Source organism: Hyperolius riggenbachi, chromosome 9, assembly GCF_040937935.1.
Source record: "Hyperolius riggenbachi isolate aHypRig1 chromosome 9, aHypRig1.pri, whole genome shotgun sequence".
NCBI lineage: Eukaryota > Metazoa > Chordata > Amphibia > Anura > Hyperoliidae > Hyperolius > Hyperolius riggenbachi.
In genome coordinates, this window is record NC_090654.1 from 34,535,587 (window position 1) to 34,607,675 (window position 72,089).

Here is a 72,089-nt window from a genome sequence, read left to right on the forward strand (position 1 = left end):
GCGGCACGGGGACACGCGCCGCAGCCAGCAGCAGCAAAGCAGCCACCTGGATGTGAAGATCACGTCCAAGCAGCATAAATGGTTAAAAAGGAACATAAGCGAAAAGGGAAAAAAATATAAATCAATACATTGCAAAAGTGAGAAGTAAAAAAAAAAAAAAAAGAGAAATCAAAGAAATTACATTTGCTTTGTAATTTGATCATGCTGTTTGATCCACAATGAGCCTTTACTACTGGCAGACAAGAAAAAAAAAAAAAAAAAAAAACTAGACAGCACCAACTACCATTATTTATAAGCACACCCACTGTGTGATAGGCTAAAACAGGTAGGGAACCTATGGCTCGGGAGCCAGATGGGGCTTTTTTGATGGCTACATCTGTCTCGCAGACAAATCAGTAGGGGTTGATTCAGTAAGCTACAATCCTCAAGCAGCGCAGCTCAGTGTGGCAGCTCCAGTAAAATTTTCAAAGTAGGCACACTACTGCTGTAGCATGCACTACTAACTTACTCGCACTCCCCCCAAAACTAACAGATGCTCCAAATGTCCCACTCTGGATCCTGTCAGGTCCAGTGCCTTTGTAGGATGAGATTCCCGCACTTTGATTGACCCAATAGCCTAGTGGGTCAAAGTGTGGAGATCTTGTCCTACAAAGTGAATCAACCCCCAAGTCAGCTAGCTAATTCTACAAGCTGTTAGTCAGTATTTCTCCTGTCTGGGAAATAGCCGATGTTGCTGAAATCCAAGAAAAGCTGAAGACATGTCTGTGTTCGCTGCCCGGCAGATCAATTGTATACACATCACCATGGCAACAGGGACGTGAGCCCTCTGCTGCACATGCACACTGTCCCAGTTTGAAACATGTTGTATGGCTCTCACAGAATTACATTTTAAAATATGTGGTGTTAATGGCTCGCTCAGATTTTTTTTATAGATATACATATGCACAGAGGGAGACACTGGTAGCTTGACAGTTGTTATTTCCCACAATGCAGGAAACTGTAAGGACCATAATCATGACATCACACTGTGGGAGAGATTTCACCCCAATATCAACCACCCATACCCCCCTGATGATCTATATGAGAAAAGGTAAAGCTTTACCATGGTAAAAGGAGGTATCGGCTACAGATTGGGGATGAAGTTCAATCCCCCAATCGCCCTTCCGCCATACGTGTGCTTTAAATTCATGTTCTGTTCGGAATCCTTCAGAAAGCTCATCTGTACCAAGTCATTGAATGTTGTCTCTTTCACCTCAGATTATAAACTGATCAGATTTGATCAGAGAGGGATCTATGTGTTGGTCGATTTGGTGGCAATCGACCAGTGTATGGCAGCCTTAAAGGACACCAGAGCTGGTATAAAAGGTAATGATTTATACAAACTTGGCTCCTATGGATGCATTTATGCTTTGAATACTGAGGCTCATCTGTTATTTTTTGATTGGCTGAAGGACTTTTTGCCACGCCCCATTTTTGGACTTATGGAGGCAACAGTGTTCTACTATACAGCGTTGTATCAATGTTGGTCATAGCTGTACTGTGAGTTCTTAGTTATTAATGCTTCAGTGGTCCATTGTGTTAACAGACTGTACTAGCATTGTCTAGCAATTACTGCACTGTATACAATCCTCTCAAGTGTTGATGTTCACAATTTGCTTTGTGTTATCCCAGGACTTTAGTGTAACATATTTATGCGGCTCCTATGTATTCCATGAATGGTGTATTTTGAGCACATTGGTCACGCCTATCTATTCTCTGTGAGTAGTTATAACCTAGCATAGATTTTCACTGCTGGTTTCCTCACGGCAACTAGATGGAGCATTTACAATGCCATTGACCATATACAGACTGGGAAATCCCCAATAATTCAATGGCATACGTTTGCCAGTCTGTATACGGAATATGCTATTCTTAGTGTTACTTATACTGTCCTGAACAGTTAAAGCACTTTATATTGTAATCACAGTACTATATAAGTGCCAGTTACTTGTTCTAATAGTGGGTGTGTGGTTTTACAATTTTCAATAAATGTGTAGTTGTGCAGCATATACTGGTTTTTGTTCTTGCTTTTTTTGGTTCTTTAATGATTAATGTATACCTGGGGCTTCCTTCAGCCCCATACATACGGATCACTCCCATGCCGCAGTCCTCAGCCTTACCGCTGCTTCGGGAACCGGGTCCTGTCACTTCAGCCAGTCGGGGTCAGTCTACGCAGGAGAAGTGCGTCCTTTACGTATCTCTTCAGCAGCTGCTAGACATGCAAAGAGCGCATATCTCCTGTGTCAGACTGGCTCCGACTGACGTGAGTGACGGGACCCGGTTCCGAAGCTGCGAGAAGGCTGAGGACTGCGACATGGAAGTGATCCGTGCGTACGGGGCTGGAGGAAGCCCCAGGTATGTATAAATTTGCTTTATACCAGCTCTGGTACGCTTTAAAGGAGTTTTTCTAAAGGTCAAGTTTGCTATTTTGCCCTATTCTTTCAAAGGAAAATGTATTACCAAAGTTTCCCCCATTTTTGCCAACTTCCCATCTAGCTCTTTACAGACCCGAGTAAAATTCAACACTCCAACTGGAGTTCCAAAAAGGCAATAACCAACTATTTGACAGTCTTTAATAAGCAGGCTCCAGAATTCTATGGAATATGGAAGCCACCTTCTTAATTCCCTTTGCAAAATTGCTACTTCTCTGGTTGGCGTGTCCATATTTCTTGTACTGGCACAGATCAGATTTGCAGAGGAGGTGCTGCATCTCCACTGGCTGCATGCTTGTTCCAGGCGTGTGATTGAGGACACTACTGCTGTTGAAAAACTGGCATTACGAAAAGTGAATTGGGTTATCAGCCTATTTACCCATGTTTCCCTGAAAATAAGACAGTGTCTGATATTAATTTTTGCTCAACAAGATGTGCTGGGGCTCATTGTCAGGGGATGCCTTATATTTCTCCTGACTTTCCCCCTGTGCCACCTCTTCCTCTGTTGGGTCCACCTGTCCTCTGTGCCCTCCTCTATTTCCTTTCCTCCTGTGTCCCCCATGTCCATGCCGCTCCACTCACTGAGTAGTGCACTCAGCAAATCCAGTAATTGGCCCAATAACGGAGCCATGGTCGCACCCACGAGATCATCAGCTTAAACAGAAAGACAAGTTGCCGAACGTCTCCCCCATAGACGACAGAAGCTGTGCTGGGGACACAGAGGTAATGTGGCAAAGAGGATGTTCCAGTAGGAAGACAGAGGGGGTAGACTGGAGGACAAGGGACAGCTGCATACACAGGAGACACCAAAAGGACATGGGAACAGTGGAAGACATAACACAAGTTGCCCCCACCATAACTGCCTCTAGGGCTTACTTTCCAGGTAGGGCTTATAAATATAAGCATGCGGCCTGCCGAGGCTTTTTCACTGGCCCCCAAACACAAAATTTATAACTTATAGATGTGGCCTATTGCATCTTTAAATATCAGCGGCCCGCATATAGAATAGCAGTGCTGGAAACACCCACCCACATACTGTAGAAGCCAGCGGGCAGTCATTTGCTGGCTTCCAATCTAATTCTACATCAGGTGACACTGATGTCCACCTGGACGGCAGATTGTCACCTGGGTATGCTTCACTGTCTGGTGCACAAAGACTTCGAGCGACGCATGACTAAATAGCTGCTGCTGAGAGATCTCCTCCAGGCATGATTGGAGGGTGAACACCTAGATTCAATGTAATATTTTTCATCATTTTATGTATGTTCCAGCCCCCCAGCAGTCTGAAGTATGTTGACCTGGCCCTTGACAAACAAAAAAAGTTTGGGGACCCCTGGCTTAGAGCCTTTCCGTTCCTCTCTTCGTGCTCTTCACATTTCACACGTTCGGGACTCCTTGCAAGTTTTGGAAGTACTCACATCCACAAGTGCTTTAGGACACAAGCGAATCCGTACTGTGCATAGGTGAGCTCGGCCTCGTAAGTGCGCAGTATAGATCCGCTTGTCTTTGGAAGCTCATGGGACTGCGAGTACTTCTGAAGCCTGCACAAGGATTCCCGAAGAGTTGTTCAACCAAGATAGCTGAATAAGTTTATTAGATGACAGATGCAGAACGAGAGCATGGGTAGAGGAACAGGAAGGCTCTGTGGGATCCAAAGCCTTCCTGCTTCCTTTTTTATGTCGCTTCAGGTTTGTCTTAAAAGGAGACTGATATTTATTTTCTTTTAAACAATGCAAGCTGACTGGCTGTCCTCCTGAGCCTCTGCCATGAATGCTTTTAGCCATAGACCCTGAACAAGCATGCAGCAGATCAGGTGCTCTGACTCAAGTCTGGCTGGACATGCTTGTTTCAAGTGTGTGATTTAGATACTATTGATGCCTGAAAGATCAAGAAGACTGCCAGGCAACTGGCGTTGTTTAATAGGAAATAAATACGGCAACCTCCATATCACTCACCTCAGGTTCTCTTTAATGCTCAAATATGAAGAGAATTCCTTAATACGCAATGAGAGAGAAGGCCACACATCGGATGTATTTTATACTATTTTATTGGAAATAAAATGCATTTAAAAATCTAGACGTCGCATTTTTTTGCTCCAACCATTCCGACATTGTGGTGTCTAATGTTCTATAATTTACATTTTTATTCCTCTGTGCAGAAGGCTTTACCGAAAGGGGAGAGGACACCACCGGACTCTCCAGCTGCTCTGAAACGAGTCCTAGCAACGCCCAATACTGCAATGCATGCTGGGGCCTGCGGACACACAGAAGCAAGAGACCCAGATGGCGCCTTCATTTTACAGATTTTGTAGTTGTGAAAAGACCACGTCCTGGCAGCGAATCGGTGTATGCTGCAACTTAAGTCTCAGCGTTTCACACAGGAGTTCAGGGAACTTGGTAACTTCATCAAGATGTACACAAAGGAAAAACTACGGTATTTTACAAGAAAAAAAAAAAAAATAGAAAAAGAGAAATAACTGAGGATTAACCGCCCTAAGCCATGGGATTAGGCTCTAAATAAAAATGAAAAAAAAATCTACCAAAAACCCAAAGTCCTATGGGGTTATAATCTGTACAGGGACAATTACATGATCACATAAAATTATTTTTTTAATTTATCTTAGTACCCAACTCTTTAAAAAGTTGAAAAACATACAGCAGGGATTGTTGTAACAGAACACTTTACATGTATAGATTTATATATAAAAAGAACAAAAAAATTCACATCTTACCCTAATAAAAAACACAGAATTCGCCTCTTGCCTGTCTTTATTCTGCATTTAGTTATATACAAGCTATATATTTTGTATTTTACAGAAGATGTCCTACTCGCTTCATGGGTTCTGGGCCACGGCAGACCATCCCTCGAAAGAGGAGGATGAAGGAAGAATGTGGGAATAAAGCTTAAAAAGAAATGGAAAAAGCAATAATAATGCACCATGTAGTGAAAAGGCTGGAGGTATTTCGTACACCGTTACTCCTTCCATGAGCAGGAAGGAGCCCCAGCCATAAACAAGGCTCTCAAAATAGAACCGGTGAGTAATCTGGATTGCAATGGACTTTTATCTCCTTGTAACCAAATGTAAACGTTTCAAGTCTCAATCATAACCTGACAGGTCTGCACCCAAGTCTGAATGACTGCAGTTCATTAAGCAACCCAGGCGGGAGTCCGGATGAGTTCATTTGACTGGCCTGTACAATTAAAAATAGAGTCACCTGTCGGGGCTGCTACGCTTCTAGTGGATTTCGAAGTACAGGTCAGGAGGGAGCTAAAACCTAAACCGAGGTGCTACGGGCACGATCCTAGAGTTCCTGAACCTTCAGGGGAGTTGGAAAGTTCAACTAGATATGAACTTTATTTTGGAGATGCAAAATATTGATAGTCTGTTTATAAGTCAACATCGTCAAAGCCGTAGAAGGACTCCGCGTCGCTCTCTTCTTCAAACAACTGTTGAAGGACCACTGGGTCAACATGCTCCTCGGGCTGGCTATCAGAGTCTTCATCCTCCTCAGTATTGAGGCCGAGTTCATACTCCAAAACGTTGATGAGTTCTTCCTGCATCTTGCCGCTGCGTTTCGCTGTGCTAGCGATTCCGTCAGAACCTGGCAGGACACTGGCTACAAGGAACGACTGCTGAACAAGTTCTGGATGATCTCCAATAACACCTAAGGCTTCCGTAAGCCAGCTTAATACCAGCCGCATCAATATGTCTGAGCTGTAGTTGATCTTGGAAACGACCCGTGCTCGATTTCTCCATCTCATGTTAATGAAGCTGGTGATGGCTCTCTTGATGCATACATCAAGTGGTTGAATCTTTGAGCTACAACCAGATGGGACCACAGCAGGCAATGTACAGGTGGAGCTCAGGAGGGCCAAAACTTCATCGGATAAGTGAGATCTGTGACAGTCTAGAACTGCCATGCCTTTGTTGTTGGGAAAGTCTACGTGTTTTTGCCACACTCGAGAAGACCACAGTTCCATAATTTCATCTTCAGCCAAGCCATCTTCTCTAGCTTCAAATACAATTGCATCTGGAACATCTACTATACAAGTTGAATTTCCCCGAGGACACACCAAAGTTGGGAGTAGACTTCCATCGGCTAAGATGGTAAGAACAATGTCACACCAAGATTCACCTGCGCTCACAGTTTGCAGTGCGTTCTCTCTCCTCTCTTCGCTGCTAAGCAGTTCCAAGTCAAGAAACAGTGAAATTTCATCCACAGCAGCAATCATTGACAACGGAAGATCCTGACTGTGAATTTGCCTCTGAACAAAGCTGATGAACATCTGGGCGTATTCCTCCAATTCTTTGGGCAGACAGTTGGCTACTGCAGATTTGGAGTGTGTGTTGAGGTTGTGCCGCAGCATAAACCCTACTGCCCATTCATAAGAGATTTTGAAGCCTCCTTCAAGGGACCGACCAATCTTGGTGGCCTTTTGGAAAAGGGTCTCCTCGTTGACTGGCTGCTGCTGCTCCCTCTGGATCAATACCCATTCCGCAAGCTTGGCCTCTGCCTCAGTGCTCAGATATCTGCCCTCAGAGAGGCTGTCTGGGGTATCTTCCTGAACAGCTTGGAATTTACGCATCCACCGTCTGATACGCTGAGGTGTGTGGTGGAAATGCTCAGATGCCTGCTGGATGCTGCTGCACAGAGCAAAGAGGACCACCCGAAGCTTCTTGATGCTCAGCTGCTCCTGATTCTCTGCATCAAGGTCCCCAACCTGGTTCTTATCCTCCACTTCATCATCATCGTCATCATCATCGTCATCATCATCGTCATCATCTTCATCATCATCATCATCCAGATCAACTGGCTTCTCATTCTCAGGGGGAGGTAATACATTTGGTTCCGGCTTATCTTTTGCCAGTGTAGTAGTGACCACTTCCTTTTCACGAGGTGCACGGGACCTAAAAATGAAAAACCAATGTGTGTTACCACTGGTGGCTTACTACAGTCACTCAACAAAAGCAATAAAGTTAAAGGGAACCAGAGGCCCCAGAAAAAAGATTTTATACATACCTGGGGCTTCCTCCAGCCCCATACGCACGGATCGCTCCCACGCCGCCGTCCTCTGCTGCCTGGATCCGCCGGTACCGGGTCCCGTCATGGCCGCCAGTCGGCCGGCAGACGGGGCCAATTGTCCGCATCACACGGAGCTCCCTCCATGTACGTACGCGTGAGGCTGCCTACTGCGCAGCCGCATGCGTACGGTTATGGAGGGAGCCCCTGTGATGCGGACAATTGGCCGCGTCCGCCGGAAGTGATGGGACCCAGTACCGCCGAACCAGGAAGCGGAGAATGGCGGCGTGGGAGCAATCCAGGCTTATGGGGCTGGAAGAAGCCCCAGGTATGTATAAAAGCTTCTTTTTTTTATTACGTTCCTCTCTGGTTCCCTTTAAGGATTTGATCTGCCACATACAAGAGTAACTCCAACCAGAAAGCAACTAAGTGGGGTCCGGTCTTGCCCTACCACTGGTTAGGTTCTGGAGGTGTATGACTGATGGTCCTTGGAAGTGCTGTGCTAGACTCTGGGGTGCAGCAGTGCTTTGTCTCCTCAAAGGTCTCTTAACTGGTGTCTAGGAAGGTAACCACACAATCTCTTACATCTACACTGGTGTCTTCAGAGACTAAGTCTGATTCTATACTTATATCTAGGGAGGTGAAGGGCTTGATTCCTTTCAGAAGATTCTGCAATTCTTACTACGACCCCCACAGTCTATGATGGTGTCCGCAGAGATTAGAGATAAATATGCTACAAAGGAAGGCAAGATCTTGCACAGAGTCTATGCTTGTGCCTGCAGAGATGAAAACTGAGTGCACTATTCTGGCATCTGTGGAAGTCAAATCTAAATCTCATGTAAGGTTCTGTGCTAAAGTCTAGAAAGGGGAATTCCAATGGATCCAGTCGCACTCTTTGGCAAACCACCCAGATCAAGGGGGTGAGGTGAGCCGGATTTTCCCCAGATACCGCAGGGACTTCAATGCAGAAAAACAAGTGGAAATCTGCACCGCCTCTCAGGATAAATCTTGTTTTATTAGTAGCGAAATGACATACACGTTAAAAAGAACAGGCAAGAAGGTCCACTGTTTTGGGCTCCTGCCCATCTTCATGTTGCCAGGTTCATGAACCTGGCAACATGAAGATGGGCAGGAGCCCGAAACAGTGGACCGTCTTGCCTGTTGGTTCTTTTTAACCACTTCAGGATTCTGCGTGCGTATATGTACGCCCCTGAATCCTGAAGTGTATGTTCCATGTCAGTTCACGGAGGGTGTCTCCGTGAACACCCTGCGAGCCGCCGATAAATGTTAACACACGGGGAAGATCTTCCCTGGTGTTTACATGTATACGGCGCTGCTGCGCAGCAGCGCCGTAGAGGAGATCGGCGATCCCCGGCCTCTGATTGGCCGGGGATCGCCGGCATCTGATAGGCTAAAGCCTATCCCATCAGGCGCAGGACGGATTTCCGTCCTGCGCCGCTCACAGGGGGAGGGAGAGAGGGAAGGAGGCCAGGAAGCGCTGCGGAGGGGGGCTTTGAAGAGCCCCCCCCCTGCAAGCGCAAGCAGCCGGCGGCGATCAGCCCCCCCAGCAGGACATCCCCCTAGTGGGGAAAAAAGGGGGGGGGGGGGGGGGGAAGTCTGATCGGCCTGGCTGCAACCTGATCTGTGCTGTGGGCTGGAGAGCCCACGCAGCACAAATCAGCACAAAATAGCGTGGTAAATAAGTGGTTAATGTGTATGTCGTTTTGCTACTAATAAAACAAGATTTATCCTGAGAGGTGGTGCGGATTTCCACTTGTTTTTCTGCACTAGAAAAGGTGCATGTCCATTTTCTGCAAAGCCTACACCATTGTAAGGATGTGGGTATTGTAAGTGCGGGGGTGGAGGTGTGTGTGTAAGATTGAAGACCCTGCATCGTCTATGCTAGCATCTGGAGAGCTCCAGGGCTCCAAAGGTTTTCATTCGGAGTCTGCAGAGACCAGGACTGTATCTCCCAAGCACAGAGTGTATACTAGTGGCTATGGGGGTCTGGGCTGTATCCACACTAGTGGCTGGGAAGCGCCAGTGTCGGCAGATGCTTTAAGCTCTGTCCTGGTGTGGGGAAAGGCAGGGCTAATTCCCCCGCATGGCCTGCGTTTGTAGTGGAGAACACTCAAAACTTTTATATAAACTTCACTCTGAATTTATGCTGGCAACACATCACTAAAATAAAGATATAGAAGGATGAGGCACAACAGAAGAGTTATAAACAAGAAATGAATAGTTACCATGAAGACGAGCGTGATGAGGTAGAACCTGCAAGGCAAGGCACAAAGGAAAAATCAGGTTTTTGGGACAATATTAACCTTTACATAACACCATACACTGAAGCTTATTGTAACCTCTATCACTATACCTATACATAGCTTTAAAGTGTACCTGAGACGACGTGACAGGAGGAGATAAACATGTACAGTACAAAACAATAACCAGGCTGTTTTACTTGTTTTATTCTGCTGCCTCAAAGAGTTAATTTGTAGGGCTGGACGTGACAGCTTGTCTTATCGGTACCATAAGGTAATTGAAGCCATAAAAGTTTTCCTGGCAGAATACAACTTCTAAGGGCGGGGAGATAAAATACATGAACTATTAAGCTTTTCTCTAACTCCTGGACACATAATAGGCTGCCACTGATTAGAGACAGTAAAACATTCAACCTACTTTGTAAAATGTTTTAACCAGCCTGGAGGTATGGAAGAGCTCAGCTCGTCCATTACCGCCGGAGGCTGCCGCTCAGGCCCTGCTGGGCCGATTTTAATCAAATAAAAAGGAGCACACGCAGCCGGCACTTTGCCAGCCGCGCGTGCTACCTGATTGCCGCTGCATCGTGGCGATACCTGTTTGAAAGAGGGTCCCCCCAGCCACCCGAGCCCAGTGCAGCCGGACCAAACAGTTCCGGCCAGCGCTAAGGACTGGATCGGAGGCGGCTGACGTCAGGACGTCGGCTGACGTCCATGACGTCACTCCGCTCGTCGCCATGGCGACGAGGAAAGCATAACAAGAAGGGCCGCTCATCGCGGCCTTTCTTGTTACTTCTGATCGCCGGAGGCGATTAGAAGTACGCATCAGGAGCGCCCTCTAGTGGGCTTTCAGTTGGCTGCATGCAATAGTTTTTTTTTTATTAAAAAAAAAAAACAAAAAACGTCCGGTCGCCAGCCTGGCGATCTTAATAGAATGCCAGGCTGGTTAATATAAAAGAAAACCATGGGATACTTAAAGCGGAACTGTAGATATAAAATAAACACATTGTTTCACTTACCTGGGGCTTCCCCAAGCCCCCAGCAGCTGTCCTATCCCGCGCCGCTCCTCAACGAGCCTCTGGTCGCCCGCCGCCAGCTACTTTCGGTTTCGCTGCCAGGCAATGCGCCTGCGTGGCTCTGACCACCCGTATCTTTTCTTCGCGTTCCCCGCTATTGCAGAGGGGAACGCGAAGAAAGGATACGCTTGGCCAGAGCCGCGCAGGCATCGACTTACAAGTCGAGGTACGGGACCGAGCGGCGGCGGGGGAACGGAGACTCGTTGAGGAGCGGCGCGGGACAGGACAGCTGCTGGGGGCTTGGGGAAGCCCCAGGTAAGTGAAACAATGGGTTTATTTTATATCTTTAGTTCTGCATTAAAAAGCCATTTTTAGTAATAGGAAGATGAAGGTAATTGTTTATCTCATCAATTTATTCTCACCTCGGGTTTAATTTAACATATTGCACAGTGCTGTACAATAATCACTGATCCATTCCCATCAGTCTCTGCACCAGAGGAGCTTACACTCTAATGCAGTGTTATCGCAACATTTTATTGGTATGTACCCCTTTTAAAACCCTGTACTTACCAAGTACCCCCTGGCATAGTAAACATTATCACAAGAACCCCTTGACAAATATATATTTAATCCTAGTACATGATAATTGGTTCTAAATTTCCAAGCATTCACTATTGCTTTTAATTAGCTAAAACACTGTTTAAATACGATTTATCATTTTCTAAAACTCTAAATGTGTTATTCTTGGTTAATTATATCAAGCCTGAATACCCCCTGGAACCATCAGAAGTACCCCCTGGGCTACACGTACCACACGTTGAGAACCTAGGCTCTAATGCCCTCACCACAGTCACACACTTATTATTATTATACATTTATATAGCTCTGACATATTCCACAGCGCTGTACAGAGATCACTGATCTATTCCCATCAGTCTCTGCACCAGAAGAGCTTACACTCACCACCGTCACCTTCTACTACGTCACACATGCAGTTGTGTATGCAGACACTAGAGGATCTTGAAGCGACCTATATGAACCTCAGTTATTTGAAGTGATCCTTAAGTCTAGGGAAAAAAATGAGATTTACTCACATGGGGCTTCCCTCAGCCCCCTGCAGCCGATCGGTGCCCTCGCAGCCCCGCTCCGATGCTCCAGGACACGCCTCCTGGCCGCAATAGCAGCATAGTGGGCAATATTATGGCTGGGAACGCGAAGAATCACTCGCGTTCCCATGCCTGTCGGCCGGTGACGGCCAAACCGGAAGTGTTTGCTGGCGTGTCCTGGAGCATCGGAGCAGGGCTGAGAGGGCACCGATCGGCTGCAGGGGGCTGAGGGAAGCCCCAGGTGGGTAAATCTCATTTTCCCTAGACTTAAGGATCACTTTAAGTAGACTTGCTCTTTGTGGTTTAAAGTGAACCCGAGGCTGATTACAGACAGTAAACTAGATACAGAGGCATGTACCCACATAGGATAATTGTGCTCGGGGTGCCCCTCTGTTAGTAGACTAGGCTCTGGCCAAGAGGAACTCTTTTACTGCTCAGGGACACCACAGATTTTTGGTCCTTGAAAACAAGGGAAGGCGCTTACTTGTACACACGACAGTGATGTATCCATGTGTTGGGTTGAAAACCAAATGCTTGGCCATGGCGTCGCCGATCCGCGTGACGAATGGACAGGCTGAACAGTTCATCACCAGCTCAGTACTGAGAGAGAAGATAAGAAGCCTGACGTCAGTGGAACCATAATCTCCAACCCAATTCTTTAACCCAATCCTCAGGACCACTCACCTGGCCTTACAGCTCTTGAACAGCACGCGGTAATTTTGACTTTTCCGGGGAACATGATTGCTGAAAAACAGACAGGATGTGTCAAGTAAATGTCTGGTGAGGCGTGTCCATTATGGATTTACAAAAATTACTCCAACATTAGGAGAGAAGATTCCTACTTTATTACTCTAGGAAGTCCTTTGTTATTGCTTGGAACTGTCTATAGTCCAGTCTTTGGCAGGGCTATGGAGTCTCACCCTGAGCAATTTTGGGGTATCTGGAGTAGGTTTCATAAACTGAGGAGTTTCAAATCGGGTGGTCGAACAGCCTCTAAGTCACCTGATATATGTCCACCTTTAGACTAAGGAGATGGAGCAATTTTGGGTCCCTGGAGTCAGAGGTTTCATATACTGGAGGAGTCAGATGATTTTTATCAGGGCTGTGGAGTCGGAGCAATTTTGGGTACCCGGAGTCGGAGATTTCATAAACTGAGGAGTCGGATGATTTTGTATAAAATCCACAGCCCTGGTAAGTATTAGACTAAGGAGTCTGGAGCCATTTTGGGTACCCGGAGTCGGAAGGTTTCATAAACTGAGGAGTCGGAAGATTTTTGTACCAACTCCACAGCCCTGGTCTTTGGCAGATTGGAAAAACTTGGTTAAGCTTGCTCTACCTTTCTATAAATGAACATATCACTTTCGTAATCAAATCAAGAAATTTGACAAGGATGCCTTTAAGATGACCATTCCTAATTCTGATATTAATCTCTTTGTACACCCCGCTAACAGGTTTCCAGTTTCTTATGTAAAATAGGTAAACCAATTGTGGAGAATACTAACAATAGGTGTTTGTAGTATCACAGCTATCCCCAATAAAATTACTAAAGTCTTAGAGCAGAATCCTTTTCAATGAGTCTCATTCTCTAAGCCATACAATGTAGGATGCCTCTATGCATTGGTGTCCATCCTTAACGTTCTGAGTCCATATTTATACACCGGGTATTTGCTAATACACAAGATGTATCCGAATTTCACGTATACCTCACATCCACGTTGGAAAGAGACATACTTCCCAGTCGCAGATATGACCTTTGATCTTGGCTTGGAGTCAACACAGAGTACACAAGTTAAAAGATGAACCAGTATAGACATTCTGTCTATGACCTCTTGGTTACTTCTTATGTATGAACAGTTGTGTGCATGTGTCCGGCTGCCAAAGGTAAATAGGAGAGGGCAGGGGGTGGAGCCAGAGCCGAGGAGAGGAGCATGGAATCAATGAATTCCTCACACTGGCTGCAGTAAGACGGCCACTTTGCATTTTGGCCGGCCAGAACCCGAAGTGGTTATATAAGTGTGTGTGTGTGTGTGTGTGTGTGTGTGTGTGTGTGTGTGTGTGTGTGTGTGTGTGTGTGTGTGTGTGTGTGTGTGTGTGTCTGCCAGAAATAAATAAGAGGGGGCGGGGAGGAGCCAGAGCTGAGGAGAGGAGCATGAAGCCGCCAGGAATCAATTCATTCCTCACATTGGACGTCGTAACTAGAGGTGGGCGAACAGTTCGGCAGTGTTAGCTGAACTGTTCGGGCTGCCCAACCTGTTATGTTGCTGTGGCTTTTACTACTTCCGGGTCGCAATGACCCGGAGTAGTACGTCTGCGCTGGCCCAGCGGAGCGCGTCCTAGATCGCGCTCACGATGCCGGGCACTCTCTGCGCATGTGTGTGACGCATGACGTCACACACATGCGCAGAGAGTGCCCGGCAACGTGAGCGCGATCTAGGACGCGCTCCGCCGGGCCAGCGCAGACGTACTACTCCGGGTCATTGCGACCCGGAAGTGGTAAAAGCCACAGCAACATAACAGGTTGGGCAGCCCGAACAGTTCGGCTAAAACAGCCGAACTGTTCGCCCACCTCTAGTCGTAACATGGGCACTCCGCATTTTTGCCACCAAGAACCCGCAGTGGCCAGACTTCGAGTTCTGGAAATAATACAAATATATATATATATATATATATATATATATATATATATATATATATATATATATACACATACATACATATATATATACACACACACACATATATACATATACACTAAAAAAAACAGTAACTTAATGATAATGAATAACTTAATTACATTTGTATATACTAATGTTATCTAATGTTATACTGTATTTCTGCCCACAGGTGAATGGTTTTCTTTTGGAAGTTGACACTCATTGTACCGTACTATGTAAACAAATCAAAACAAAACCAGACAAAACGCCCAACATACTGACTGAAGTTGCACACTTACTTGATCATGTGATTGGCATAGGCCCGGGAGCAGCAGGTGCCATAGCGGCAGAGTGAACAGTGCACGTAGGTAGGGTAATGGTTTTGGAACTCAGTGATGTCAAACTTGCATTCCAGACATTTCTCTTTCTTCTCAATAACCCTGGGTGGAGAAAAGTACATACTCTACATTAAACCACTGAACTTTCAACATTTACATTGCTGCAACCTAGATAGTGTACAGCGTCGGGAATGCAGCGGTTTCGTTAGGGCTAACATATTAAACATATTTGTTAAATAAAAAGTTTTTCTTTTTTAGACTTCAGTGTCTCTTTAAAGAGAACCTGTACTGAGTAAAAATATTTAAAACAAACACATAAGGTAACTTCAAATGAACATTACATAGTTACTTTACCATCAGTTCCTTTCAGAAGCTCACCATTTTCTTCTGACAATAATCCCTTCCAGTTCTGACAATATTTTGTCAGATCTGAAACTTATCAGTTGCTGTCAGTAAAATATCAGTTGCTGTCAGTTATAGCTGAGAGGAAAACTGATGTACCAGGTAATGTCCATGTTTTCCTATGGCTCAAGTGGGCGATGTTACAGTTTAACTGTGTGCTGACCAGAAAGCGGTTATGGGTAATGGCCATTTTCAAAATGGAGGACGGAAAATTCCCTTGATCACAGTTAACAAACAGGACGCAGGACAGGAGAAAGACACTGAGAAGTACACTACATGGAAGGTAAGTATGACTTGTGTATGCCTATTTTGACTTTTAATTTTCAGTTCAGGTTTTCTTTAAGCAGTGTGGTGCCGTAGCATAGTTCTTTCACCTGGCAGTGATAGGGTCCCCAATTCAAAATGTGGGCCAGGAATTAGCATATTTTGTGTTGGTGTGGGTTTCCTCCAGGCACCTTTGTTTCCTGCCACATCCCAAAAACATACAGAGAAGTTGGTAGGGATCAGATTATGAGCTCCTCTGAGTGACTGTTAGAGGACTATATATTCTTTGAATGGCTAAAAACATTAGCAGTATAGAAATACATAATGACTAGAATTTATATAATTTATAACTACAAAAGTACAGTATACTTGGAGCAAACCAGGTACAAGCCAGCACAAGTACAAAACCAGGTACAAGCCTTCACGAGTACAAAACCAGGTACAAGCCTGCACGAGTACAAAACCAGGTACAAGCCTGCAAGAGTACAAAACCAGGTACAAGCCTGCAAGAGTACAAAACCAGGTACAAGCCTGCAAGAGTACAAAACCAGGTACAAGCCTGCAAGAGTACAAAACCAGGTACAAGCCAGCACGAGTACAAACCAGGTACAAGCCTGCAAGAGTACAAAACCAGGTACAAGCCTGCAAGAGTACAAAACCAGGTACAAGCCTGCAAGAGTACAAAACCAGGTACAAGCCTACAAGAGTACAAAACCAGGTACAAGCCTGCAAGAGTACAAAACCAGGTACAAGCCTGCAAGAGTACAAAACCAGGTACAAGCCAGCACGAGTACAAAACCAGGTACAAGCCTGCAAGAGTACAAACCAGGTACAAGCCTTCACGAGTACAAAACCAGGTACAAGCCAGCACGAGTACAAAACCAGGTACAAGCCTGCAAGAGTACAAACCAGGTACAAGCCTGCAAGAGTACAAACCAGGTACAAGCCTGCACGAGTACAAACCAGGTACAAGCCTGCAAGAGTACAAACCAGGTACAAGCCTGCAAGAGTACAAAACCAGGTACAAGCCAGCACGAGTACAAAACCAGGTACAAGCCTGCAAGAGTACAAAACCAGGTACAAGCCTGCAAGAGTACAAAACCAGGTACAAGCCTGCAAGAGTACAAAACCAGGTACAAGCCTGCAAGAGTACAAAACCAGGTACAAGCCTGCAAGAGTACAAAACCAGGTACAAGCCTGCAAGAGTACAAAGCAGGTACAAGCCTGCAAGAGTACAAAGCAGGTACAAGCCTGCAAGAGTACAAAGCAGGTACAAGCCTGCAAGAGTACAAAGCAGGTACAAGCCTGCAAGAGTACAAAGCAGGTACAAGCCTGCAAGAGTACAAAGCAGGTACAAGCCTGCAAGAGTACAAAGCAGGTACAAGCCTGCAAGAGTACAAAGCAGGTACAAGCCTGCAAGAGTACAAAGCAGGTACAAGCCTGCAAGAGTACAAAGCAGGTACAAGCCTGCAAGAGTACAAAACCAGGTACAAGCCTGCAAGAGTACAAAACCAGGTACAAGCCTGCAAGAGTACAAAACCAGGTACAAGCCTGCAAGAGTACAAACCAGGTACAAGCCTGCAAGAGTACAAAACCAGGTACAAGCCTGCAAGAGTACAAAACCAGGTACAAGCCTGCAAGAGTACAAAACCAGGTACAAGCCTACAAGAGTACAAAACCAGGTACAAGCCTGCAAGAGTACAAAACCAGGTACAAGCCTGCAAGAGTACAAAACCAGGTACAAGCCAGCACGAGTACAAAACCAGGTACAAGCCTGCAAGAGTACAAACCAGGTACAAGCCTTCACGAGTACAAAACCAGGTACAAGCCAGCACGAGTACAAAACCAGGTACAAGCCTGCAAGAGTACAAACCAGGTACAAGCCTGCAAGAGTACAAACCAGGTACAAGCCTGCACGAGTACAAACCAGGTACAAGCCTGCAAGAGTACAAACCAGGTACAAGCCTGCAAGAGTACAAAACCAGGTACAAGCCAGCACGAGTACAAAACCAGGTACAAGCCTGCAAGAGTACAAAACCAGGTACAAGCCTGCAAGAGTACAAAACCAGGTACAAGCCTGCAAGAGTACAAAACCAGGTACAAGCCTGCAAGAGTACAAAACCAGGTACAAGCCTGCAAGAGTACAAAACCAGGTACAAGCCTGCAAGAGTACAAAGCAGGTACAAGCCTGCAAGAGTACAAAGCAGGTACAAGCCTGCAAGAGTACAAAGCAGGTACAAGCCTGCAAGAGTACAAAGCAGGTACAAGCCTGCAAGAGTACAAAGCAGGTACAAGCCTGCAAGAGTACAAAGCAGGTACAAGCCTGCAAGAGTACAAAGCAGGTACAAGCCTGCAAGAGTACAAAGCAGGTACAAGCCTGCAAGAGTACAAAGCAGGTACAAGCCTGCAAGAGTACAAAGCAGGTACAAGCCTGCAAGAGTACAAAACCAGGTACAAGCCTGCAAGAGTACAAAACCAGGTACAAGCCTGCAAGAGTACAAAACCAGGTACAAGCCTGCAAGAGTACAAAACCAGGTACAAGCCTGCAAGAGTACAAAACCAGGTACAAGCCTGCAAGAGTACAAAGCAGGTACAAGCCTGCAAGAGTACAAAGCAGGTACAAGCCTGCAAGAGTACAAAGCAGGTACAAGCCTGCAAGAGTACAAAGCAGGTACAAGCCTGCAAGAGTACAAAGCAGGTACAAGCCTGCAAGAGTACAAAGCAGGTACAAGCCTGCAAGAGTACAAAGCAGGTACAAGCCTGCAAGAGTACAAAGCAGGTACAAGCCTGCAAGAGTACAAAGCAGGTACAAGCCTGCAAGAGTACAAAGCAGGTACAAGCCTGCAAGAGTACAAACCAGGTACAAGCCTGCAAGAGTACAAACCAGGTACAAGCCTGCACGAGTACAAACCAGGTACAAGCCTGCAAGAGTACAAACCAGGTACAAGCCTGCAAGAGTACAAAGCAGGTACAAGCCTGCAAGAGTACAAAGCAGGTACAAGCCTGCAAGAGTACAAAACCAGGTACAAGCCAGCACGAGTACAAAACCAGGTACAAGCCAGCACGAGTACAAAACCAGGTACAAGCCAGCACGAGTACAAACCAGGTACAAGCATGCAAGAGTACAAAACCAGGTACAAGCCTGCAAGAGTACAAAACCAGGTACAAGCCTGCAAGAGTACAAACCAGGGACAAGCCTGCACGAGTACAAACCAGGGACAAGCCTGCACGAGTACAAACCAGGTACAAGCCTGCAAGAGTACAAACCAGGTACAAGCCTGCAAGAGTACAAACCAGGTACAAGCCTGCAAGAGTACAAACCAGGTACAAGCCTGCAAGAGTACAAACCAGGTACAAGCCTGCAAGAGTACAAACCAGGTACAAGCCTGCACGAGTACAAACCAGGTACAAGCCTGCACGAGTACAAACCAGGTACAAGCCAGCACGAGTACAAACCAGGTACAAGCCTGCACGAGTACAAACCAGGTACAAGCCTGCAAGAGTACAAACCAGGTACAAGCCTGCACGAGTACAAACCAGGTACAAGCCTGCAAGAGTACAAACCGGGTACAAGCCTGCAAGAGTACAAAACCAGGTACAAGCCAGCACGAGTACAAACCAGGTACAAGCCTGCAAGAGTACAAACCAGGTACAAGCCTGCAAGAGTACAAACCAGGTACAAGCCTGCAAGAGTACAAACCAGGTACAAGCCTGCAAGAGTACAAACCAGGTACAAGCCTGCAAGAGTACAAACCAGGGACAAGCCTGCACGAGTACAAACCAGGTACAAGCCTGCAAGAGTACAAACCAGGTACAAGCCTGCACGAGTACAAAACCAGGTACAAGCCAGCACGAGTACAAAACCAGGTACAAGCCAGCACGAGTACAAAACCAGGTACAAGCCTACAAGAGTACAAACCAGGGACAAGCCTGCACGAGTACAAACCAGGGACAAGCCTGCACGAGTACAAACCAGGTACAAGCCTGCATGAGTACTTCAGGAGAATGAGACTCAGTATGAAAATAAGTTTCCCTCAAAGGGCACTGAGCACAATAGGTAATAGGTAAGTGTTGAGGCTCACCCCAAAGGCAAAGTTCATTACAAAACTTCTCTATGGAGGTTCAAATTGGGTTTTTGTTTATGGTGCTCCGTGCCGTTTAACCACTTCAGCTCCCTTTCTGCGCATATCTACACCCCTGTATACTTCACGTCAAGCTCGGGGGTGTAGATATGCGTACTGTTTACACACCTCCGCTGCTCATGACCGTTGCGCGTCTCCCGTTCGCATTCGCCGAACCTTGTTCTTTTGTGATCGAGTAATGGAAAACAGTGGTTACCATCCCGGCTCCCTGTGATGAATCAGAGCTTCTGGCAGCAGCCACATAAACATGGTGTATAGTTACACTTGTTTCAGTGTTCTATTTATAACACAGACGTTAGTGTAGCACCATCTTGTGGCCCAAAAGTAAAAATACACCTAAATACACTTTCACATAGAAAAATAAAATACATTTTTATTATTTTAACTACTTCCACCCCTACCCCATAGTTACCAAAAAAAAAACAAAAAAAAAAAAACACTTGTTAAAAAACCCCCCAAAAAATTACATAAAAAAAACAAAACAAAAACAACCTACTAAAGTTACCTTAGGGACTTTAATATGTATGTCATTAGGGTACATTATTGTTGCTTTTGTGAATAAAGGCTTGTAACTATTAATATAGAAAAATACATTTAAAAAAACAGAAGAGACACCTTTAGTTCCAAATAAGATATTATTGACATACGTTGTACTAGTGACACAATTAAAGCCAATGGGAATCAAATGAAAAAAAACAAATCAAAAAAACAAAAAAAAAAACACATGGACGTGTTCAAAATGATGGCATTTATTTTCGCCGCTCCCATGCCCCTGGATCCGTTTATTTTTCCCCAGCACCGATGCTCATGTTATCCAAGATGGCTGCTGACCTTTGCCTTTCTCTTCCGGGTCAGCAGCCTCTTCCTTTTTGTTAGCGCTGGTGAAGTCACGCAAGAAGCAGCGGGCAGCCATGAAATGCTGCATAGTTCTACTCATACCTTTTCCCCGAGTAGAACTATGTGTCCTCCACACTGCCGACAGCGCTGCCTGTGTTGTACATCATCACTATGCGCGCTCTTTCAGTGAGACCATAGAGCTGTGCATCATTGGGAGGGCGGCTCAGAGGGGCGGGGAAAGGGGAGGTGATGGAAATGAATGACGGAGGAGAGGCAGAGCAGTGGAAATAAGCTCTGTCTCCTCCCAACAGGATTATATTCGACCGAACTGGTCAAATATGTATAAAGTTTTCGGGTGCCGGGCTGCAGTAATTTTATACGAAAAGAAGACTGAGGAGCACAGCATAGAAATAGGTAATCGATAAGCTATTGAAAATAAAACAAAAAAAAGGTTCCCATTGTAATAACCGGGATAAATGGGCAAATAAAATCTGTCGGTTTCATCATCAATAGCACATTTTATTTTTAAACTGCAATGACTGAAAGCTGAGAAAGTGAATTTTCTCTTCTTCCCTGCAAAAATGCATATAAAATAAAAATTATAAAAGCATGCACTGCAACTGTTCTTTTACGGCAGATGTACCAAATAAGAGCCAGGGGACCTGGTAAATGATATTCTATTCTATTGAGAAGAAAATTAAGAGATTTTTAACTTTTGGATTGCCTGGTTAGCAACCTTATGTGTACCAGATAAAAACAGAGAATTGATTTTTGATTTTATGCCTAACAGTTATTCTTTAAAGGGAACCTAAACAGAGAGATAAGGATGTTTCCTTTCAAACAATACCAGTTGCCTGGCAGTCCTGCTGATCTCTTTGCTGCAGTAGTGGCTGAATCACACGCCTGAAACAAGCATGTAGCTAATCCAGTCTGGCTTCAATCAAAGCATCTGATCTGCATGCTTGTTCAGGGGCTGTGGCTAAAAGTATTAGAGACACAGGATCAGCAGGAGAGACAGGCAACTGGTATTTTAAAAGGAAAAATCCATATACTTCTCAGTTTAGGTTCCCTTTGCCTGCTGCCATAGCAACAAGAGTGCAAAACTTACCGTTTGGGGAATTCTATGATCGGCAAGGGCAGGATGTCGGCAGGGTGACGTGCAGGCTGGGGAGGAGTTTCAGGTGGTGGCATCAAGGGGGTGTCTGTGACGGACATAATGGGCGTGGTAGCCATAGGATTGGACCTGGGGGGCCCTCGTGAAGCTCGAATGGTCACCTAGAGAGAGACAAAATTACCAACATATCCCACCATAAATGGTATCATCCTGATTTATAACTTCTTTCTTTGAAATGGGAGACTGATCCTTGTCCAGCCTCCCCTGAAGAAGGATCAGAGTCCGCCAGTTTAGAAGAACATTCTCTGAACAGGCAAACACGGCAGTTCCTCTAAGGGACAATCAACAAGATGCAAATAATTTCTCCTTGCCTTCGAACTCCATGTAATGATATGCAGGTTGAACTTAGACCAATAAAAACTGACAGGAAGTTATTCTGATTGGTCCTGAGTGGCTGCATAGTGCATGGCTAGATTGAGCAAAGTTAGGTTGCATGGTAGTGGGCAGTTTTTTTTTTCTGTCCAGACAGACTCATGAGGCTTGAGTTCTAATTCCAAATTTTTTTTTCCCCCTGGCACGAGAATCAAACTCATGACCCCGTGCTTCAAAGACAGAGGCAGTACCTCTGGACTAACTCAGTTGGCTAGGCGTTTGTTTTTAGATCACAAAGGCCTTGTGGGGGACAATCTGAAAAAGTGAAACTTCCACTACAAATGCAATTTCCCTTTCACCTTAGAGCAGATGTGATGCGTTCCTCACCTTGGTCCCAGGCTTCAGCCCCTCCAGCTGCCGCGGCTTGCGGAAGGTCTTGTGGTGCTGCAGCTTGTGTTCTATCTTATCTTTTGCAAACAGGAACTGCAGGCGGCATTTATTGCAATGGTAGACGCTCTTCTTCTGATCGCCAGTGTGCGTAGGAGAAAGTGGGGAAAAGGGGCACAAAAAGGACACAATGTAAAAACTGTATAAACATGACTGTATTATCACTGATATTCGTGTGGTCCACGCCCTGTGAGCAGACTAAAAATTATGGACAGTTGCCCATTTTTCCCCTCTCTTGCAAAACACAAATATGGGTATTTGAGGTGAAGCACCTTTAAATACAGTTTACCATTTTTTTTAACCCTTTAGCAGCTAATTTAGAGACTTGCAAGTCATTCAGGATATTTTTTTTATGTGTTCTATTATCTTGTTTCTAATTAGTACTGCTGTAATATGTATTTATGGCCACTTGTCACTAGGAGGAGGTGTGAAACCGTAACAGAGGAGTTCTGCTTTCAGTTTCTATATTTTCTGCTAGTAGAGAGAGAAAGCAATCAAAGCATTCCAAGAATTTACAGCACAACGAGTTCTGCTGACTAAGGTCAAAAGCAAGGCACTTCTCTCAAACAAACTAACTATCAGTGTTCTCCCTGGGCGAGCACTCGGCTGTAATCAGCTCGCTTCCTCCTCCACGCCCCACCCTGCTACTTTTACATGCCACCCAGCTGGAAAAAAATTCTGGGGAGAACACTGCTCTATTGAAGGGGTTAAATCACCATGTTATAATTGCATTACATAGTAGCTAAAATAAGCTTGGGCTTCCCCAGTCTCTACGATCCCTTGTATGCCTGTAACAGGGGCTTTATTCAGAGTTTCACTTTAAAGTATATCTGAAGTCAATTAAAAAAACAAAACAAAAAACATATACTACCTAAGGGAAGGGAATGCTCTGGGTCCTAATGAGCTTTCCCGTTCAAAGATAAACTTTTACTCACTGTATAATGGTGTTCTTTTCCTATAGTTTATAGGGCATTCCTCTGTTTTGTTTTAATACTCTAATTCCTTATAAACAAGCCTCGCCCACAGCTTTTCAGAGAGCCTTAGCACTCAGTCCCAGGTAGCAAGGGCTTATGGGAGCTCAGTCTGGGCAGGAGGAGGTGGAGGTTACGAGCCAGAGATTTCAGAGGCAGAGGGGAGGAGTGAAATTTTCCACAGGCTTAGGGCTGGAGATGCTACCAGCTTGCCTCAGTGTAGTATGACAAACAGAACATGGCTGCCCTCATTGTATCACAGCAATAAATAATCAAACTGTTGAAGCTGTTTGCAGCTAGATTTGCTGTGTAAACTATCTAAACTTTAGATAAGATATATAGACAAGTTACTTGTTCTAATTACTTTTTCATCTTGGATCCGCTTTAAATCTTCACGTTTTGCAGGTATTGCAGTTGCAAATTTTGATTGGTCTAACAAAAAGCTGCCCTTTCTGTTCAAGGAGAATTTAGTGGCCATGAAAGCAATAAAACCCTGACAGGTACAACCCAAAACCAAGTAACTCCACCCCCTTCCCCCCAGCCTCCACTGGACAAGCAAGAATGTTAGATGGTGTTCCTTTACCTGATGGCGCATGAAGTGTTGCTGGAAGGCATTACCGTTCTTGAACACCTTCAGGCAGTAGACGCAGAGCAGGTAGCGCGTGTCCTCGTGGTTCAGCCGGAAGTGAGTGTCCACCTCGGCGTAGATGGATGAGCGGTACCCACACACCTGGAAGTAAGTAAAGTTTTAGGTCTTGATCGTAACAAGGGGCATAAGGTAGCCATGCAATATGGCAACTCGCGGCCACATAATTAAACGATGACAGTGCATTCTACATGAGAAGGTCTACAGGAAATGGTGGAATTCTCCATTACCTGGCAAACATAGGGCATCTCGCCTGGTTTGTGTGTGTCCTTCATATGCTGCAGGAATAGAGGTTCACTGTCAAATGCCCATTCACAGATCTTGCACTTTGCTGAAAAAAAACAAAAACAAAAAAATGATTGGTAAGGAACCCGCCAACAGAGGGTGCCAATGCGCTCCTGAGCTAGTGTAGAAACAGGATGTAGCCAATAAAGTTCAGTTCTTAACCAGTTAAGGTTCTTGGATGTGACGTTAACTCCCCAATTTTTCCTACTAAAGATTAAGATTTACTAGATGTGCTCAATGCTTGGGATCTCATTGCCATTAAGGCACTGTATTGACCTGAAGAAGCAGGCCAGCACCTGTGAAACGCGTTGTCCTTATGTGCATGGAGCAAATTGTTTTCCAATAATATTGGTTTGCTCTTCAAGAGGTTAGGCACCTCGCCTCTCAAATTACCATTATAATTGCTGTTAGCAACAATTACTCTTAGGGTGCCTCCACCAGTGTTTTCTAGATAGTCACATGCCTATCAGGGGTTTATAGTGTTGTCCTAAAAACTCCAAGGGGAGTGTCCAACTAGCACAGCAGACCTGGAACACTAAGTGGGGACGGTTAATTCCTGCATGCTCTGATGTTGGTTGCAAGTATTGCAACCCACCTTTGTGTGTATAATCCTTTATCTTTTATATTTTCAGAGTCTCGTGGGGGGGGGGGGTGCTTATTGGTTAACCACCCAGAATCATCCCTCCAATATTGCACAGTGGTTACTCACTGGTAGACTCGTAGGAGCTGTGGACGTTCTCCAGATGACACTGTAGTTGGAAAGGTGTGGAGAATTGGCGATAGCAGTGCTGGCACGTCGTGTGTCCATCCACCTCTCCATTTTGCTGGTCCAGCTCCACATGGTGCTTCATGTGGTTCATAAACCTTCAAGGAAAGAAAAATTCTGGATTTGTAAAAAGAACACTCAGACACAAAGTACGGCATGGCTGTTCTGTGGTCCTCTCTTGTCCTCACCTGATGTTGTTCTTCAGCCTCTTGTTGCAGTGTGGGCATCGGAAGGTGGTGGCCACTTTCATCATGCCTTGCAGCTGATAGGTCTGTCCGATGTCGCGGCCGTAATAAAAATCATCCACCAGCATGATGAGCTTGTTCGGCGTAGAGTCTTCCGACTCCTGGGTCTTCCCGGATTGAGAAGCCATCCCGCCAGGAGTGGTAGCGCTTGCAGGTTTGTCTGGAGTCGTCGTGTTTGAACCTTGAGGGGTCAACTCAGAATCTGGCTTGTTCTTTTTGGGGAACTCCACAAGGTCAGGACAGCAGTACTAAAAACAAAAACAGAAAAATCAAACATTAGGGAGACAATTTGGTAAAATACTGCACACTTTATTTTCGGGGGGGGGGGGGGGGGGGGGGGGGGGTGGTTCAGCGGTAAGCATGCAGTTGCACCAGATTGGGCCCTTGTGAGCAAGATTTTGTCAGCATTCCCCATTGCCCGATTTTGCGCCATAATCAATCGCAAGCTCGATTGGGTGGCCATGTTGTGTCACAGATTCTCCTCAGATTCGATAATATCAAATTGGAAAGTCAATTGGCTGGAAAAATCAAATCATGTATGGGCATCTCAAGGACCCCAGACCCTGGACAGAAGTGGAAGTTTTACGTCTATTTGTCTTCTGGATCTCCAAGAGACAAGTACGCCAACTATGTGAAAAGGACATCAGGTTTCGGCAGACGTGCCCTATATGAAATGTAGGCTAGTCACACTTACACACATGTGGCCTCGGAGGGCTTCCAAAACCCGGAAGGGAGTCTGACATCTCGGGCAGTGCTTCCTGGTCTCAGAGTTGTCCAGCGCACTGACAGAATTAGAGTTTGCTGAGAGGGAAATAAGAGGAAAGTTATAATGCAGTTCGCATAAGTTTCTTTTAACTCAACTGGATATCCATGGACAGTACTCAGATACCGTTTATCCCGATGGAGTCTATCTTCTGTACGGAGGCCACACTGGGACTGGTCACAGTATTGCTCACAGCTTTCGAGAGGATGACCTGGGTGGAGTTCTGGGTGAGGGTCTGACTGTTGCTCACGGCGTTGACAAACTTCACAATGTCGCTGGTTTGGCTGGAGCTCTTCACAGCAACTATGCTCACTGCACAACAGAAGAGTCATACCACTGATTACCGCAAAATACAGCACAAAAATCACACCACTTCTCATTGCGCACCAAACACAACTAAAGAGTCACACCACTGCTAACCGCACAATACAGTACAAAATCGCACCACTGCTTCCTGCGCAACACCGTGAATAACTAAAGAATTGTACCACTGCTCACCAACACAAAGGGAGTAACTAAAAGTCACATTACTGCTTACTGCACAATACAGCAAAACAATGTAATTAAAAAAAGAGACAACCACACCACTGCTTTTCTTTGCAACACAAGAGGAGTTACTAATTCACTCCACTGCATACTGCACAATACAGCATAACAAAAGCAAAAGAAAAACATAAAACAAACAACAAAAAACCACCACACACCACTGTTTTCTGTGCAATACAACAGGAGGAACTTCTGTGGGCATTTGTAATTCCAGTGGGGGTCGCCCACAGGGATGTGCTCAGGAGTAATCACGAGTTTTTACGCGCGATTCAAATGAGCCTTAAAAGGGAACCAGAGAGGAATGAAATGTTAAAATAGAAAAAGCTTTTATACATACCTGGGTCTTCTTCCAGCCCCATAAGCCTGGATCACTCCCACGCCGCCATCCTCCGCTTCCTCTATCGCCGCTACCGGGTCCCGTCACTTCCGGTGGACGCGGCCAATTGTCCGCATCACAGGGGCTCCCTCCATACCCTTACGCATGCGGCTGCGCAGTAAGCAGCCGCAAGCGTAAGTGTATGGAGGGAGCCCCTGTGATGCGGACAACTGGCCGCGTCTGCCGGCCGACTGACGGGACACTGTACCGGCGGATCCAGGCAGCGTAGGACAGCGGCGTGGGAGCGATCCGTGCGTATGGGGCTGAAGGAAGCCCCAGGTATGTATAAAAGCTTTTCTTTTATCCTCTCTGGTTCTCTTTAATTGCCGCGGCTGGATTACAAGGGGTTATTTACCCAAAATTCCGCTGTTCGCCCTGCGATCCAAACAGCTTGCATGCGTCCTATTGGTCACGTTGCAAGCCTCACCACAGCGTACTTCATCCTTCAAGCCGGATTACTGGTCGTCCAGGCACACAGCGATGCATGCAGAGAGATGCGAGTACAGAGCTGTATCTCCCGGTGTGTGTGTGTGTGAGCCCCACTGGGAATTACAGAATGCCCAAAGAAACCGACAATCAGGAGAAAAAGATGGTGCATGTCATACAGGCCGGGTACCAGAGGATCAGCACCCTGTAAAGTAATGCCCCCCCCCCCCCCCACCTCCTGCATCCAGCACACACCCCAAAACGGAGGGTCATTTTTAAAATGCAAAAATCACTGCTCAGAACCCTTTAATAATCACCTCATTGCTCAATAACACAAAGGCCTCATTCACACCTAACACGCAAAACGCAAACGTTTTGCGTTCTTGCGCGCTTTTTAGTTCCCCCTCCCGGTGCTGGAGCGGAATTGCGATAGGGGATACTTGGGTGGAAAAAAGTTGAGAAACCCTGATCTAAATAAAGTACAAAATAATATAATTCAGGACAAAACCACAAAATAAACCACAAAAACAGCTGGAACTGAGACATAATGATAAAATAAGTAAGTAAGCAATAAGCCTAATAAGCCAAATTACTGGATAATAAGCAGGTCCAAGACGGTCACAAAATCCGTTGGCAATTGCTGTCATTGGACAATATGACATCATAGAAACTCCAACAGCAGTAAGTAGGCAAATACAATGACAAGTGCCAATCACCTCTGATGAAGCAGACTGTATCTGCAATACACCTGAGGCACAGTGGGGATCAGGAACTTGTGCGCAACCACTGCTCACCCTCTGGAATCCTGGGTAAGTGTTCTCCATTCATTTTTTCAGCTTCTCTGATTGTTTTTGCCTCCTTACTACTTTTGGAGTTTCTATGATGACATATTGTTCATTGACCGCAAATGCCATTAGTTTTTGTGACAGTCTTGGGTCTGGTAATTATCCAATGGTTTGGTCAATAGCATATAAGTATCCAATAAGCCTATTAGGTTAATATTTTAACAGTGGCGCTAGTTTAGAGTAAAATATTTAAAACAGTTTAAAAAAGTGAGGCAGTGATGGACTTGCCTCCCCATCAGTGGAAAAATTATTGTATTCTTAAAAGAGACTCCGTAACACAAATTGCATCCTGTTTTTTATCATCCTACAAGTTCAAAAAGCTATTCTAATGTGTTCTGGCTTACTGCAGCACTTTATACTATCACTGTCTCTGTAATGAATCAATGTATCTTTCCCCTGTCAGACTTGTCGGCCTGTGTCTGGAAGGCTGCCAAGTTCTTCAGTGTTGTGGTTCTGCTATGAACTCCCCCTTCCAGGCCCCTCCATGCACACTGCCTGTGTGTTATTTAGGATTAGAGCAGCTTCTCTCTTCTCTTTTACAAGCTGGATAAATCGTCCTCTGAGCTGGCTGGGCTTTCACATACTGAAGAATTACAGACAAGGGCAAAGCTGTTTGCAGGAAGAAACAAGCAGCCTGAAACTTCAGTGCATGAGAACAGGGGGAAAGAAACACACAAATGATCTCTTGAGATTCAAAAAGGAAGGCTGTATACAGCCTGCTTGTGTATGGATGTATTTTCTAAGTGTGGACATACTGTACATCAACCTACTTCCTGTTTTGGTGGCCATTTTGTTTGTTTATAAACAAAACTTTTTTGAAACTGTTTTTAAACCACTTTTAATGCTGCGGGGAGCGGTTGAAATTGGGTCAGAGGGTAATAGATGTCCCCTACGCACTGGTATGTTTACTTTTGTGCGATTTTAACAATACAGATTCTCTTTAACTCCAAAATGCAACGCGTTTCATGGGTCTACACCTGCTTCGTCAGGATATAACAGGAGCAACCAGGAGGATTAAGAGCATTATTATATGCCGATAACCATATTCCTGCTGTTTCTGTGGTTTTAATTTTCTAGCACAAGTCCCTAATAATAAAATTATTTTGTACTTTATTTAGATTATTCAATTGGATGCCATATGGATGAAATGTTCAGTGATATGTTTCATTCATGGCAGTTTATTGGTAGTATATTGCTTCTGCTTTACCCCCTTTATTTACATATAAACAGTGATGGACATACCGAGTTTGGTATTGGGACTATTCTGGTTCTGCGGGAGGGTCAGCGTCTGTACCGGCTGCCTGCATAGTGATCTGTCGGAGAGGCTGGCTGGGTGCAGACGTGGTGGATGTACTGGAGATGGTCTTTGTGATCTGCGCCTGGGATTGGGGAGCAGGACTCCTTATGGTCAGCGTGGCTGGGATGACCGTAGTGAAAGTGTTGGTGGCGGGCCGCACAGGGACGCTGGGGGCCGGCCGCACTTGGGTCACTTGTGAGAAGACCTGGGGGACGCCGACTGCCGGCTTCATGAACTGGGTGCCCGGTGCTGCAGAGGAAGAAGATAGTTTAGGCCCGGTCCATCCTGGCAGAGCTCCATAACACGCGGTACAGAATGTAGACAATCATCTCACCTGGAACGATGGTTATGGGCCGTACAGTCTGCCCTTGCTGCACATTCAGTACTATTCCAACTTGGTTCATGGTGTTCACTGTACTCTGCACCGGCCTAACATTCCTGACGGGGAAACCCTGCCAGAAAAAGGAGACAAGGAGAGAGAGGATTAACCAGGTGGTCACATCGGAAGCCAAACTCCTTCCAAACCACTGAAACATAAAAAGTATGACCTGTTTCATTGGCAAAAATGTGTGCAAACCAACTGCTCGCCTTATTCACATTCTCTAGTCTGATGACTCCACTATTCAGATTTTCTAGCCTGCGCACTTATCAGCAATGGACCACAACGGACAAATGGACATGCTGAAGGATCCAGGATAAAGAGATACTTAAAGAAAACTCTGTAACAAAAAAACAAAAAAAAGTTCCCCTGGGGAGTACTCACCCTGGTAGGGGAATCCCCCCTCGACAAGCCTGATAAGCGCTGATTTATTTACCTTTCCTGGCTCCAGCGGGGGCGCTCGAGGCTCTCAGCGCAGAGATAGGCGGAAATAGCCGATCTCTGCCGGGTCCGCTCTACTACGCAGGCGCAGGAGACTTGCGGATGCGCAATAGAGCGGACCAACAGCGATCGGCTATTTCCGCCCTATCTCCGAACGGAGAGCCGATACTGCGCCTGCGCTGGAGCCAGAAAGGTAAATATTTACATCCCCGCTGTTTGGAGGGGCACAGCGAGACCGCTGTAGGACAAAGGGAGGACGGGGGAAGCCTCAATAGGATCCGGAGGCTTCCCCCACCCGAGGTGAGTACCCCCCAGTGGAACTTTAATTTTCTTACTGGTTTTCTTTAAAGTGGAGCCGAGATAAACTTTTACACATTTCATAATTGTGCCCCTTACATATATTGTATAGGGCATTACTCAAGCCAAATACTTTTTTTTTTTGTTTGTTTGAATGCACCGATTCCCTCTAAACTAAACAAGCCATGCCCACACCACACCTTCTCCAGCGCCTAGGCATTCTAAGTCTTATGTAGCAAGTGCTCATGGGAGCTCAGTCTGGGGAGGATGGGGCTTTTTCCCAAAGGAGGAGGGCGTCATCAGCCAAGAGCTGCTGAGATTTCAGAGGCAAGGGGGTGGAGAAGGAAGTGGAGTTTTCACAGGCCTGGAGGTGGAGAGCAATGATGATCACAGGAAGAAATAATCATATACTGTTGAAGCTGTGTAAATCATCTAAACTTTAGATAAGATATATAGACATGTTACTTGCTATAGTTAGTTTTTTCATGATGGATCTGCTTTAAAGCGTCCCTAAAAAAAACCCAAAAGACAAAAACAAAAAATTTTCACTTACCTGGTGCAATTCTAAACTAGCTGGGGGCAGGGGAACAGAGGCTCATTGAGGACCGGGCGCGGGCACACGACGGTGCTGGTAGAAGCCCCAGGTAAGTGAGACTTTTTTTTAGGTCACTTAAAGAGGAAACTCCAGTGAAAATTATGTAATAAAAAGTGCTTCATTTGTACAATAATTATGTATAAATGATTTAGTCAGAGTTTGGCCTATTGTAAAAGCTTTCCTCTCCTTGATTTACATTCTGACATTTATCACATGGTGACATTTTTACTGCTGGCAGGTGATGTAAGTGGAAGTACCCCGCTGGTTGCTTATTTTGGCAGTTGAAAACAGCTGTAAACAGCTATTTCCCACAGATAGTTCACAGCCAGGAAAATGGTCCTCAGAGTTTCCTGTGGGAGGGGTAATACCACAATATCAGCCATACAGAGCCCCCCTGATGATCAGTTTGTGAAAAGGAATAGATTTCTCATGTAAAAGGGGGTATCAGCTACTGATTGGGATGCAGTTCAATTCTTGGTCACAGTTTCTCATTAAAGCGGACCCAAACCAAACATTTTTTTAATTAAAAATATTTAGTTGCGCCACTCTGACACATACAAAGATAAACACTCCTTCAAACATATGATCATTTCAGTGCATGCTTTTCACCCTTTTCTTTTCATAGCTAGGGTTATACTGGGGGCAGCCATTAAAAATTCCTCCATTGCCAGACACCATCTACTCCACCAGTTTGCCGGAAAAATCCCCGGCAATTTGAAAGAAAGGGAGGGGGTTCCTCCAATAAATGTAAAATATTTTATATTTGTCATCATGCAGCTGAAAAAAGGCTGCTATTTATTATTCAAATTTAGAAAATAGATTTTATTTCTGAAATCATGTATTTTTAATTTGGGTCCACTTTAAGTATCCCTTTAAGCACAGGATCTGTTCAGACATGTCTGTTGCAGTTCTTTCCTGCCCCGACTTTTCCAGGAATCAGATAGGTCATCAACACCATCCTTTTATCTATCTACCCAGGTTCCTTCTGCTGACACCACATTTGACTTTGTTATAATTTAAGTAGGCCTCAGTTATTTGGACTGAGTTTAGGTAAAAAGCTTGTTCGCAGAATATAAGTTTAAAATAGAGTTTCTTGTGATGCAGGCAGAAGCATCTCAGTGTTTGCTTGAAGCAGATGAATAACAAGCAGATACTGAGAACATGTTCCTGAAGGAAGGCTACAGGCCTACACTGCCCCAGACAAATGGACTACGAGAACATTTAACATAGGCCATGTTTACAAAATATCACATTCTTGTAAGTGAAAAAGTGGTCATTAAATATTAATCGAGTAGGTGGGTATTATGACACCACGAGGGGTTGAAGCCAATAGCCGGGTCTGGGGGGATGGCTAAGATGAGGTCACATTTAACCCTTTCCTAGTCAGTATTAAAGGGCCGGATGGGCTGACTGAGCTCACTCTGATTCCCTACTTTCATGCTCTCCATCTACTGACAGGAACCTAATTATTTCCTTCTTTATGTAATCTGATATAATGTATGCTGTACATAGTTAGTCTAGATGTAACGTAGGATAGACAGGAGATTACCTGATTACAGTCACTAGGAAGGTAATCAAGAAGCTGCAATGCAACGGAATGACTAAATAAGTATCTGCTTGGCTAAGATATGATGAACTGTATCTGTATAGCTGTGTACTTAATAAACTCCATCAAACTTTGAAGAAGCCTGAGAAAGTCTATCTCCTGCTTGCTGTGATGAGTCGTGTGTGCAACTCTCGCGGATGAGTTTGCTGGTGCCAGAGGAAAAGGTGATTTATAACAGACTTCACAGACTGGTACTTTACCCCATCTACTATATACATTTTCTGGACAGACTATTCAACTCTTTTTATACCTACAAACTAGTTTTGATTATTGCAACCGACCCAGCTATAATCACCCGTGTAGTCTTCTTATAAAATCATCCCTGCAAGTCTGTCAACTTCTGTTGCTTAGCTTCACCCCTGCTGATAAAGCCACCACTGGGGCTGCAAGTCTACTGACTTCCGGTGCTTAGCCCCAATCCCCACAATCCCCCCCCCCCCCCCCCCCCGCCTTTCCCATGTCTGCTGACTTCGGATGCTTAGCCCAATCTCTGCCGAAAAAAGCAGTTTTCTCTCCATCTCCAATTCAGAAATCTAAGGGCTTCCTCAGCAGAGGGTGGACACGCAGCCCCGAAGGTTATTATAAGAAGACAGAGCAAGTGATTTAGGCTGCTTTCACAGTAAGGCGTTACAGGCGCACGTTAGTGCAGCCTGTAACGCAGCCTAACTCACGTGCCCACGTTGCGTTACATTGTAACGCAGCACGTTTAAACAAAGTGCTGCACGCTGTACGTTATCCGCGGCTAAGCCACTTTAGACTGTTTGCACATGCTCCAGTAATGTTGGAGGAGGGGGAGGTCTCCCCTCCTCCTCCGCAGCCAACCACCTGGCTAATTAATATTCACTGCACTGTGTGACGTGCAGTGTTTACTTCCTGGAGCGGCTGCTTTGTGCAGCGATTGGCTGGCGGGACCACGTGATGCCGCATGCGCCCAAAAGTACGCATCACGGACGCATGAAGAGCCGCACAACTCGGCTCAATCTGACGTCCAACTTCAACCCCCACTATGCGTTGCGTTAGGGGCACGTTATGCGACCTTAACGTGGCATCTAACGCAACGTCTTAGTGGTAAAGAAGCCTTAAGCTTTATAGGAGACGAGGACACAGTAAATTGCGATTCCCCGCCCTCTCAAGTTCCCTGTAAGCAAAAGTTCCATCATGTTCCTCACCTGCGTTGTAATGAAGATGGGTTGTGCTGTCACAGAGTTGCTGCTCACATGGTTGGCGTTCTGCACGACCTGCATTGGGCGCAGCATAGGTTGGGTCATCATGGTTCCAAGCCCAGACGTGGTATTCTGGGTCAGGATCAGAGGCTGCGTACTTGATTGCATGAGTGGTGAGGAACCTAAGAAGATAATGATCAAGCAACATCAGAACGAAAACCATAAAATCCATCGCAAAACCCATGTATGGCTCCAATTATGCTTCACGGTGCTCCAAGAGCTGACACTCACAGCATACCGTGCCTGGTCCCTACTGGAAATGCCACTCTTTCTGGAAGATGACCAATGGCCGTGCTCAGTGGGTACCTCAGCTCAGCTGTGATCAGGTCTTCTCATTCTATGAGTTATCAAATGGCCACTTACCAGTATTATTGGTGAAGAGAGTCAGCAGTGTCTTCTTGGTGTTGTCAGTGTTCTGATAATTAGCATTGGTCACAGTGCTGGCTGTGGTGAACTGGGTGGCCACAGTGGGAGTCACCACAGGTATGGAAGCTGTGACCGGTTGGATGTTGACTGAAACTAGAAGAGAAAACAGGACAGAGTCGCATAACAGCATTATTACTTTTTAATAAAAGCACGAGCAGCAGATATAACAAAATAACATTGACAAAAGACCAAAGCATTCTTATAAGGGTCAGCTGGCTGACATACTGGTGAGGGTAATGTAACAAGGATACAGAGGCGCCAGCAGAACAAAAATTTCTGAAAAGTTTAAAATTTGTGGAGGCAGTGGTGGACTTACCTCCTCGAAACAGACGCAAGATATGCCAACAAAGTTTAGCAGAACAAATGTATTTACATACTCCAGGGGAAAATGCAACACGTTTCACAGGTATGACCCCACTTCATCAGGCAATAGGTAGGAGTAGGTACAGTACAGATCTGTAGCTGGGCCAAGTGCTTCCCCTGGACTATGTAAATACATCTGTTCTGCTTTGTTGGCATATCTTGTGTCTGTTTGGAGGAGGTATGTCCCACCATGGCCTCCAAAAAAGTGTTAAACTTTTTAGACATTTTAATTCTTCTGGTGCCTCTGTATCCCTGTTACATTGCTCTAAGTCCACCCTTGGTGGAGGGTTGTCAGCCCCCTTTTTTTTTCAGATCTACATAGAGTGACTTCTTAATCCTGAGTGGGGTCAGGTCTAATCTCCCCACCTGCATTATCAGTGGTTGCCTTTGAGGTAACCCTACTTCGTGAGTATATTTGTATTTACGCTACCAACTTCATCCCATATTACACAATATTTGGCTCTTGGTGTCCCTATCTTTATAATGGTGAGGGTCTTGCCTTTGATGTATGGTTTGAGCTTTTGCCCAGGGTTCGAACCCCAGTTCAAGCCAGTAATTCAACCATTTAGGAGTCTATGGGCAAGGCTCTCTAATGATCCTGGTTGCCCGAGGAGCGCACTCGAAGGCTAATGCGATTGAGCTACTATACTCAGTGTAGTAGAGTGCAATCGCATAGAATATGCGGCAGGATGATGAATGTGCTGGGGCCAAAACAGCGACACAAATTGGACCGCACTTAAAGGAAATGGCCACCGTTTCCATTAGTTTTACTGCATCCTGCATTTTGCAAACCGTTAGCAATCGGAATCAGATCACAAAACACAGGGTAGTAGAAAAGGGCCCTGAGTCCAACAGGAAAAAAGTGTGACATAAAAAGTTATGTAGCAACTTGAACATAACAATTGTTTGGGCAGCACCAGTACAAAAATAGTATAGCTCAGAAAAATTTCTAATGAATCAATATAAAATCAGTGTGTGCAGAAGAGGATTCTAAACAAGTAATCAAGCAACAACAAAGGTGAATCCTGAGAGGACCGCACCACACAAATAATGAAGTATAAATCATGAGCTTTATTTACTAATTGTGCAAAAATCAGATAAAAACAATTAAAACAATGAACACCCGGTAGACACAATGAATCAAGCCCAATGGCTATAAATATGTACAATGATAGCTGATATGCATAAATAACTCCAGCCCAACCCTTCACTCACAGCCAAAATAGTTCATAAGGTAAAGAACCACGGTAAGAAAGTGCCTAGTGCTGTGTGCAAAAAACGCTATATATGCAGGGCACTGCAAAGTGCGTGAGTGCATGAAAAGTGACAAGAGATGTGATAGAGAAGCAGTCCCACCAAGGGGATGCAGAAAGTGCATAGAACGGAGACAATGTGCCAAATAGATGAAAATCCGTATTCAACGGAAGACAAGGGTGCATAAGGTAGGACTCACCAAGGTGCAGGAACTGGAGGAGGAAGGGTAGCGTCTACCTGAGGTGTGCCTTCGCGATTCGCCGCTTAACGCGGCTTCTACCGGGCATATATAGCGTTTTTTGCACACAGCACTTGGCACTTTCTTACCTTGGTTCTTTACCCCATGAACTATTTTGGCTGTGAGTGAAGGGTTTTTATCTGATTGTTGCACAATTAGTAAATAAAGCTCATGATTTATACTTCAATATTTGTGTGGTGCGGTCTCTCAGGATTCACCTTTGTTGTTGCTTGATAAAAAGTTATGCGTCTTGTCTTATTTATATACATTTAACCTTTTCCATACAGTAAAAATGATAATATAAACAAAAAAAAAATCATACATACCTCGGGCTTCCTCAAGCCCCCTCCGGCCTGATCGATCCCTTGCCGGCCTCCACATCATCCGTAAAGGCTCCCAGTATCTTCAGCCAGTTGGCGCATGCGCAGTGCGGCAGCGCGTGCTCCCCGTCTCGCTCCCGCGGCCAAGACAGCACAGTAGCAGCAGTGCGGCGGGAGCATGCAGTAAGCCACGACTTCATAAGATATTGGGAGCCTTTAGGGAGGCTACAGAAGGCTGAGGACAGCGCTGAGGGAGCGATCAGGCAAGAGGGGGCTGGAGGAAGCCCCAGGTATGTATGATTTTTGGGGTTGGGTTTCAATCTCAGGTTCCCTTTAATGAAATCTGGGTCTACAAATCCTGCCAAGGCCAGCCATTTCTACCATTTGTTTTTATAAAACCAATTGGGTGAACTCTATGCTGATAAACTTGTTTATTCGGTTAGATACTTGTTTAGTTGTTTTAACCCACTGGAAGAAGGAAATGCCTCCTACCTCAAGAATGTAGGTCAGATTAACCTCCTAGCACGAAATAAGGCCCATGTCACTATTGCTCAGACAGTAGGTATCACAAGATGTACCTAACCTTGCTGCAAGGTTAGGTAAATCTTGTGAAATCTACTGTCTGAACAATGCTTAGAGGGGAGAACTAAAGGTTGGTACACATGATCAGACCCCTGGCCAATCATATTGATCAATTTCCAGGTAGTACAACAGCTCTTCCAATTTTTTTTTTTTTTAATTTTTTTTTAGCTTGTCAAAATTTCTGTCCTGTCGCACTCAACAATGAGCCAGCTGCACGTCCACACGGTCTGATGTGTACGACCAATCGTTTCACGGCTAAGAAAAACAATCTCATCAGTCATTTCAAATCGGTCAGTGGAAGAATTCCCTTCCGATTTACAATCTGATCATTTTGCTTGGACCGTTAGACAGTCAGGAGTAAATACTGCATGATGTACCAGCTGTAAGTGGCCTTCAGGTTGTTTTATAGACTTCCTGGCTCATGAAGTCATTGCAGGGGGAGGGGCTATACCTGTGCTGGTCTTGTCCACATAGCTGTAATCCTCCACCACAGAGTCCTCGATGACATCACTCATCTTCTGCCATGGCTCCAGCTCCTCCTCCTCACACTCCATGAACAGATCCGTGTCCATCTTGCTGCACACAGGAAGTAAAAGGTCAGACTGACAGCTGAGGCTACACACAGTAATACACAGACGATAGAAGGACTGTGTCTAGCAGGCTGTAGCAGGACAACTGTAGTGAGAGGTATATGGAGGCTACAATATTTGCTTTTAAACAATACCAGTTGCCTGGCAGCTCTGCTGCTCTATTTGTCTACAGTCATGTCCGATTTAGACCAGAAACAAGCAAGCAGCTAATCTTGTCAGATCTGACAATGTCAGAAACGCCTAATCTGCTGCATGCTTGTTCAGTGTTTATGGCAAAAAGTATTCGAGGCAGAGGAGCAGCAGGGAAGCCAGACAACTAGTATTCCTTAATAGGAAGTAAATATGGCAGTCTCCATATATCTTTCACTACAGTTGTCCTTTAAAGGAAATTCAAGGTGAGAGATATATGGAGGCTGACATATTGATTTCCTTTTAAACAATGCACATTGCCTGGCAGCCCTGCTGATCCTCTGCCTCTAATGCTGGGAATACACGATGAGTTTTTTCGGCAGAGATGCCTCAATAGATAATTTCCGACAGGTTTGAATGGATTTTGATCGTTTATCAATGTTCTAATCACTTCTATAATAATCAATCGGTAAATCAGATCGGACCTGTTGGAAATTATCTTTCGAGCTATCTATCTGCAGAAAAAAATCTCATTGGGTATTCCCAACATAATACTATTAGCCATAGACCCCCGAATTAGCAGATAGAGGTTTCTGACAAAAATCTGACAAGATTATCTGCTTGCTTGTTTCAGGTGTGTGATTCACACTACTGTTGCCAGAATGAACAACAGGAAAGCCAGGCAACTGGTATTATTAAAAAGGAAATAAATATGGCAGCCTCCATCGGTCTCTCACCATGAGTTCCTTGTAAAGTGTACCCAAGGTGTCATTATGAAATAGACATGTGTAACTAGGCTTAGCGCTCTTTTTTAAAAAAAATTTTAATTTTTTTATTGCACAATTGCCAAATTGTACAATATTCCCATTAAACTTTTTAACCACTTCAGGATCTCTGCTACGCTCATCTACGCCCCTGCAGGGGAGTAGATAAGCATACTGTTTTACCGACGCCGCTCACGATCGCTGCATTTCTCCCGTCCGCAATCGCCGCAATCCTGTCCCTCCGTAATCGGGGAATGGATAACAGCGGTTTCCATCCCCGATCACTGAGTCTCCTATGACTTACAGCTTCCTGCAATGTTGATCAGAAAAAAAATCCAACAGAAACAGTATGTAAACATTGGTTCAGTATTAGATTTACTCAATAGGGCTGCTCAAATCCAGATCCGGAAGAAACCCGGTTAGTTGCTATCCGGATATCTCCCAGTAAACCTGGGCGGGGGTTTACCTGTTGGACGTCTTCTTCGTCCGTCCCTGGTGCCTCCCACGATGCGGTCCACGTGACTACAAACACTTCTTCCTTCCGGGTTGAAGGAGGAAGTGTTTGTAGTCACGCGATGCGTGTGAACCACATCGTGGGAGGCGCCAGGGACGGAAGAAGAAAACGTCAGACAGGTAAGCTTGACCTTTGCCCCCCCCCGCCCCCCCCCCCCCCCCAGGTTTACTGGGAGATATCCGGATTGCAACTATCCGGGTTTGTCCCGGATCCGGATTTGAGCAGCCCTATTACTCAACACGGAACACAGTCTAGCACCATCTTGTGGCCAACAAGTAAAAATACATCCAAATGCACTCTAAATACTAATCCATAGGTGAATTAAAGAGTTTCTTTATTATTTTTAACCCCTTCCTCCCCTACACCATAGATACCAAAACACTTAAAAAAAAAATTACACCATAAAAAAAGAATATATATATATATATATATACACACATACATACATACATATATATATATATATATATATATATATACATACATACATATATATATATACATATACATACATATACATACATATACATACATATACACATATACATACATACATACATACACACATATACATACATACATACATACATACATATATATATATATATACACATACATATATATATATATATATATATATATATATACATACATATATATACATATATATATATACATACATACACACACACACACACACACACACACACACACACATGTATCCTTAGGTATTATTTTAATATGTATGTCATGTTGTAGATTTTGTAATTAAAGTCTTGGAATTATTAAAATATAAAAAAAAAAAAAAACACTAAAGGGAAAAATAGACACCTTTATTTGCAAATAACATATTATTGCCATACATTGTACTAGGGACAATTCAATAGTACATTTTATTTTTAAACTACAATGGCTGAAAGCTGAGAATGGTGAAATACATACAAATAAAAAATAATGGTTAGCAAAAAGTACTGCCCAGAGATAGCCTAATTTGTCCCGCAAAAAAATAATATATAGATCATTTCAGTCATTTCAGTGTGATAAGTAGCAATAAAGTTATTGGCGAATGAAATTGCTCTGGGCCTGAATGCGAAAAAACCTGTGATCCTGAAGTGGTTAATTTCCAAAACAAATGATTAAGGTGCATTGGAGGCAACATGTGACCTGAGATAACATGTGTATGTACAGTACAAAACATTAATAACGGGCTGTTTTACTTGCTTTATTTTGTTGCCTGAAAGTTAATTTGTAGGCATAGAACGGACAGCTTCTGTCTTGTGGGGAATATAGCAAACATCACTGATAAGGAAATTAAAACCTTAAACGTTTTCCTGGCAGAATACAACTTCTGAAGGCAGGGGAAGATAAGCAAAAGGTCAATAGTTCATGTATTTTCATTTAGGGACACTTATTAGGCTGTCACTGAGCAGGGACAGCAAAACATTCAGTCTACTTTGTAATTTATTTAAATATAAAATAAAACCACGGGATATCTTAAACAGTCATTTTGTCATTAAACTCTCCGCTTGTGCTTCTCAGGCATAAATGTAAAAAAAAAGTCTAATGCAAATGTGAAGAGGAGAAAGCACTTGCACAAAATGCAGCAGGGGTGGATACTGCCACACTGGGCTTACCTGCAGCGTGCTCCAATGGTAGTCCACAATTTCAAACAGAAGAGAGGAAGTAGATAGGCACAGCTGTTAAAATAGAGTCTCTGATGAAGCAGGGCTAGTCCCTGCGAAACAGCTGTCAGCCTTGTCCTTTCCCCCACTGCTGTAAGCTTTTTGTGTCAACCCAGCCACAACAAAGGGTATTTTAGCAGCAGTGCCCATCTCCTTCCTCTCTTCTGTTTAAAAAAGTCTAATGGTATAAAAAAAAAAAAAAATTACTGTATGTGGGTCCAACATCATGCCATATCATGGCTGTGCCGAGTGGGCAGTCCTTTCAAACCTTTTAACCTCCTTGGCGGTAACCCCGTGTGTGACACGGGGTAAGCCGCCGGAGGGTGCCGCTCAGGCCCTGCTGGGCCGATTTTCATAATTTTTTTTTTGCTGGACGCAGCTAGCACTTTGCTAGCTGCGCCAGCACTCTGATCGCCGCCGGCCCCTGCCCGATCGCCGCTATCTGCTGCGGCGCGGGCCCCCCCCCCCCCTCCAGACCCCAGCGCTGCCTGGCCAATCAGTGCCAGGCAGCGCCGAGGGGTGGCCCGGGACTCCCAATGACGTCCCGACGTCAGTGACGTCATCCCGCCCCGTCGCCATGGCGACGGGGGAAGCCCTCCAGGAAATGCCGTTCTATGAGCAGCGGCTCAGCAGCGGCTATCATGTAGCGAGCCCTCGGCTCGCTACATGATTAAAAAAAAAAAAAAATTTTTAAAAACTGCTGCGCTCCCTCCTGGCGGTATTTTTCATATCGCCAAGGAGGTTAAAGGGGATCTGAAGTGAAAAACTCCCTTTAGTGTTATTGCATACCTATGTAGAGGGCAGGCTCTGGATACTACAGAGCGTTCCAGGTCCTCTCTCCGTCCCCTCGTTCCTACGCTATGCCGTCTCCAGGGGAAGCCATTTGACCTGATTGAGCATGCGCAGTACGGATGCGCTAGTCTTCAGAACTACCTGGGGGCACAAGTAGTAGCACAAGGAGTGCCGAAGACCTAGAGGAACACACAGCATCCACTGGGGGTGGCGCAGGAACAACTGGAGGGATTTTTTCATTTCAGATTTGCTTTTAAGTGGACCTGAACTTTTTTCTGCTCTAAAAGATACATAATAGCATAATAACCTTTCAAAAAAAACAAAAAAAAAACATGCATTTGTTATAGCTGATATAAATACTACAATAAATCAGCAGTTTCTACTTCCTGATTCATGGAAGCAGACATATTGTTAACAACCTGAGCTTTCAAATAAGCTTATCTGCCATAGGCAGTCATGTGACAGAGGGGAAGGTCAAATTACAACTTGTGATTAGACACAAATTAGGGGGAATTAAACAGGCTAAACTCTCTAAATACATTTACGGGGTGCATTTTTCTATGTTTTCCTTCTGTCCTGTGCAAGAGTTCAGGTTTACTTTAACTATCAACTTGCGGCAGTTTTAGTTGAATTTCCATAATTCCTGGTGGCAATTAACAATAAGCTGTACAGTATAATATTCCTATCTTTAGCAGATGTAAACTATACTTGTTCCCACCCAGTTGGGCTACCTCATTAATATCTTTAACCTTGAGGGGAGTAGCTAAATAATGCAAAAAAATAAATAAAATAAAAAAGCACATAGTAGTGTAGTTCTAATTGCAGTTTGTGAAGACCATGGCCTCAATCCATAAAGCATTACCTCACGCGGTAATGCTGAAAACAGCAGACTTTCCAGACCACTTAGCAATGTGTCAATTCATAAAGGGTGTTACCGCATGAGAAGCTGACATTACCGACCAGGGAGATAAATTACCGACTTGGCTGTAGTTACCTCCAACATATCAGTAAATGTCAATTCATAAAGCCTTCAACAAGTGGTAAGCCTGACGATAGTTACAGACACCTCTGGTGACGTGTTAACAATGCAAAGTGCAGGGAGCCGAAGTCTGTGCGAGTCATCTGTGCAGAGAGCCGCCTGTGCGAGTCATCTGTGCAGGCAGGGAAAGTCTGTGCGAGTCATCTGTGCAGGCAGGGAAAGTCTGTGTGAGTCGTCTGTGCGAGTCATCTGTGCAGGCAGGGAAAGTCTGTGTGAGTCGTCTGTGCGAGTCATCTGTGCAGGCAGGGAAAGTCTGTGTGAGTCGTCTGTGCGAGTCATCTGTGCAGGCAGGGAAAGTCTGTGTGAGTCGTCTGTGCGAGTCATCTGTGCAGGCAGGGAAAGTCTGTGTGAGTCGTCTGTGCGAGTCATCTGTGCAGGCAGGGAAAGTCTGTGTGAGTCGTCTGTGCGAGTCATCTGTGCAGGCAGGGAAAGTCTGTGTGAGTCGTCTGTGCGAGTCATCTGTGCAGGCAGGGAAAGTCTGTGTGAGTCGTCTGTGCGAGTCATCTGTGCAGGCAGGGAAAGTCTGTGTGAGTCGTCTGTGCGAGTCATCTGTGCAGGCAGGGAAAGTCTGTGTGAGTCGTCTGTGCGAGTCATCTGTGCAGGCAGGGAAAGTCTGTGTGAGTCGTCTGTGCGAGTCATCTGTGCAGGCAGGGAAAGTCTGTGTGAGTAGTCTGTGCGAGTCATCTGTGCAGGCAGGGAAAGTCTGTGTGAGTCGTCTGTGCGAGTCATCTGTGCAGGCAGGGAAAGTCTGTGTGAGTGGTCTGTGCGAGTCATCTGTGCAGGCAGGGAAAGTCTGTGTGAGTGATCTGTGCAGGCAGGGAAAGTCTGTGTGTCGTCTGTGCGAGTCATCTGTGCAGACAGGGAAAGTCTGTGTGAGTCGTCTGTGCGAGTCATCTGTGCAGGCAGGGAAAGTCTGTGTGAGTCGTCTGTGCGAGTCATCTGTGCAGGCAGGGAAAGTCTGTGTGAGTGATCTGTGCAGGCAGGGAAAGTCTGTGTGAGTCGTCTGTGCGAGTCATCTGTGCAGGCAGGGAAAGTCTGTGTGAGTCGTCTGTGCGAGTCATCTGTGCAGGCAGGGAAAGTCTGTGTGAGTCGTCTGTGCGAGTCATCTGTGCAGGCAGGGAAAGTCTGTGTGAGTCGTCTGTGCGAGTCATCTGTGCAGGCAGGGAAAGTCTGTGTGAGTCGTCTGTGCGAGTCATCTGTGCAGGCAGGGAAAGTCTGTGTGAGTGATCTGTGCAGGCAGGGAAAGTCTGTGTGAGTCGTCTGTGCGAGTCATCTGTGCAGGCAGGGAAAGTCTGTGTGAGTCGTCTGTGCGAGTCATCTGTGCAGGCAGGGAAAGTCTGTGTGAGTAGTCTGTGCGAGTCATCTGTGCAGGCAGGGAAAGTCTGTGTGAGTGATCTGTGCAGGCAGGGAAAGTCTGTGTGAGTCGTCTGTGCGAGTCATCTGTGCAGGCAGGGAAAGTCTGTGTGAGTCGTCTGTGCGAGTCATCTGTGCAGGCAGGGAAAGTCTGTGTGAGTCGTCTGTGCGAGTCATCTGTGCAGGCAGGGAAAGTCTGTGTGAGTAGTCTGTGCGAGTCATCTGTGCAGGCAGGGAAAGTCTGTGTGAGTCGTCTGTGCGAGTCATCTGTGCAGGCAGGGAAAGTCTGTGTGAGTAGTCTGTGCGAGTCATCTGTGCAGGCAGGGAAAGTCTGTGTGAGTAGTCTGTGCGAGTCATCTGTGCAGGCAGGGAAAGTCTGTGTGAGTAGTCTGTGCGAGACATCTGTGCAGGCAGGGAAAGTCTGTGTGAGTCGTCTGTGCGAGTCATCTGTGCAGGCAGGGAAAGTCTGTGTGAGTAGTCTGTGCGAGTCATCTGTGCAGGCAGGGAAAGTCTGTGTGAGTCATCTGTGCAGGGCAAAAGAGCGATATAGCCACACTGCTCTACTCTACCCGCTCAATAGGAAGGTCGGTAAACTACCGACCTTCAACGGCAGCTGGGAAAATCTTTATGAATTAGCACACAGACCAGGAAAATACAGATTGCGGTATTTTCCCGACAATATATTTTTTTTTTAATCGCACTGCTTTTTATGAATCGAGGCCCATGTCTTTTAACTGGATAAGTCTCTGTGGTCTGAATAATGCGAAAGATTACAGAGGAACTATAACCAAGGATTGACCTTCATCCCAATAAGTAGGGGATACTCCCTTTTCTCATGAGAAATCTTTACCTTTTCTTGAATAGATAATTGGGGGGTCTGTATGGCTGAAACCCCTCCCTTAATGTGAAATCAGCACCTAGGTACTGACGGTTCACTGGCTGTGAGCCTCGTTGTATTGTGGGAAATAACAGCTGTTTCCAACTGCCAAACAACCAGTAGCTCCCTTTGTGCATAGGTATAGAAAAAACAAACAAAAAAACAACCTATCGTATTGTTAGGGGGTGTGGTTATAGATAATGGCAGTTGGTGTGGTCTGTTTTTTTACATGACTGCCAGTAAAGAGGACATGCAGGCTGATTGTGAATCAATCAACATGAACAAATTGCATGACGAATATCAATCATTTCTTGACCTCTCCTATTTTTTTTTTTCACTTCTCACATGGCAATGTATTAATTTATCATTTTCCCGCTTTTCGCAACAGTTCCTCTTTAAATGACTGAAAGGTATATATTAAAGAATTAGTTAATGAACAGAAAAGATAGTGGTTTGCAAAAGTATTTGGCCCCCTTGAAGTTTTCCACATTTTGTCACATTACTGCCACAAACATGAATCAATTTTATTGGAATTCCACATGAAAGACCAACACAAAGTGGTGTACATGTGAGAAGTGGAACGAAAATCATACATGATTCCAAACATTTTTTACAAATCAATAACTGCAAAGTGGGGTGTGCGTTAGGGCTGCACGGTTTTTCGGTTTAAAACCGAAACCGCGGTTCGTGGCAAGACGATCTGCTGATCGTCAGTACCATCGGTTTTTTCGGTCTTTTGTTTAATACTTTGCTTCTGGCCCCGCTGTGCGCGGATTGGCCAGAAGCAGTGAATATGTATGAGAGTTAATGAGCGGGGGGGGGGCGGATCCACTCCAGCGAGCGGCCGGGCACATACAGCATTACCAATCACTGGCTAGCATGGAATGACGGCAGCGGTAGGCGGAGCTGTATGCTCTGTACAGCTCCGCCTACCACTGTCGTCATTCCATCGCTAGCCAGTGATAGGTAATGCTGTATGATGTGCCTGGCCGCTCGCTCTAGTGGATCCGCCCCCCGCTCATTAACGCTCATACATATTCACTGCTTCTGGCCCCGCTGTGCGCGGATTGGCCAGAAGCAGTGAATATGTATGAGTGTTAATGAGCGGGGGGCGGATCCACTAGAGCGAGCGGCCAGGCACATCATACAGCATTACCTATCACTGGCTAGCGATGGAATGATGGCAGTGGTAGGCGGAGCTGTACAGAGCATACAGCTCCGCCTACCGCTGCCGTCATTTAATCGCTAGCCAGTGATTGGTAATGCTGCATGTGCCCGGCCGCTTGCTGGAGTGGATCCGCCCCCCCTTCCCCGCTCATTAACTCTCATACATATTCACTGCTTCTGGCCAATCCGCGCACAGCGGGGCCAGAAGCAAAGTATTGCGGACACCCCGGGCAGTGCGGACCAACCTCTTCCCCCCCCCCCCCCCAGCATTTGGGGAAAAAAAAAAAAAAAAAAAAAAAAAAAAAAAAAAAAAAATCGGGGAAAAATCGAAATTGCAATTTCTGAGAGAAAAATCGCATTTTCGATTTTTCCCTAAAATCGTGCAGCCCTAGTGTGTGTAATTATTCAGCCCCCTGAGTTAATTTGCATATATTCAGCTGTGTTGCTCTGGGAGACATCTCAAGCTCACTCCAACCTGAATTATCGCAAATTCTTTCTGTTTTAGGAAAGCAAACTTTTGTTGAGTCAATACTTGAACCACCTTTTGCTGCAATTACAGCTGCCAGTCTATTAGGGTATGTCTCTACCAGCTTTGCACATCTAGAGACTGAAATCCTTGCCCATTCTTCTTTGCAAAACAGCTCCAGCTCAGTCAGATTAGATGGACAGCGTTTGTGAACAGCAGTTTTCAGATCTTGCCACAGATTCTCGATTGGATTTAGATCTGGACTTTGACTGGGCCATTCTAACACATGGATAGGTTTTGTTTTAAACCATTGCATTGTTGCCCTGGCTTTATGTTTAGGGTCGTTGTCCTGCTGGAAGGTGAACCTCCGCCCCAGTCTCAAGTCTTTTGCAGACTTCAAGAGGTTTTCTTCCAAGATTGCCCTGTATTTGGCTCCATCCATCTTCCCATCAACTCTGACCAGCTTCCCTGTCCCTGCTGAAGAGAAGCACCCCTGAGCATGATGCTGCCATAACATTTGACAGTGGGGATGGTGTGTTCAGAGTGATGTGCAGTGTTAGTTTTCCGCCAGAGTTTTGCAATTTGGCCAAAAAGTTCCACATGTTTGCCGTGTCCCCCACATGGCTTGTGGCAAACTGAAAATGGGACTTTTTATGCTTTTCTGTTAATTGCTTTCTTCTTGCCACTCTTCCATAAAGGCCAACTTTGTGCAGTGCATGACTAATTGTCCTATGGACAGATTCCTCCACCTGAGCTGTAGATCTCTGCAGCTCGTCCAGAGTCTCCATGGGCCTCTTGACTGCATTTCTGATCAGCGCTCTCCTTGTTCGGAAGCTTACTGCGCAGGCGCAGTATGAAGTTTTCTTGTACTGCGCAGTAAGCTTCTGATGACGCGGCCGAGAGCGAGCACGCCGAGGCGTCGCAGTTGGGCGGCGTGCTGCGCTAGACCGGGGCACGGCGGATCGGAGGAGGACAGCGCGGGACATTACTGCTACAGGGGGCTGATGAAAGCCCCAGGTAAGTGGCGTTTTTTATCCTCAGCCGTCCCCCCCCCCCCCCCCTACAGAACCCTTTTAAGTTTTTGAACACACTATCCAGTTAACAAGCCATCCCTAAGCTTAAATAGCTGAGCGAAAACATAATCAATGTATGCACCATTGACAATTAACACACTTTTAAATTGTCTCTAACTTTATTTTGGTCAAGAAAAGGATTTTTCCTTTATGCTGAAGTCTCATTGTTGCAATTCTGCCATGCCCCTTTTGCCTATCTGTAATGGATAACTTGCATCTTTAGAGCTCTCAAACTTGGCTCCCCTTCCAATCAGCACAAATAATATTTCTATCCATGTTTGGTTAGTACTATGTTTGCACCCAAAAAAATTCATATTTGTGTGCTGTTTTACGGATAATAGCACTTTTTCCCAGGCAATATGACCCAGCCCCATATAACAGCCTACGGGAATGAAACTGGTATGGTTGGGCAGTGCTGCATTAAGGCTTCCCTCAGTGCTCTGATGTCACCCCGTCGCTCAGCGCGCCCCAACCCGGAGGATTAACGACAAGGCATCGTATTGGGGCTGCGCACCTCCTCTTCCTATAGCGTGGCAGCAAAGTAGACAAGAAAGCTCTCCCGCGCAGTAAGCCAGAGCAGATCATGTACGAGCAGCTCTATGCTACTGAGCATGTGTGGCCGTGCTTGTAACAGAAGAGAAGGGGGACCATGCGCAGCGACGGGGACATCGGGGGGCAGAGAGGGAAGCCTCAAAAGAAAGTCGGGATTACTTTAACATATTTTTTTAAAGAGGAGCTGTCATACTATCTCAGAAAAAAAAACACATATCAGTAGATCAATACTTGTTCTACTTACATAACATGTATTGCACTGTACACATTTTGATTTTAGTGATTTTTTTTTTTTTAGTAAAAAAAAAATAAAAAAATCCTTAGCATTTCCCATTTTAACTGCGGCTATTTTGAAGCCAATCCTGATGTCATTTCCTCACTTTCCTCTGCTGGATTTTTTATGCATTGCCCGCCCTCCACTATAGAAAGTGCATTGTCTAAGCATGAGAACTATTGGCCAATCAGAGAGGAACAGAGGTGTGGGAGGGGAAAACAGGGAAAGTGGCTTCAGCCAATCAGACTGCATTAGTTCAGTATTGAGGGGAAGTAGAGAAGCAAAAAAAGGACAACCCAGCATGACCTGCAACTTCCTTTTTGCGTACCAAAGAGTCAGGTAAACTGGGGAATGATCATTTATCAACAAGAAAAGTAATAGTGATTTTAACTTTTAGATTGCCTGGTTAGCATCCTTATTACTGGTTTAACGGATAAAAATAAAGAATTGATTTTTTATTTTATGCCCGACACTAAGCTCAGGAAAACAGAAAATGCAGTTTGTGCAGAGAGCGCCACCTGCTGGTTTGGTGGGTAATTTGTCCTGGAGTTTTATTGGCTGCTCTTGACCCTCTCTGGGCGATTTTTGTTTTAACAGGTGTGATTGGTAGACTCAAATCATACATGCATCTGCCTGCTAAGAGCCTCAATCCTTAGTACAGCGGTAAGCATGCTACAGTAAACATGGTAAAAGGTGGCTGGCGGGCCTTCTCTAGTGACAATCTTGCTTGGATATAGCTGCCCCCATATATTTCACCAGAAGATCCAGTGTGTCTGATTGTCTCGGCTGAGTGCCCTGTTCCTCTCCTTACCCCGACAGGAGCTGCTTCTTTGTGCACCACACTGTCATCCCTCCTCCATAGCAACAGAACGCGTCGCTGTGTACAACACCCAGCCCTGGACTGTCACTGGAGGAAGAGAGTCCCGATCCCAGCAAGTAAGTCACTGTCTGTGTACACACATTCGGCCTAGATCACAGGTGTCGAACTCCAGGCCTGGAGGGCCAGATCCATGCCAGTGTTTAGGATGGACTGAGAAAGAGAGGCATGTGTTCTACCTGATGGACCACACCTTTCATGATTCCGGCTCATCAATTAATTTGAACTGTGTCAAAAATGTGTGAGGACCTCGGCCCTCGAAGGACCGGTTTGACATCCCTGGCCTAGATGTTCTGCTAGTTAAAGGACCCCTGATGTGAGAGGGTTATGGAGGAGGATGACATTTCCTTTTAAGGTGGATCCGAGATGAAAAACTAACTAGAACAAGTAACTTGTCTATATATCGTGTCTAAAGTTTAGATAGTTTACTCAGCAAATCCAGCTGCAAACAGCTTCAACAGTTTATGATTATTTATTCCTGTGATACAATGAGAGCAGCCATATTCTGCTTGTCACATTACACACAGGCAAGCTGCTCTGCATCTCTACCCCTCAGCCTGCGAAAACTTCACTCCCCTCTCCTCCTCCCCTCTTCCCCTGAAATCTCTGGCTAGTAACACCTCCTCCTCCTGCCCAGACTGAGCTCCCAATAAGCCCTTGCTACTAAGGCTGAGAGAGCAAAGGCTCTCTGAAAAAGCTGTGGGCGAGGCTTGTTTAGTTTATAGGGAATTAGAGTATTAAAACAAAACAAAAAAAGTATTTGGCTTGAGGAATGCCCTATAAACAATAGGAAAGGAACACAATTATACAATGAGTAAAAGTATATCTTGTATACACTAGTTCAGGGGTAGGGAACCTTGGCTCTCCAGCTGTTAAGGAACTACAAGTCCCACAATGCATTGCAGGAGTCTAGCAGCCACAGTCATGATTAATAAAGTCAAATGCATGCTGGGATTTGTAGTTTTATCACAGCTGGAGAGCCAAGGTTCCCTACCCCTGCACTAGTTTAAACAATTAACATTGCCTGACTGTCCTGCTGATCCAATGCCTCTAATCCTTGTGGCTTTAGCTTCTGAGCAAGAATGCGGATCACATGTTTCTGACTGAAATCTGACTGGATTAGCCACGTGCTCATTTCAATTGTGTGATTTAGACATTACTGAAACCAGAATCATCATCAGGGCTGCCAGGCAACTGCTACTGTTTAAAAGGAACTAAATATGGCAGCCTCCATTTCCCTCTCACTTCAGGTATACTTTAAAAAGCACGTCTAATTTTGCTGCAGTGCAGTAAAGAGAGTATAGAAAATACAACATAATAGGGCCGCTGTAATAGATTGCGGAAAAGCCGCCGTGCGGACTGGCAGCGAGGCGGCTGGTTCCGCATCCAGCTCAGCGGTTTACACGCGGCGGCGTGCGTCTGATGTGGCTGGGCCTTCTAGTGCACACAGATTGAGGAATACGCGCGTTTTGAGAGGCGGAACCTTTATGACAAACGAAGAGGGATCAGCTGACCAGGTTGGTCAGCTGATCTCAGAGCGGGCGGCTATTGGCTGATCAGCGATGGGTGGCGCCGCTCTATATATAGTTCTTGCTGGTCAGTCTCAAGTTGTCTGCCGTTGCGAACACTTACGTGGAAGCACTCAGACCATAGTCGGATCCCACAGTGTGTTAGAACCAGGAGGACCTGGGAATTCACACTGAGCCAGATTACTTCTGTGTATCATTGTGTTATACTTCAGACTAGTTCCAGGGTGTTGAGACCACGGACCTCACACCCAAGACTAGGGATACTGTGTTACCATTGTGTTATACTTCAGACTAGTTCCAGGGTGTTGAGACCACGGACCTCACACCCAAGACTAGGCATTGTTTGATATCTGTTATGACCTATTGCATTCCTGACTATCCTTCTGGTTTCTGATTCGGTACCTACGCATATCTGATTACCTGTTGCCAACCCTGCCTGTCCCTGGTTACCGAATCAGCCTTCTGTCTCTGTACCTTATCTGCCGTGTTTTGCCAACCTAGCCTGCCCGAACTTGCAAGCTATCCCTCTCCATTGAGAGATTAGTCTCCAGTCCTGCTTGTGACGCCCACCTTCTAGGTGTCACTTAGCCACAGGTCCTTCCTGCTATTCAGCCTGGGGCTCCACCCCTTTGGAAGTCTCAGGCTGTTGGAAGGTCTGCGCACTTCCCAGAGGGAGGTATTTCTCATACTGCCAAGGACCACCTGCTCCTCGGGTGGTCCCACTCGAAGTCATTACTGTTGCACCAAACACTCACACTATATAGGTGTCCAGAGGTTAGTTATACTTGTATTGTTGGCGATTCTGCAGATCACCAATAATCAGATTCTCTCTGTGTGCTGACACCGATCGTTACAGCCGCCTTCTCAGCAACAAAGTGGGTTGGACTTTGCTCTTGCAGTAAGAGTCACTCTTCTACTCACAAAACCTTACCAGTCAAAGGAACACAGAGAAAATATAAATAATATTTCAGGTTTCTGTTTAAATCAGGTTTATATATTTTTAGTGCCAAACACAATAACTAAAACAGACTTGACCTCCTCAGCGGTATGGACGAATATATACGTCCATCACCGCCGGAGGTCGCCACTCAGGCCCTGCTGGGCCGATTTTAATGAAATAAAAAGCAGCACACGCAGCCGGCACTTTGCCAGCCGCGTGTGCTGCCTGATCGCCGCCGCTCTGCGGCGATCCGCCCTGAGCAACGGCGAAAGAGGGTCCCCCCAGCCACCCGAACCCTGCGCAGCCGGAACAAAAGTTCCGGCCAGCACTAAGGGCTGGATCGGAGGCGGCTGACGTCAGGACGTCGGCTGACGTCCATGACATCACTCCGCTCATCGCTATGGCGACGATGTAAGCAAAACAAGGAAGGCTGCTCATTGCGGCCTTCCTTGTTTATTCTGGTCGCCGGAGGCGATCAGAATGACGCTTCCGGAGCGCCCTCTAGTGGGCTTTCATGCAGCCAACTTTCAGTTGGCTGCATGAAACAGTTTTTTTTTTTATTTAAAAAAAACCCTCCCGCAGGCGCAGCCGCCCTGGCGATCTTAATAGAACGCCAGGGAGGTTAAAACAAAAACACAGTAAACAAGTATGATAAACGTTCACAAACAAAGCAAAGCTCTGCCCCGCCTCTTTCTGCTCTGAAATGCATCATATCAAATCTCTGGGAGCAAACACAGGCACTCAGCTCCGACCCCTGACTACAAGGAAAGGAAATCAATGACTACCTATGCTCAATAAAATGCTATTTACAGTTGATTAAAATATTACAGTAATGCTAATTTATATACCTTGGAAATGGACCAAATACGCACATGCAGGAATTATTAGACTCCCATTGAAAACAACTGATCAAGGCTGAGAAGTTTCAGAGAAACAAGCAATTATCAAACATATGAATTGCTTAATTTGTTAATCTAATCTGATCCTTTCTATAATTCAACCCAATTCTGAAATGTCATGTATGATCTACACTCACTGTAATGAGCTTTTCATTCATATCGGTCAAGCATAAAGCATTGCCACAGACAAAAACATCACCAATCATGTCACTACAGAAAGCCATCCATTCCAATTACCGCTGTCTGCCAGAGAGCAGTCTCAGAAGTGAAACCTGGAAGAGACAGAAGTTCTTCTAATGGTCTATGCAGCTGATCAAGTTGGGAATCTCAATCCCCCCATGCGAAAGTAGGTCTTAAAAGGGAACCTGAAGCGAGGAAAGTTATTTAAAGTGTAACTGTCGGGCATAAAATCAATAATCAATTCTTTAAAGGGAACCTTAACTGAACGGGGGGTAAAGAGTTTCACTTACCTGGGGCTATTACCAGCCCCCTGCAGCAGTCCTGTGCCCTCGGCGCCGCTCTGGAATCCTCTGATCCCCCGCTGTCACTTAGTTTCGTTTTTGACGACTCACCAGTCGCCGTCCGCCATGCGTATTATTGGACGCATTCACCAATGCAATTAGCGCAATTGCGGACCGCAACGCGTACAAAAATACGCGTTGCCGCTTTCCACACGAGTAGATATGCGGCAACGCGTATTTTTGTATGCGTTGCGGTCCGCAATAGCGCTCATTGCATTGGTGAATGCGTCCAATAATACGCATGGCGGCCGGCAACTGGTGAGTCGTCAAAAACGAAACTAAGTGACAGCGGGGGACCAGAGGATTCCAGAGCGGCGCCGAGGGCACAGGACTGCTGCAGGGGGCTGGTAATAGCCCCAGGTAAGTGAAACTCTTTACCCCCCGTTCAGTTAAGGTTCCCTTTAATTTTTATCTGGTAAACAAGTAATAAGGATGCTAACTAGGCAATCCAAAAGTTAAAATCTATTACTTTTCTTGTTTATAAAGGATTATTCCCCAGTTTACCTGACTCTTACTTGGTATGTTGCCGCACAAAGGAAGTTGCAGGGCATGCTGGGTTGTCCTTTTTTTGCTTCTTTATTTCCCCTCAGACTTAACTAATGTACGGAAGCAAAAAAGGACAACCCAGCATGCCCTGCAACTTCCTTTTTGCAGCAACGTACCAAATAAGAGTCGGGTAAACTGGGGAATGATCATTTATAAACAAGAAAAGTAATAGAGATTTTAACTTTTGGGATTGCCTGGTTAGCATCTTTATTACTTGTTTACCAGATAAAAATAAAGAATTGATTTTTGATTTTATGCCCGACAGTTACACTTTAAAACAAACACATGATGTAGCTGCAAATGAATATTACATACTAACCTCACCACCAGTTCCTCTCAGAGGCTCACCATTTTCTTCTTACAGTGATCCCTTCCAGTTGACAATATTTTGTCAGAACTGAAATATACCAGTTGCTGTCAGTTATATATCAGCAGCTGTCAGTTACAACTGAATGTGCAAGGTAATGTCCATGTTTCCCTATGGCTCAAGTGGGTGATATTACAGTTTAACAGTGTGCTGACCAGGAAGCTGTTATGGGGTAATGGTTATTTTAAAATGGAGGACTGGAAATTCTGTTGATCACAGCGGACAAATGGGGCGCAGGACAGGAGAAAGAGATTGATGAGTAGACTACACAGGAGGTATGCATGACTTGTGTATGATTATTTTGACTTTTTATTTTCAGTTCGGGTTCTCTTTAAGACAAAAAAACAACTTTCAGCACTTTCATCCCACTTAGAAGCCAGAGACCAAGCTTAGAAGAGTGATTTCGCCTGGTGCGGACAAGTCCCTCAATCAGGAGTTACACTAACCTGAGCTGTGGACAAAACCAGTGCTGAAGGGAATGGATTGCACTCAAGGAATTGCAGACACAATGAGAGCATAGGTTTAAGGGAAGTGGGTGTAGGAAGCGAGTAAAAAAGACAGACTTGGCAAGACCAATAATTTTATAAATTTTTTGGTACATACATGAGCTCAATGGCAACGCGTTTCAAGGGGACGGTCCTCACCCACTTCTTCAGGTTGGAGCTCAGTCCCCGACTTCTTAGTGGGACGAAAGGGTGTTTGTAAAGTTTCGCCCATCTTATCAGGTGAGATATATCCCAGTGGCCATGGCCAACTTTCTATTCGTTGTGTGATCACTCCCTTTATTGTCTCACTTTTGTTTGCACCATATTCCTGTTGAAGCAGCTCCTACGCAAGGACAGTTACCACATCGCCCAATCACAGAGACTTGCTCATCTCTGAATCTTGCATATTGATGGTTGTGGTGACACTGGAGACAATGAGCAGTATATACTGTTTCTATGAAGAGAAGTGGGGGGATGACACGATGCACAATCTAGCAGGTTCCGGCAGGTTTGGTAAGCGCAAGGAAAAGGAGTTCCCTCACTTGTGTCAGGTGACAACTGTACACACCCTCGATTCTCAGCTGAGCCAGCCCTGAACGGAGGCCTTGGCCAAGTTCTGTTTAGTGTGTGTACAAGACTTTAGGCTCCTAAACGCCACCACACTGGGGAATCGTGCAGTACTCTGTTACTTTATGGGGGCATAACTATTACCTGTAATTGATCATAGTCTCTCAGAACTAGAGATGCTCAATAAATTACATTTTTTTTATTACTTAAAGGGATACTGTAGGGGGGTCAGGGGAAAATGAGTTGAACTTACCCGGGGCTTCTAACGGTCCCCCGCAGACATCCTGTGCCCGTGCAGCCACTCACCGATGCTCCGGTCCCGCCTCCGGTTCACTTCTGGAATTACAGACTTTAAAGTCTGAAAACCACTGCGCCTGCGTTGCTGTGTCCTCGATCCCGCTGATGTCACCAGGAGCATACTGCGCAGGCCCAGTATGGTCTGTGTCTGCGCAGTACACTCCTGGTGACATCAGCGGGAGCGAGGACACAGGCGTGCAGGCGTAGTGGTTTTCTGACTTTAAAGTCAGAAATTCCAGAAGTGAACCGGAGGCGGGGCCGGAGCATCGGTGAGTGGCTGCGCCAACACAGGATGTCTGCGGGGGACCATTAGAAGCCCCAGGATAAGTTCAGCTCATTTTCCTCCGACCCCCCTACAGTATCCCTTTAAAGAGAATCTGTACTCTAATATTCTTACGCTAAAAAGCATACCATTCTATTCCTTATTTTCTCCTGTGCCCCTCTGTGCTGTTTCTGTCACTCTCTGCTGCAATCCTGGCTTGTAATTAACAGTTTTAGGCAGTGTTTACAAACAAACTAACCAGCGTGTGATAGGCTCACAGAAACAGAGTGTGTGAGTCATACAGAGCGTGCAGGGGGCCTGCAGAGGGTGTGTATCGCTTCTATCCAATCACAAGCAGCGCTGCACATTCCACACATTCAAGCCTTAGCCCGACAGACAGGACAGAGGAAAGGAGATAAGATTTATTACAGAGACAGTGCAATTAGGAAAGGCTGCAGTAAGCCAGAGCACATTAGAACAGGCATAGGAACTTATAGGATAGAAGAACTAAGGCTGAAAATTTTGTTACAGAGTCTCTAAGGAAATTTTGTAGTAATCCATATGCATTTTGGAACTCAGTTGCTGCCAATCTGTATTTGGCCAAACCCAAGTCATTTACAAGTTGCAATAATATTTGCTTCAATTTGGAAAATTAGCATCTTATTAGTTACCCATATTCACAGAACATGCAAATTTTAAATTCCTGCATTCCCCTAGGTTAATAAGAGGTTCTGTGAAAAGGAAGCTATACATACTGGCATCTTCTAATTGTATCTGTGCTGCACGTTGCTGGTAGGCTCATTTTCCACGAGCAGTTGATAGGCAGTGAAAAGCCTCTCAAACTCTCAGAAATTCTTGCTGCCTGGCAACTGCTCACTGCTGCCTGATAACTCCTTACTGAGCACAAGGAAATGAGCCCTAACTCATTCAGTTTACAGTGGACATGAAGTCTCGCACATGACAGAAGGAAAACAGATGCACCCTGTATGTATATAGAGAGTTTAGCCTGTCTCAGGCCTAGTCCACACTAGGTCCGTAAACGTATCCGTGGCTCCGTTTTTCAGCCCTGATGAAAAACGGAGTCCCGGATACAAATGTTAAAATAGCAGCCGTCCTCACCCAAGGAAAAAAACAGAACGGTCTGCGTTTGCAGGGACCAGTTTTCAAAACCTGAACGGAAGGTCCGGAATTGCTGCATTTTTACGGACCACGGATGGGTAGTGAAAAGCAATGGGAAAACGCAACTCAATCTCCACAGGCAAAATAGCACCCAAAACGGATGAAAAAAAAAAAAACGGATAGCCTTAACTTCCTTCTCCTCCCCTCAACGTCATCTCTGACAAAGACACTCCCAAAACACTCCCCTGTAGATTACAAATATCCTTACATGGTGCCAATCTACTTTCTTTACAGAACAACCACTCCCACTTCCCATCTATTGTCCCAAATCCACTCCCACAGCCCCCGCCACTACATTCCCCATGCTCAAAAATGTTAAGTAACCTTTTTTTCTAAGCATTAACCACACCCACGTCCTGCCCACTGATTCCCATTGACAAAATGATTGATTATTGGCCCAAAAACTCCTCCCACTACCTTCCTAATGGCCAAATTCCTATAGGGACGTTTTCTGTCCGTTTTTTGGGGTAAAAAAAACGGAACGGAAACGGATGCAAAACTGATGCACTTTTTTTTTTTTTAAACGGATCAGTTTGCGGTCTGGTGGTACTTCCCCTAATCCCGGAATGCAGCTTCCGTCCTGCAACCGTGCCTAGAGTGGACCTAGCCTCACTCCATCTTATCTGTGACTAATTCCAACTGTAACTTGATCCCTCAGCTGTGTCAGCTCAGGAATCTCCTCTGCCACAGCAGCTAATTTGTAAACACAGGAATGTTAACCCCAGGTTTGCTTCCATTAAAGCAGGAAGTAGACACTGCAGATTTATTGCAGGATTTGTATCAGATGTAACAATGTTTTTCTTTTAAAGTTATTATGCTGTAGCTCATCTTTTAAAGCGGAGAGGAAATTCTAAGCTCAGGTCCGCTTTATAGTGATACTGTAGGGGGGGGGGGGGGGGTCGGGGGAAAATGAGGTTCAACTCATTTTCCCCCGACCCCCCCCCCTACAGTATCACTATAAAGCGGACCTGAGCTTAGAATTTCGGGGGAAAATGAGTTGAACCTACCTAGGGCTTGTAATGGTCCCCCGCAGGCATCCTGTGCCCGCGCAGCCATTCACCAATGCTCCGGCCCCGCCTCTGGTTCACTTCTGGAATTTGAGACTTTAAAGTCTGAAAACCACTGTGCTTGCGTTGCCGTGTCCTCGCCCCCCCCCCCCCCTGATGTCACCAGGAACGTACGGCGCAGACCATACTGGGCATGCGCAGTACCCTCCTGGTGACATCAGCGGCAGTGAGGAAACGGCAACACAGGCGCAGCGGTTTTCAGACTTTAAAGTCTGAAATTCCAGAAGTGAACCAGAGGCGGGGCCGGAGCATTGGGGAGTGGCTGCGTGGGCACAGGATGCCTGCAGGGGACCATTAGAAGCCCCGGGTAACTTTAACTCATTTTCCCCCGACCCCCCTACAGTATCCCTTTAAGATGATGGATGTAAGACAAGTAATGCTGTACCTTTAATGATCACTGTTCCGCTGCCTCTATTAAAACTTGAAAACTGCTCTTCAGAGACCTAAAAAATAATGGAAAACAGGATGTTATTTGAAGGCTGGAATAATAATAAAAAAAAAAAATAGAGCTTAGTCTGTATTCCCCCCTCCCCCAATATACATTTTTCTAGTCCAATCTAAACGTCAACCCCCCGGATTCCCAGGTCTGCCCATCTGCTGTAGCCAATTATATGAACTACCTTGCCTGGATCATTCACTTGCTTTATGGAGGTGGTTAACGCCATAAAATAAGCAAGAAAACATCCAAACATTTAAGAGATTACACACTTTCAGGGTGGTATGTTTTAGAGAAGTCTCCAGTATTTTAGAAGCGGAGTTTCCAGGGGTGTTTATTTCTCTTTGGAAGGAGGCCCTGGGGGATGAATCTCATGTTATAAAGTATCTTGGGTCCCATGTAAAAACTATTGTGGGGGATGGTCCTTCAGTACCCCCTCCTGGGATGGATTTGTGGGGGAGGAGCTTCAGAAACTGATACAAATCAGAGGACTGCAACGACGAAAATCAATGGCAAAAGGAACCCTGGGAATGAATACATTTGGGGGGTGGGGGTGGAACCCATGGACTACACAGAAGGCGAGGGGCCCCAGAGATGAGTTTAGCACACTCCAAGCATGGTTATAATAATTTTATTGGAGGAGACATGGGCATACAAAAGTTCCAAGGAAGGGCATATATTAAGGATCCCTAAAGTGGATTAATATATGTAAAGAAAATTTGGTACTTTTCCGTTAGCCGAGCGCATCCAGTAGGTGGTGATAAAACTCCACCAGAATTACATCTTTTCCTACTATCCATGGCGGCCTGGAGGGGGAATAGTAATTAACGCCACCTAGTGGATAACGGAAAAGTACCAAAAATTTATATTGGAGGAGAGCCCCCAGTGATGGGTATTTTTTAAAGGGGCACCACAGGAATAAATAGATACTGGTAAGTGGTCTAATAAGTGGGTATATAGGGTAGAGATGTATCTATATGTTGGAGGAGGTGATAGTTGTATGTTGGGGAGACGGGTTTCAGAAATGGGCATTTGTTAACGGGCAACCCAGGAATGGATAGATGTATGGATATATAGGAGATGTATATAAACCCATGTATATATTGGAGGAAGGGCCCCAATGATGGTTATATAATGGGGAGGGGCTACAGAAAGGAGTATTTCTTAAAGGGACACCCCAGGAATGGACAGATTTCTGGATAGATACAGGTAAGTAGTCTAATAGGTGGATATATAGGGAGGGATGCATATATTGGAGGAGGTGCCCCAGTGATGGTTGTATATTGTGGGAGTGGCCCCAGACATAGATTCATACAAGGGAGGGGTTCCAGAATTGGGAATATCTGCAGGAGGGGCCACAGGTATGGGAATCTATCTAGATATGGGGGAGGGGTCCATGCATGCTAGCACACGGCTGCCCCTCCAGTGCTGCGTGTATGAGGGGCCCCGCCAGCTCTGACCCTTCTTAGCCGCCGCTCCTCTCTCCCCCGTCCTCCCCATGCAGGGCTCCCGGTAAGGCGGAAGAAGATGGCGCCCACCTGCTCCTCCTCCGGTGCTCGCACACCGCACAACGCGCCACAAAGAGCGCCGAGCGCAGGAAGACGGCACCTCACCGCGGAGGGATACCGTGACGTCACTTCCTACGCGCCGAGCCATTGGTCGGTCCGGACTGGGACGGCCTCTGACGTCGGTGGCTATTGGCAACGCCCCGTTGCAGGAGCTGCGATCTGGCTGTGCCTGTGTCCCGCCTCCACTTCCCCCCGCCTACTGGGGGCGGAGCGTGGCAAATAATCCCCCCACTAGGGGAGCACCCCCAAATCTCGGGGAGGAGCTGAGCCATGTGACCCTGCGGGAAGATCACCCCCAAAACACTGGGGCGGGGCTGGGGCACGTGATCATGTCGAGGGAAGCTCCCCAAAACACTGGGGAGGGGCTGGTCACGTGATCATTCGAGACGACCCCCCCTAAAAAAATGAGCAGGGGTTGAGTCACGTGTTAATGCTAAGGGAGTCTCCCACTCAAAAAAACGGGAGGGGTTGGTCACGTGATGATGGGTTGGGAGCACCCTTAAATAATGGGGCGTGGCTTATCACGTGATCATGCTAAGGGAGCCTCCAAAACACCTTAGGAGGTGCTGGTGACTGGTCACGTGATCATGGGACTGAAGCACCCCCAAAAATGGGCATGGTTTGTCACGTGATCATTCTAAGAGGCCTGAAAAACAATGGGAAGGGGCTGAGTCACGTGATCATGTCGAGGGAAGCACCCCAAAAAACTGGGCAGGACCTAAGTCATGTGATGATGCACAGGGGACTGCCCTGAAACCTCAGAGAGGAAATGGTCACCCCAAAACCACAGGGTGGGGCAAAATACCGTGTAGGGGGAGCACCCCAGAACATCATAACTCAAAGCTGTGAACAGTCATTGCTTACTGTACTGTACCCCAATATTCATATACAGCTGTTCTATGGTTATATATAAACTTATGTATAACACGTGGTAGCAGGTGTGAATCAGTGTGCAATCTTTCTACTGTACATTGGATCAATGATTCCCTGTAACATAAAGAATCTACTAAGAGACACACTGCTGCCTGCTATATACACTGCTCCTAATACCTCACTTTCCACTAAACTCCATAATACAGGTACTGCAAGTATTTTTTTTACAGCACCCCAATAATAAGCAGGGTGCAGGCACTGTGAATCATAAAATAATTAGTAATGACCCTGCTACATTATACAGGTATTATTTTCACCTCAGTAGTCAGTAGGAGCTTATAGCTACATCCACAATTTTGCTACTGCAAGCTGCATATTGTGGGGGTTCACTGTTGCACATGGTACAATGAACCCCCCAAACTAGTGTTTATCATGGGATGAGAGCGTTCTTCAGGTAAATTATAATTTTTCATTGCACCCCAAGTCTTAGCTACTTTGGGTTTACCCTGATGAAGGCCATCAAGTGTTCATTTTCCACCAAATCTCCAGTGTGTAAAAGTTGCACCCCTAATTTGATTGGTTCCTCCCATCACTGTGTAATTACCAGCGACACAGTTGGGGTTCACTGCACCCCAGACGGAACCTGCCTGGAGCATTTCCAGCACGAGAAATAGGCAAAAAGCATTTATTTTGCTGGGAAAACTCATCAAAAAAATATTTGGGGGATTTTTATTTATTCCCTTTATTGGGGCGGGAATTAGACAAGAAAATACAAAATGCCGCTGGAGGAACATTTGAAACAAAAAAAAATCCAAAAATTTCAAAAAAAAAGTCTAGGCCCTTTACAAATATACCTATTATGTAATCAATAAAATAAATATACGTACGTCTATAATTGCTATCTCAATTAAATGTGGTTTAAGCAACTGTAGGGTATTGAAGTTGCTACTTCTATGATAGGAAAGTTTATTCATAATTATCATTTGGAAAACACACTGAGATAAATGACAAAGTGTTCCCTGCAATGGCAGCATTGGCAGGGGGATGAGACCCTCGTGTTGCTACATTCTTTGGTAGGATTAAGATGGCTGCTACATTGTATACACAGGAAATGAGGAGAGACAAAGAAGCAGCTGCTGCAGGATGCCTCTAGTGGCTCTTTCCGGTATTACATGCATCTTGTGTTTACAGCAAAGACAAACTAGGCCCAAATATTTATCCAGCAGGATGAGGCAGAAGATTCCTTATTTTAAGTGATTGAATTGAATTAACTTATGTGGTGTCTGCTCACATAATCAGTCTGTTTGCAATCAGCCACCACAAGTCCACAAGTGCCCTAAATAATAAATATTAAAAGTTATCATGTAAAAAACTGATTCATTGGCCGGCAATACAAAACTTCCAAGAAATAACTTATACAGAGTCCAAAGGGCCTTAACAATCTTGAAGAGTCTAGATTTTAAAGTGGAACTGAACCCTTGCAAAGGACAAAAAGAAAACAGAGAGAAATGGACCCTGTATGTATTTAGAGAGTTTAGCTTGTCTAATTTCCTGTTTCTGTGTCTAATCACAAGTTGTAATTTGATCTCTCTCATGTGTCACCTGACTGCCACAATATGTCTGCTTCCATGAAAGCAGGAAGTAGAAAGTGCATATTTATTTCAGGATTTGTATCAGCTGTAACTGAAAAAAAGTTTCCCTGCTGATCCTCTGGCCTGCAATACGTTTAACTGTAGACCCTGATCAGATGTTTCTGACTGAAATTTGACTAGGTTGGCTGCATGCTTGTTTCGGGTGAGTGATTCAGACACTACTGATGCTAAATAGATCAGCAGGACTGTCAGGCATCTGGAATTGTTTAAAAGTAAATAAAGATGGCAGCCTATATATCATTCTTACTTCAGGTTCCCATTTAATTCTTACATAGCAGTGGTTTGTGTGAACAAAAGAGGTGTATTATTGAACTGTTTATTAAAAAAACAAACAAACAAATGTAACAATCAACACTGTTTGCTATTCCAGTGCTAAATACTAATATTTACACACAGCTAATACACAAAACTGAACACAAAATGCCCTGATGGTGAAGGCAGAGTCAGGATGACATTTGGTGAGCACTTTTACCATTTTTTTCTAACTCTGCTTTACCAAGTAAAATACATCTAACTATATTTTGTGGTTAAAAGTAACCATTGTAAGGCTTCAGCAAATTGTAAGGCTTGGTTCACACATAGACCTGTACATCCAGTCTAGTCCTGTCCTGTCAGTTTTGCTTCAGTTTTACCTGACAGAATTGGAACTGGGTATATATAATTAAAGTGATCCTAAAGCCACACAAAAAAAATGAGATGAACTCACCTGGGGCTTCCCTCAGCCCCCTGCAGCCGATCGGTGCCCTCGCAGCTTCGCTCCGATGCCTCTGCACCCGCCGGCGAACACTTCCGGTTTGGCCGTCACCGGCCGACAGGCTGGGAACCCGAGTGATTGTTCGCGTTCCCATGCCTGTCGGCCGGCGATGGCCAAACCGGAAGTGTTCGCCGGCGGGTGCAGAGGCATCGGAGCGGGGCTACGAGGGCACCGATCGGCTGCAGGGGGCTGAGGGAAGCCCCAGGTGAGTTCATCTCATTTTTTTTTGTGTGACTTTAGGTTCACTTTAAACGCACGCACGCACACACACACACACACACGTGTGTTTTCGGCCAAACTGACAGATGTTGACTAATGTGGGGACTACAGAAGTCCCCATCGCTGTCCCAGGTAAAGGCAATTTACAGCTAAGGCTTAAAAGGCTCTTGCCTAGGGCTCAGGGACAAGCTCCTGCATATTGTACTTTCTCCTGAACTTCCTGCTGCAATCACTGCACATTGGGCTCTATTCACAAAACTGCTCATAAATGACTTATTTATCACCTAATTGATCAAAATAACCCTTCAGCGCATTTACAAGCAAAATAATCACTCAAATTCAGATGTTCCTGATTAACTTCATGTCAATATTTATTTTCTTACCTTAATTTTGTATATTATTATTATTGTTATATTATTGCTCTTTGAGAGTTAAAAATGTAATGTAGATAAAGTGAAAACAGAGAAAAACAGGTGAAAAAGCTTTGTGACTCATGCCCATTGTGTGTTTTATGTTAAGTGCATTGAAATGAGTGGCACTTAAATGACAACTATTATTAACCACTTACTCCAGATAGATTGTGCTGCTGCAGCGGTGCCGTGCGAATGATCGAGCGCGCTCCAGCCGCCTGCCATTAGCCTCGAGATCAATGAATGGGAATATAGTTCCCATTCATTGATCTATGTCCCCGCGGTCTTTCTGCAGAAAAAAAAGTTTCCCGTCCTCCTAATGCTTCCTGGAAGTGAGATTGTTCGCTTCCAGGACTTTTTGACTGTGGCCATCTTGTGGCCAAATAGTAAAACTACACCCACATACATTTATTGAATAAATACATTATATTACAATTAAAAGCAAAGCTTGGTCTATTTGCCTTCTTAAAACAGAAGGAAATGTGCAGTAATTCAGCTATAAGTGAACATTTGTGGTTACCCACAATTCACTACTACTGAATATGCAAATGATCCCTTTTCGCCCTAGGTAAGCCAAGCAAGCATCCAGAACCCAGGGGCGTAGCAATAGGGGTTGCAGAGGTTGCGACCGCATCGGGGCCCTTGGGCCAGAGGGGCCCTCCCTCAACCACAGTATTAGCTTTCTATTGGTCCTGTGCTCATAATAATCACTTCTATAGATACTTTGAATAGTGGTAATCATTAACAAACTGCTCCCCATCCCCTTCTTGCACCTCTGACACTGTAGTTGCTATTGGCAGGTTTTGGTGCACCATATCAATTGTTATGTATAGAGTGTTGGGGGGCCCCAATGTAAAACTTGCATCGGGGCCAAAAGCTCCTTAGCTACGCCACTGAACCGCTGGTGTATAGCAAGCCTATAGCTTTAAATTTTACACAGCCATATCAAACCCACATGTAGACAGAATGTTTCGGACTTTTGGTCCTCATTAGTACATGGCAGGGATTGATAAGGCTGTATGAGATAGGGCTTGGACCAACCAATACACCAAACTTTGCTTTTTTTAGTAGGAGGGCTATTTGGTCCCTTTTATCCCCCTATACATTCCTAGTAGTTTGGATCACCCTGAGCTGCTTGGTTACTCTATTACATTTAAAATTAACTGTTTACCTCCCACATCAAAAATTACCCAAATAAATTTTTTATAAAGAAAAAAAAAAAACTTACAATAAAAAAAACAACAAAAAAAGTAAATATTTACCTAAGGGTCTGAATTTTTTTTAATATGCATGTGAAGATGGTATATTGCAAACATTTTTAAATTATAAGCTTATAAATAGTGATGGACGCAAATTGAAAAAATGCACCTTTATTTCAAAATCAAATATCGGCGCCATAAATTGTGATAGGGACATAATTTAAATGGAGTAATAACCGGGACAAATGGGCAAATAAAATACATGGGTTTTAATTACGGTAGCATGTATTAATTTCAAACTATAATGGCCAAAATATGAGAAATAATAATTTTTTTCCATTTCTTTCTTAATCTTCCTATTAAAATGGATTTAGGATAAAATAATTCTTAGCAAAAAGTACCACCCAAAGAAAGCCTAAATGGTGGCAGAAAAAACAAGATATAGATTTCATTTATTTATTTCATTACATTTCGGTGTGATAAGTAGTGATAAAGTTATTGGCAAATGAATGGGAGGTGAAAGTTGCTCGGATGCATAAGGTGAACAACACTGTAGGCTGGAGTGGTTAAAGGATATCTGAGGTGACATGTGACATGATGAGATAGACATGGGTATGTACAGTGCCTAGCACACAAATAACTATGCTGTGTTCCTTTTTTTCTTTCTCGGCCTGAAAGAGTTAAATATCAGGTATGTAAGTGGCAGTTCCTGTCTGGTTCAGGACTAGGTCAGACTACAATGTGACCCTCACTGATAAGAAATTCCAACTATAAAATACTCTCCTAGCAGAAAAGGGCTTCTGAGAACAGGAAAGCGATAACAAGGGTCAATAGTTCATAGATTTTAGCTCTGGCATACTTCATTGAGCAAAAACAATAAAACAGTTAAAGCTTAAAAAGTAGATGAACATCAACAGAACAGAAAATGGCCCTACACAAACTGCACCACAAGATATTGAAAATGTAACAAAGCCTTTATTAAATCCATATCAACAATTGTAAAATCATAAAAACAATTGCACAGCAGAAGGTATGGCCCTAAAACGCAACAATATAATATTGTCTCAATAAGGACAACGTATGCCAAAATTGTTAATACATATAGTCCCACCTACCGCTGGAAAGTAGGAAATGAGGAGTGAAGTGAAAGTCCCTATATGGGGATCAAACTGGTGTGGGGCACCCTGCAACAATATGCGCGGGTATATGGGGGTGAGTGACAGGAGAATGGTGCTGCCTGGGATGTAAGAGTGAAAGACAAGTAAGATGGCAAGAAAAAAAACACAAGTGTCAGTGGGAATGGCGTTGTGAGAATCTGCTCAGCTGCCTGCGCAGGCAGGCAGCCTTTTGACCATTGTTTAGGTTTGCATGCTGCAGGACTCTGGAACAGAGACCTGTCTTTCCATTGCAAGTTCTGGTCTGTTCTCTTGCTGGGGAATTTGCATACATTCGTTATGCAAATCCCCTACCTGCCTTCTTTGATGACTGGCACTATAAGAGCTTTATGTTTCCCAGAAGGCTTTGCTGGTCATTTCCCTTCCATGGTCTGTTCCTGATGGACACTGCTGGAGTGTCAGCCATTGCTATCTAGTATAGTTAATTCCTGGAGGTTGCTTTAGGCTCCCCTTCTAGCCCAGTCAGGTTGTATTATCTGTATTGCCTGTTCTGTCTTGTCTTGCCTGTTGCCATTGTCCTGTCCCAACAGTGGTCGACAGGAAATGGTTCTGATCTCTGTTCTTGGAGTATAGCTGGTGCAGCGGTTGCTACCAGCTATCTCTTCTGTTCTGTCTCCTGGGATCGCGCTAGCTACTTTTCGCTAGCGCCGGGGATCCTTCTGTTCTGTTTTCTGGGATCGCGCTAGCCACTTTTCGCTAGCGCTGGGGATCCTTCTGTTCTGTCTTCTGGGATCGCGCTAGCCACTTTTCGCTAGCGCTGGGGATCCTTCTGTTCTGCTACTCTGTACCTGGATCGCACTCGCTTCTCGCTAGTGCTGTGGATCCTATCTCTCGCTTGTCCCTGTTTTCGTGTGTCTGTCTTGTCTGCTACGCTTGCTGGAGGCTCGGTGAGGTAACCGTTAAGCAAACGCTCGCGTCCTCTGTTTCATGTTTGTCTGTTAATGGTTAGTTAGGCGTGCTTGTCTCTATTGTGCTTATCACGTGGAGACCGCGCATAACCGCGTGCACTGTTGCGAATGAGTGCGGTGTTCGCGGTTAGCTAGCGTTTGTTATTTTCCGTATCTCCTTATTGTATTATTTGCTGTGCCTTTGCTACCCTCGTATTCTATTCTGATCTGCCTTGTGTCACGTCTGGCGATCGCACCTCTCGCGATCGCGTTCCTATTTCATATCTGCTGTTGTGTGTGCGGGGTGGCGACTGGATTGGCGCACACACATACAACCTGTCCCTTTGCTCGTTCTCATTCGCAATCGCCTCTCTTGCGATTGCGTTCTGCGCTTCGTACAATTCCTGTCTGGCATTTGTGCAGGTACAGAGGATTGGTTCCTCTGCACTCCCCAGCGCCATCTGCCGACAGGAATTTCCCTCTACAGGTGCGTAGCACCTTTTGCTGGGTGCCTGCAATTACACGCTTGTGGAGGATTTCCGCCGTGTCAGCGTACGCGTTGTGCGCTGATCACGGAGAAAGTTCCACAATCGTTACAGGCGTGGTCGGATGGCCACGCTGACTATGTGGTGACAGGTAGTGGACAAGCCAAGTGTGCAAGACGCTAGGGAGTCAGAGACTTCCAGGCATGCCCGGAAGAAGCCGCTGTCTGCCCGCGAATCGTGACGGTCTTGCACACCCCGCCCTCCTGCACAGTCCACCGCTGGTAAGACTCGCTGTCTCTGACTCCCTAGCGTCTTGCACACTTGGCTTGTCCATTTTCTGTTCTGTTGATGTTCATCTGCATATTTTTTGGCCTTTCTGCACGCAATTTTAACACATCATTTCATTTGTATAAGCCTTTCTAGTAATTCTATTGTTGGCTGTGCTAGTGCAACCCCTTGCAGTGATATAAAACTTAAAAAGTAGATTTAAACATAAAATAAAACTGTGGAGTATCTTAAAAAGTCATTTTTAGGAGAAGGAAGATAGATACAATTGTTTATTTCATTAGTTTATTTTCGCCTGGGTGTGCTTTAAGTGAGAGGGATATGGATGCTGCCATATTTATTTCCTTTTAAACAATACCAGTTGCTTGGCTGCCCTGCTGATTTATTTGGCTGCAGTGGTGTCTGAGTTGCACCAGTAACAAGCGTGCAGCTAATCTTGTCTGATCTGACACGTGATCTGCTGCATGCTTGTTCAAGGGCTGCGGCTAAAAGTATTAGAGGCAGAGGATTATCAGGACAGCCAGGTAACTGGTATCGCTTGAAAGGAAATAAATAAGGCAGCCTCCATATACCTCTTCCTTCGGTTTTCCTTTAAGGCCTGTGCACACACTAGATTAAACTTGGCTGAGGCGGCCGATAACGCCAGTCTCTGGCAACAATACAGCATGTGCACAACAGCCCCTGACTCCCAAAGGACACCATAGACACCATACTGACTGGCGGATTGATTTGGCCAAAAGACAGCTGAGAGCTTTGTTCCCCCACTCACCCCGCCCACCATGTGACATCACACCTGCACCACTCTGTAGCCCCCCCCCCCATATTGCAGCTGAACACATTATCAGGCTAACTATGCTTCTATCGAGTCTATCGATTCCTGATCCCCAATGGGTGACATCCGTTTCGCGTGTGTACGGGCCTTTAACACACCTCCCAACATTCTGAGATAAGAAAGAGGGACACTTTAAGACACGCCCCTGCTACAACTCTAACCACGCCCCTGTCACACACCTCTAACCATGCCCCTGCCACACCTCTAACCACGCCCCCACCACATCCCTCATCAAGCATATCACAAAGAATTCAGAAACAAAGTATGTAGTTTTACACTGGTCCCTTCTATCATCAGTAGTCCTCCTTCAAATGTTAACATTTGAAAAAAAAAATGTATCAATTTTAAATAATGGGAATAAAGTTTAGAGTGAGTTAATCAATTTTTTATTATAAAAATACATATATTTACATTGATCTGTACATCAGTCCTGAAAGAGGAAGAGATGAGGGAGAAAGTGGAACAGGGATCCCAAAGAGGGACTGTCCCTCCGAAAAAAGGGACAGTTGGGAGCTGTGCCTTTAGTCGTTTTATAAGGCTTGTACACACATCCAAACAATCTGGCCAACTATCATCTAAGCTTGGTCTGTTGGAAGACAGTTGGGTGTGTGTACGGCTAGCAAACCACAAGACGGCCAAATGATAACCGGTGGTTTGCCTGATCCAACTGGTGGATCAACCTGCCCCACTATCTTGCAGTCTGGCCACGTGTGTGTACAAGTCGTTGGAACAACTTTGCTGCTTTTGAATGTGGTCATGTTGTGCAGTTTGTCATTTACAGGGCCGGATTTACTCTTCAGGAGCTTGTAGGCACAAAGATTCTAGCGCCCTAAACTCCGCCCCTCAACACAGGCCACACCCTCAATCCCGGCCCATATTTTCTTATATCACATAAAGAGCTCAATGTACATGAACCTAGCAGTGGTGTAATTCAAAGAGTGGGCCTGCGCAGCCAAATCTTGGATAAGGCCGAGTGCACAGCTGAGCTGCGCTGGAGCTGGTGCGGTGCAGGGAGGATGCAATACCCACAGCTCCACCTTACTACTCTCACTTTCACAGGAGGCACTGATTAAAGGGGTTCTGTGTGGGGGTGCTGAGGGTAAAAACAGACACTTACCTGGGGCTTCTATCAGCCCCCTGTAGCAGTCATGTCCCACGCCACCCTCCTCCGATCCGCTGTTCTCCGCCGCCGGCTCCAGTCTAGCGCGGCATGCTTTCCAACTGCAGCTGCGCGGCCGTGGCCACACGCCTGCTAGCTTCCGCTCGCATCATAGGAAGCGTACGCCGCAGTGCAAGAGACCTTCGCACTGCGCCTGTGCAGTAAGCTTCCGATGATGCGAATGGGAGCATGCATTATTCGTCTGTGTTAGACGAACAATTGCCCGGTGCCGGCGGCGGGGAACAGCGGATGGGAGGAGGATGGCGTGGGAAATGACTGCTACAGGGGGCTGATAGAAGCCCCAGGTAAGTGTCTGTTTTTACCCTCAGCACACCCCCACAGAACCCCCTTAAGCCTCGCATCTCTGCCCCTAACTAAGTGCCTGCCGGACTGCTGGACTGGACATGGGTGGTGAGTGACATCGCCCACTGGCTCTGCTAAGAGAGGGGAAATTCAGGGAGGGAATGTAGCAGCCAATGCTACATAAGGTGCTTATAGGCATGCGCCTACAGTGCCTTATAGTAAATCCAGCCCTTGTCATTTAGCTTGCATGCGTAGTATTTACGTGAGTTGGTTGCTTAGGTGGTTGGCGTGTGTGTACGTACTTGTATACACAACTTGTTGTGCGGTTGGTCTTGTTGTGCGTTTGGTTGTGCATTAAATTGGACGTGTGTATGAGCCTATGAGCCTTTAGTCACTTCTCTTCACTGCCTGACCACCAGTGCTATCTGTGCCGATCCAATTAGCATCTTGCCAGGCAAGAGCAGGGGCAGCGAAAGCCGCCTTTTATTCCCTCCTCCCCTGCTGCTCCTGGCTTTGTGCTTGTTAAACAGCCGAGCCCTGCAGCAGGAGCAGCAATCAGAGCCCTGGCTTCCTCTGGAACGTCAGGGGTAGAGATGAGCAACAAGGAGCCGGAGGTCATCGCTAGTGCTGGCCGGCCGCTGTACTGAGCAATGAGCTACGCTGAGTTCAGACTGCAGTAATCACTGTAATGCCACAGGCGGTTCTGAACTGTTGCTATATCTGGACTCTGTGCAACTGGAGAAATATTTGCTATAAAGAATCGGAAAGTAAAATAAAACCCTTGTTAAGGGCATTGACTGGACCCTGCAGCAGTACATTTACCAGCGAGTCCTACTGTGGATAAACATATGATATGCCTGAAGTAGTGTATTATAAATTTATAAGGACAAGCTGGCTTTTGTAGGTTACTAGTTTGTACATTTCTGTACAAGTGCTGTTCTTATGCTTGCTGGATTTCCCGATAAAGGTAAAAGAGGTCAGTGAGCGCACATGCAAGAGGGCTCTTGATAGTGAAGTGAAACCGAAAACATGTAAATGATAAGTACCATTTTAAAACAGACAGTAAGTCAAACCGAAAGAATACAACTTAACCTTACCCTACTCTCACACATAGTCCTCCCCTGGTGGCACCTAACCCTAACCCCCCCCCCCCTGGTGCCTAATCCTAAGACGACTCCCCCTAGTGGTGCCTAACCATAAGACCCCCCCTGGTGGGGCCTAACCCGAAGACACCCCCCACCTCCCCCCCGGTGGTGCCTAAAGGGGTCCATACACTGGTCGATTTCAGTGATCGATTGCAAATCGATGCACGATCGAACGGCCGATCAATTTGCAGCTGATCAATTTGATCTATCTGAAAGGATGGAAAATCCAGGTTGATTTGCTGCTGGCAACAGATCAATGGCCATAGAGTTGCATGGGATCTAATGGTGCAGTAATGCGTTTAGATCGATTTTCAATAGATGGGCCAAATTCCACTGTGATTGCGATGAGCAAAATCGCTATCACAGGGCATTTTGGTGGTGTTAGCGTTTCTGCAATGTAAAGTATATAATCGCTCATGAATCTCTATACAGAGCGATTTGCTAGCGTTTTTAAATTACTGCACACTGTAAAAAATTAAAATTAATTGAAAGGACCAATGGGAGTTAAAAACGCTAATCGCAAATCGCTACACAATTGCTGGCAAAAAGCTTACACTTTTTAAAATC

At 45.4% G+C, this 72,089-nt stretch overlaps 1 protein-coding gene across 1 annotated transcript; it reads right to left on the reverse strand.

Moving 5' to 3' along the window:
• Window positions 1-4,500: 4,500 nt before the first annotated feature.
• On the reverse strand, window positions 4,501-45,155 carry POGZ (pogo transposable element derived with ZNF domain). Its single transcript, XM_068252452.1, is given in 20 exon segments — window positions 4,501-7,380; window positions 9,739-9,766; window positions 12,357-12,472; window positions 12,557-12,616; window positions 14,826-14,966; window positions 21,618-21,784; window positions 22,383-22,514; window positions 23,997-24,143; window positions 24,290-24,390; window positions 25,054-25,208; window positions 25,299-25,603; window positions 26,050-26,156; window positions 26,245-26,430; window positions 29,554-29,611; window positions 29,613-29,857; window positions 29,943-30,060; window positions 34,096-34,271; window positions 34,513-34,668; window positions 37,784-37,908; window positions 45,046-45,155. Coding segments are annotated over 19 exon segments (4,041 nt in total). The 5' UTR covers window positions 37,905-37,908; window positions 45,046-45,155; the 3' UTR covers window positions 4,501-5,858.
• Between the last annotated feature and the right edge of the window lie 26,934 nt (window positions 45,156-72,089).